General features: G+C 37.5%; 1 protein-coding gene across 1 annotated transcript; it reads left to right on the forward strand.

Annotated features, from left to right (window-relative positions):
• Positions 1–1,086: 1,086 nt before the first annotated feature.
• Positions 1,087–44,643, forward strand: RpL11 (ribosomal protein L11). Its single transcript, XM_090386883.1, has 5 exons — positions 1,087–1,183; positions 26,921–27,052; positions 29,354–29,503; positions 41,815–42,057; positions 44,548–44,643. The coding sequence occupies exons 1-5, from the start codon at positions 1,163–1,165 to the stop codon at positions 44,584–44,586; spliced, it is 585 nt and encodes a 194-aa protein (XP_090243009.1). The 5' UTR covers positions 1,087–1,162; the 3' UTR covers positions 44,587–44,643.
• The last annotated feature ends 27,446 nt before the right edge of the window (positions 44,644–72,089 follow it).

The raw sequence follows: 72,089 nt of genomic DNA on the forward strand, positions 1-72,089 counted from the left end.
CCCATCTGCTCAACCTTTCCAGTTCCTGTTGCAGCAGCATAGTGTCAGTAGTGTCCTTGACAACCCTGCCAACCTTTGTATCGTCTGCAAACTTGGACATTAAGCTTGATATACCATCATTAATATCATTTATAAATACAGAAAACAATAATGGATCCAACACTGAGCCCTGAGGGACTCCACTAATAACATTAGTCCACGATGAGCAGTGTCCATTGATTACCACTCTCTGTCTTCTCCCCCTCAACCACCCCTTTATCCATAGCAGCAATTTGCCTCCAATGTCACACTGCTCCAATTTGTGTAGCAGTCTTCCATGTGCAACAGTATCAAAAGCCTTTCTAAGATCCAAGTATATAATATCAAAGCTATTCCCTGCATCCAGTTCTTTTGTGATTGCATCATAGTATCCAATCAAATTGGTCAGGCAAGACTTCCCCTTAACAAAACCATGCTGTGTCTGAGCTCTAACTGAAGTCTTGTTTGAACCAGCAAATCTATCGCAGAGCATACGCAATTCACAGACGTATTATATACAGCGCAATTTGGCCTAAATTGTGCCTAAAACCCTGCACCAACGCAATTCCCGATTTTCCAAGAGAAAAACGATGCAAGCCTCTCCTGAGACCGACTAGCTACGCCACGTTGTGAAAAAGGCCAATTCAAATTATACACGTCATCGACGGGATTCGACCTCGGGTCTTTTCAACTTTTAGTGTTGCCAATGGCAACACTAAAATACCACTTGACCTGCTTGAAGTGATGGTGCATCAAAGAGTTAGAGGATTGAGACTGCTGGTTCTGTATGATTGCTAAAAAAACACATGGGATGTCGAGTATCTTGCAGGGGGAGGGGAGAAGAATCTGTGGTGTGGGCCCCTGTTTTCTGCTCTTGCATCCCGAAGGTATTGTTCTAAATTTACGTTAGTTGAATATTAGTTAATAAATTTCTTTAAATTACATTAACTAATGCATATGTTAGTTATAAAGTACAGTGAATTAATTTTAATTATCGCAAGGGTTTATCCCTGATCATCGATTTTTTAATGTTCTATTAAAACTGTAGTTTTAATAGCGACCTCTCGTGGAAATTTCTCTCTTCAATATTGTAGTGGCGATCAGGTAGCTTTTGGACTTTCGCTGTTTGTGTACGTCAGTTAAAATGGCAAAGCTGAATACAAAGGTATGTGCTTACGGAAATCTCTCTTCATCCGAAAGTAACTAAGAGGTGTACTTTTAACTTTAATAAATTCAGCATTATATTGAGTTTTGCGACCTTTTAAAATAATTTATTTTGTTTATCAATGTGTGCAACTCTAATACAATACTTATGCATGTTTGGGCACGCAACATACAAAAGTGGAATAACCAATAGTATTGGGTGAATCATCTTAAAAAAAAAAAAAAAGATGAACAAAAAATATATTAATTAACAAGCATGTATTTCATGTGTAATTTTTTCTACCCTGAAGTGCGGTTATGCTAAGGCCTCCGTATTATAGATCATATTTGTAATTCAGATTTCTGACTCCTGTATTAAAGTACAATTGGTAATCGATGGTAGGGAGGAATGCAATAGGTCAATTTAGTTTTGTTTTATTGTCATAAACTTTACAATGCATTGTAAAGTTTACATATTAATAACAATAAAACAACCTGAGGTGTGAAAGGAAAATAAGACATTAACAAAACTTTAGGGAAGTCATTTTTGACTATGCAAAAGCATAACACTGCTGAAATTCTTTAATCTTGTTTCAATAGAATTGATGTTTGGGATTTTATGAAACTTTATCACACTGGTACTATGATTAAAAATAAAAGTATAGTGTGCCAACTTAGGCTTTGAAATCTCACCATTAATTTTCAGAATTTCCAATGAAATGGCTAACAATAGTGATAAATGAATTATTTAAAGTTACTTTTAAGGATATTGATTGAAATTTTTCAAAATAGGTAAATTTTATTTATTCTCACAGTGGACTAAATTATTTTTGAATTGTAAATCTTCTTGAGATTTCTCTTAATGAGCACTTCAGAGACTGTATATTGTACCAAAAAGAATTTTGCTCAACTGAATACTGCTTTGAATCTACGTGATGTGCATTTTTATGCAATTAATTAATCTGGTATTTTTTAGTCGTGGAGAGATGACAGTAATGTAACAAAACAGGTAAGAACCTTATCATACAATTTTTACTTATTGTACCTATAATTGTGCTTAAACAGTTCGTGAATTGTAATTAGGTGGGGGGGGGATCACCTGCTAGATATTCAATCTGCCATTCCTGAAATATTCTACTTCAATTTAATGCAAAAGCTAAACAATTCTGTCATGTACATTTTCATTTCAGAATCATATTCGGTGTAGATGATCCTGTGATTTTTCTGTATTACTGAAATATTGTGAAGTCTGCCATTAATGTGTTAAAGTTCGGTGTGGAGAAAAAGAAATCACTTGACTAATCCATATAGAGATTTGGGAACTACAGCCAGTATTATTGACAGAAATTCTCACATTGAGACTGAAGTGAGCAGTAATCAATCTTTGTCATTCCATTTTTGTCAGGCAAAATGCTTGACAGAAATGGCTATACAGTAATGCTTGTTGGCAGTTATGGATAAGTTGGACAAATCTTTGTATTTTCCCATCAATGTCAAACAAGTGGACCTTCTCATGCCAGCTAAAATATGCAACAGTTTCTGGCCAAAAGATAATTGACTGTAGTCATTCAGATTGTGGGTCTTTGTGACTTCTTCATTTGTTCTCACAACAATTTTGTTCTGAAAGGGTGGAGATTTCCTGATGTTTTGGAGAATCATGAAAAATTAGATGTGCTGGAGGGAAGGGGTCAAAAAATGGGCTCAAGTAATGCTTCCAGCAGTGGCAGATCAGACTGCATATCATCTCAAGGGAGAGGCTGATGAGGGGAAGGGGACACCTAGTAAATGATAACATTCACCCTCCCCTTGCCCATTTTAGACTGATTCTATAACAGATTTTTGCCAGTTGGCATTTGTACCAGGTTTGTTCAACCTTTTAAAACAAATGGGTATGTGTGTTGGAAATATTCAAAAAAATATTATGCACAGTGGATTACACTAATAACATTGGTTTAAGTGATACCTTCTTATTCACTTCATTATAGAGCAATGTGGTGATGCAATCAGAAAGAATAACACCTTATTCTTTCTGATTGCTGATTTCAGTATAACCTGTGGATGCAGCACAAGTATGTCTTCTTGGATTTATATTGTAAGTTTATATGTATAGTAAATGTTATGGTCATATTAAAAAAAAAAAAAAAAATTGTCACTTGCCAGATATTCCATGCTGTAATTTTTTTTTTTTTTTTTTTTATGTGAACCCCAAACACGAGAGGTATTAGAACCTATAGTACTTAGTACTGTGCTTGGGTTGGAGGTTGAGAAGACGAAAGAAGATATTTGTTGACATTGGACTTGAACTTCTGTAGATTGTAATTTTCAGGAAATACGTATGAAGGAAGGTAGTTCCAGAAAACGGCAGTTGAATGAATAAACGAGGAAGATGAAAAGTTGGTACTGTGAGTTTGAAGTTGGACAGTAAATGGATGTTGGCTGGTGGGGGCACGTGTCGGACTATTTTGAAAAAGAGAGCGGGAATTATAGAAGCCAATTCAGAAGAACAGTGCCCATGGAAGTATTTGTAGAAGCATTCGGCAGAAACAGTACTTCTATGAGATAGAGAGTGGAAAGACTGTTAGAGAGGAGTCATTAATTAACCTAACTGCTCTATTCTGAATGGAATCTAGAACCCTGAGAGATGTTTTGGAGGCACAGCCCCAGATGTGGGAGCAATATTCCATGGTAGGGCAGATTTGCGATTTGTACAGAGTGAGCAGCTGTTTGGAAGAAAAGTAACGCCGAGAGCAAAAGAGAAAACCAAGTTTTTTAGATGCAGAGGAGGCAATATTTGTAATGTGCTTGTGACAAGAGAGATTAGAAGTCAGGGTAATCCCCAAAAGAGATATATCATTTTGCCTAGAAATCGGAGTGTCGCCGATTTCTAGGCAAAATGATAAGCATAGGAGCAGAAGAATCCTTTTTGCGAGATATAAGACAAGACTGAGTTTTAGAAAGGGTTGAAATCAACTAAGTTGTCTTTGCCCCACTGGAGAATAACCTGAAGATCGGCATTTAAGGAATTGGTAGCAGATTGTCGAGAAGTTGAAGCTGATTGAGCAGGACAAGGTTTCTCAAAATGGAAAGTGGAATGCAATGTGCTATCATCAGCAAAACTATGGATAGGATTTCCAGTCAATGGATGAAGGTCATTAATATACAAGAGGAAAAGAGTGGGGGAAAGAACTGAACCTTGGGGACACCGGCATTAGTGGAGAAGTTAGAAGACAGAGAGCCATCTACCATCACCCTCAGTGAGCGATCAGAGAGAAAACTGGATAACCAATTACTAAAAACAGTTGGCAAACCATAAGATGGAAGCTTGTTTAGAAGACCTTTATGCCAAAAGCGATCGAAAGCCTTTGAGATGTCAAGAGCAACTGCTTGTGTTTCACCGAACCTTTCCATTGAATTAGTCCATAAATGGGTAACATAAGCTACAATATCACCAGTGGATGGACACTGACAGAATCCATACTGGCGATCGTTGATCAGATGGAAAGTTTCTAGGTAGTTTAAGAGTTGGCGGTTAATTGATTTCTCCATTACTTTAGAAAGAGTAGAAGTAATTGCAGTGGGATGATAATTGGATGGGAGGGATTTGTCACCCTTTTTAGGAACTGGCTGGATATGAGCAAATTTCCAAGCAGAAGGAAAAACACCTTTGGAATAAGAAAGTGAAAAAAGGCGGCAAAGAATAGGAGTAAGTTCAGGAGCACAGGTTTTGAGAACAAGTGGAGAAATACCGTCAGGACCTGGAGCTTTCTTAGCATCAAGATTCATCAAAATCCTTCTGATATCCTTTTGACGGAAGACCACAGGAGGCATTGAATGGTGCGTGTTGGGAATGGTGGGAGGTGTTTTACCAAGATCATTAATACATGAGCTGGAACTAAAATGGGATGCCAGCAGGTCAGCTTTATCCTTGGCTGAAGTGACAACAAAACCATCTGGTTTGGACAGAGGTGGGAGCAGAGATGGGCAAAAGTTGCGGCCAGTAGCTTTGGCAAGAGACCAGAATACTCGGCTACCGTTAGGGCAAGAAGCAAGTTTTCTACTCTTAGCCTGTTCAAACTCTAGTTTGGACTGATTAATAACTGCTTTACAATTGTTGCAAGCTTCGGTGTAGGCAGAAAATGAAAGTGAAGAATTAGAAACAAGGCCAATTACGATATGCAACATTCTTCTCTTGAACAGCCTTAGCACATTTATTGGTAAACCAAGGTTTAGATAAAGGACGAGATTTTAAAGTGGAGTGTGGGATAAAGGATTTCATTCCTGCAAGAATAATTTCACTAACACCATCTGAGCAAACGTTGACATCAGAAGTTTTGAAACAGTAATCCCACCAAGGAAAAGAAGAAAAGAAGTCTTGCAGGTCATCCCATTTTGCATTCTTGTAATGCCAAACAATACAAGGTTGGGAATAGCCATGAGATAAAGGTTCCATTGGAGAAGAGACAATCACCAAGTTGTGATCTGAAGTGCCTAAAGGACCTCTCACTTCGACCGTGTACTTAGAAGGGTTGTTTGTGAGAAAAAGATCAAGCGTATTGATCCGGTATTCTTGTAGGTAAATGAACAATCTGTGCTAGGTCATTAGTAACTGCAAAAGCCTCAGCATCTCGACCTGCTGGGTCGGTGTGACTAGAAAACGGAAGCCAGCTGGAGTTGTGAACATTAAAATCACCAAGGAAAATTAACTCACTGTTAGGAAAGTTGGACTGGAGAAAGTCAAGTTGCAAAGAGAGGAAGTCAAAGAGCTCCAAGTGATTAGTGGAGTTTGGAGAACGGTAGAGACAACAGATGAATTTGACACAATGAGGTAGAGAGATTTTAAGCCAGAGAAGATCAAAGAGAGGAGATTCCAAATTGCCAAGTCTCTGACAGGGAATATCAGAATGGACATATGCACAAGTACCACCTTTGAGGCGAAAGGAATCATACAGCGAATAATTTGGGCATCTGAGATGAGCAGTAGTTGAATCAACCGATAACTGAAATTCTGTCAGAAAAAGTACATGGGGTTTGGCAGACTGCAAGTGGAAATGTATATCGTTGAGATTAGAATTGAGACTACGTATATTTGTGAAATGAATTAGGATGTGCTTGATTTCCTGAAATAATCTACATACTTGAGATTTGATGCAGCAAGCTCAGCAATTCTGTCAATTTTTCAGAGCCCTTCTCACAATCTACAGCAGGGATGGCCAACAAGTCGATCCCGGCTTTATTTTTGGTCGATCAAGACGAATTTTAAATATACAGTCATCCCTCAATTTGCATGGTCAGGTATACCACCAAAATTTTATATTGTGCAGAGGGTTTCGCTACCTGCGCGTTATTATTATTATTTTTTTAACGAAGCTTCAAAAATAGGAATGAAGAGCAGATTTTGAATTTTTTTTTTTTTTTACATGATTGGAGATTTCATTGAAAGAGAAACACATTTCACCATTATAACGTAAAATACCACAGGATTTCAGCTATCAGTATTATTGAAAATGCAATAAGATTGAGTTTACTATGCGTTTATAATTAGATTGCACTAACAGAAAAGTGCAAATTGTTTTTATTGTTTTATGGTCATGACCTCCAGAAATAGCTTTAGAGAAATATCACAAAGGTATTCAAAACTGATTCTTAAGGATATAACCAAACAGAGCAATAAACGGTGGTGCTTTGTCCAGTTATTTTGGAAATAACTTCCTCATTCCGGAATCCTCATCATCAATTATCCTACATTAGCTGTTCAGACAGAATATTTTTCCGGTTTGTGCAACTTAATGTTTTAATTGGCAAGCATTGTTTTTGCTGATTTAATAACTGGACAGTACTTATATGTTAATTTAATACCTTTTGATTTAAAATGAATACTACGAAAAAGAGTAAAACGTATCATTTTCATCAAGAGTGGGAACTAGAATACTTTTTATAATGGTGAAAGAAAAATGTTACTGTTTGATTTGCAATGCTTCCGTGGCGACTCCCAAAAAAGGAAATTTAGAAAGGCACTTCAACACACTCCATGGTAAATACTAATCAGATTTTCTGCCGAATAGTGACATCAGAAAAAATAAATTAGGAGAACTTATATCTAGATTACTTGCGCAACAAAATTGCTTCGTGACACCTAATTTACAATCTAAAGTAACTGTAGCATCGTTTAAAGTGAGTCATCTGGCAAAAAAATGCAAATCATTTTCTGATGGTCAATTCATCAAAGATGCATTTTTAGAAATAACAGATCCTCTTTTTGAAAATTTTAAGAACAAAAATGAAATTAAAAGTACCCTTCAAGATCTGCAATTATCTCGAAATACCGTGATGCGACGCATCGAAAAAATAAGTAAAAATGTGAACAATTGCGTGCTCTTATTGTTAATTGTGTGTCCTTTTCTTTACAACTGGATGATTCTGCAGACTTCAGTGATACATCTCATTTTTGTTATATTTTTCGATGATTCAGCCACTAGAGAAGAACTTCTGGGTATGGTTTCGTTAAAAGAAAGAACTGGAGGTCTTGATATCTTAAACTCATTCAAACATTTTATTGAAAAAATTAAATTAAATTACCACTATTTAAGCTCATATCAGTAACAACAGATGGAGCTAAACCAATAACGGGACATCTTAACGGATTCACCGCATTGTGCCAAAGGGATGATGAATTCCCAGATTTTTTGAGTTACTACTGTATCATCCACCAACAAGTGTTAGCCAGCAAAAGATTAAATACTATATGTTATGGACATTGCTTTTGAAATTGTGAATTCCATCAGAGGACAATCTCTTCAAAGGAGACTTCAAAATGCAACTCGATGAAAAAGAACCAGATCTGATATTACACACAGATGTGGCTGAATAGGAGTAAGTTTCTACAGAGATTTCGAAATTTGCTGAATGAAATTAAAAAATTTGTTGATCAAAGGGGAGATGATTATCAGCAGCTACAAGATATGGAGTGGTTGTGTGATCTGGCTTTTTTGGCAGATTTTACCAGTAAATTAAGTGATCTGAATTTGAAATTACAAGTAAAAAATAAAAATGTGGGTGACATTAGTAATATTTCTGCATATAAATATAAATTTTTGGCAATGTCTAAGGATCTCAAAGGAAAAAAATTCGATCATTTGCAAAAATATCCTGTTTTTGAATTTAATAGTGAGAAATATGTTTCTGAAATTCAGAATGTTGTGGACGATTTTGAAACCAGAGTCAGTGATTTTAAAACAATTGAAGATATTGAAGACAATTCAATATATTTCTTATCCATTTAATGTCGACTTAGATACGAAACAAATTGCGTGAAAAATCTGCAATTTTTCACATGGAGAAAATATTGCTTAAAAATGAAATTATTACATTGCGAAATGATATCTTCCTAAAAGCCAGGTCATCAGAAGAAGACTTTTGGAAATATGTTTGCCAAGAAAAGTACCCAAATGTAAAAAAATGCAGTGAACTTTTAAATGCAGTAGCCTTTTCGTATTTGAAACAAAGACGAAGAATTGCTGTACTCTTACGGACTTGCATACAGAATATTCTTTATGGTCGGACTTATCACAGTATATCCCCGATTTTGAAAGCTTGGCAGATGACATGAAGATACAAACTTCGCATAAATTAAAATTTTAAATACATATGAATTTAAAATAAAAATTCTTAATTGTATTGAATTTTAAAATTTATAAACAACATTTTGACAATACGAAATTTTTAGAAATCTTCAAGTACCGTGTTAATGGACTAGAAAGGAATAGCGAAAGCTTAAAAAGCGGTACTCACCTTGAAATTAATCTGCGATGGTTTACTTAGGAAGCGTGGTTAATGTTTAAGTTGAATTGTTGAATTGAAAATTAAAAGGGAGGGAAGTAGATAAAAGTTGACTGAGTTAAATAGGCGCAAGGAAATAGAAGTGTACACATCCAATCCTTGGTTGTCATCGAAATAAAGAGAAGAAGGAATGATTAAAAACTATGTAAGTGAATCCGATGAAGCCAATAGTCTTTACGAGGACTTTCGTTAGTTAGAGAACGTCTTCAGTTGGCAATGTGTGGGGAGAGAACGCGCGTGATATTTTAAGAATAAAAAATTATACTCTCGTGATGCCTTTTTTGACATGTGGGAACTTTAATCTCGAGAGGTTCCAAATTGGGGAAAGATTGAAGGGGAGTTTAGAATTTAGAATTTTGAGGTTAGAGTGGTGCTTGTACCATTCAATAACTAGGGCTTCATATTGGAGTATTCTGTAACTGGATTTTAGTTTAATGATTGAAATGGCAGAGTCGATGAGCGGGTTGTGGTTGTGAGTCTGGGCATGAGTTGTAAGTTCTGTGACAGATTGGTTGGACATGAGACTATGAAAATGGTAGTATGCACGGGTATTGGATGTTTTTGATGAGCCAAATTTAGTAGTGGTACTTCCGATATAACATGTGTTGCAGTTTGGTTGACAATTGATGAGGTATATAATATTATTAAGGTCGTTTGTAGGATATTTGTATGAGTCTTTATAGGTGCTGAAGAAGGATCCTAATTTGTTGTAGGTGGAAAAAACAAGGGAGATATCAGTGTTGTTAAATAGGCGTCGGAACTGTCCTGCTAGTTCATTGTGGTAAGGGAGGACTATGCGGATGTTTGTTTTATTTTTGTCTTTGGTTGGGGTGTTAGATTTAATTTTATTTTTAGCGTTAAGGATTGTATTTAAAATAAGTTGGTGGGGGTAACCTCTGGATATAAATTTGTCGGTGATATACTGTATTTCATTGTGAAGGTCAGTGGGTAAGGAACTGTACTTTAGTGCATTGTGAATTTGGTTATATAAAACTGCCTTTTTAGTGTTTAGAGGGTGATGAGAAGCAAAATGTAAGTATTTACCGGTGTTTGTATTTTTCCTGAAAATTTTCGTATTTAATTTTGTGCCTGTTATATAGATAGTAAGATTAAGGAAATTAATCTGATTATTTTGTCCAATTTCAAGGGTGAATTTAAGTCTATCGTGTACAGAGTTAAGTTTTATGAAGAGGTTATCAATAATGGATCTGTTGCCTATTACAAGAATGTCGTCGGCATAGCGCATGTATAGTTTTAGTTCAGGGGGAAAGGGGTGTAGAATTTGGCTTTCAATGGCGGCTAGGTAGATTTCAGATAATGGGGCTGAAATCCCTAGTCCCATTGGTAAGCCAAATATTTGTTGAAAGATTTTTTTGTTGAATCTAAAAAATCTTGCTTCTAATAGAAGGGTGGTGAGTTCAAGGATATGGTCTATAGAAAGGGAGGTACGTTTTGTTAAGGTATCGTCTGTTTCTAAGAATTTGCGTAGGGCTTGTAAAGTAAATGGGATATGGACATTCGTGTAAAGAGAAGTAACGTCATAGGAAGCTAGGATGTCTGTATCGGATATTGTGATATTATTAATTTTTTGAAAAGCTTGATTGGTGTTATTGATCTTGAATGTGGAAAATTTAGTAAGGGGGGTTATGATTTTAACCAGGAAGGAGGATAAATTAGCGAAAGCTGAATTGCTGTATGATACAATTGGTCTTAAAGGGTGGTCAGCTTTGTGTAACTTGATAATCCCAAACATGTGGGGGAGGATGTTATTGCGAATTCCAATTTGCTGTAGTGTGGAAAGGTTGATTTCCTTATTTTGCCTGAGTTTCCTGAGAATTATATCGAGTTTATTTTTGAGTCTTGTGATGTTATGGTTATTAACATTTATGTATGTGTTTGGGTCTGCTAAGATGGATTCTAATTTTTCGGTGTAGATGTCTTTATCTATTATAACGATCGTATCACCTTTATCAGCTTTTTGAATAATAACGTTAGAATTTTTACTGAGTTTGTGTAAATCCATAAGCTGTTGTTTTTTTATATTAGAGCAGGAAGAAAGTTTGGTATTAATAATACTATTTGTTTGGTGCATTAGGCGCCATTTATCGGGATGATGTTCGAGTTTGGACTGGAGTTCAACGATGCAGTCTTTTATAGGGTAATGTTGATTTTTGATGGCAAAATTAAAGCCATATTCCAGGCCAGAAAGTTCAGCGGGTGTAAAGGATTTGGAAGAGAGGTTAACAGTGGTGATTTTTGTGGGGGAACGAGTCGTAAGGGAATTCCATTTTTTATTATGTCTTTGTGTTATTTCTTGGTTGGTAGCATTAATACGTATATTGTTTTTGTTGGTGAACTCGATCCAGGCATGAGGGGTCATTTCTTTTTTAAGGTAAAATCTGAGTTGGTGTATACTATTTAAAAGGCTATATTTTTTGTTATATCTCTTCCTGATTTCTTCACGGATGATCATAATAGATGTGCGGTGTATGATATGGGGATATTTTTTGCAATTATTTTTAGGAAAAATGCGGGCAAATTTAGGGATGATATTGTGGTGGAGGCATTTTTGTAAAAAGGCAATGTGTAACTTATTGGAAAAATATTTGATGAGTATACTGGTTAGTTGAGTTTTTTTATGATTATTAGACATGTCTAAAGGCATCAGAGAGAATAAAGAATGTGAAAAAATTAAAATTGGAGGGGCGGTGCAGATAAGGTGTCGGTTATTACCGTTAAAAATATCTTATTAAATTTGACAATACGAAATTTTTAGAAATCTTCAAGTACCGTGTTAATGGACTAGAAAGGAATAGCGAAAGCTTAAAAAGCGGTACTCACCTTGAAATTAATCTGCGATGGTTTACTTAGGAAGCGTGGTTAATGTTTAAGTTGAATTGTTGAATTGAAAATTAAAAGGGAGGGAAGTAGATAAAAGTTGACTGAGTTAAATAGGCGCAAGGAAATAGAAGTGTACACATCCAATCCTTGGTTGTCATCGAAATAAAGAGAAGAAGGAATGATTAAAAACTATGTAAGTGAATCCGATGAAGCCAATAGTCTTTACGAGGACTTTCGTTAGTTAGAGAACGTCTTCAGTTGGCAATGTGTGGGGAGAGAACGCGCGTGATATTTTAAGAATAAAAAATTATACTCTCGTGATGCCTTTTTTGACATGTGGGAACTTTAATCTCGAGAGGTTCCAAATTGGGGAAAGATTGAAGGGGAGTTTAGAATTTAGAATTTTGAGGTTAGAGTGGTGCTTGTACCATTCAATAACTAGGGCTTCATATTGGAGTATTCTGTAACTGGATTTTAGTTTAATGATTGAAATGGCAGAGTCGATGAGCGGGTTGTGGTTGTGAGTCTGGGCATGAGTTGTAAGTTCTGTGACAGATTGGTTGGACATGAGACTATGAAAATGGTAGTATGCACGGGTATTGGATGTTTTTGATGAGCCAAATTTAGTAGTGGTACTTCCGATATAACATGTGTTGCAGTTTGGTTGACAATTGATGAGGTATATAATATTATTAAGGTCGTTTGTAGGATATTTGTATGAGTCTTTATAGGTGCTGAAGAAGGATCCTAATTTGTTGTAGGTGGAAAAAACAAGGGAGATATCAGTGTTGTTAAATAGGCGTCGGAACTGTCCTGCTAGTTCATTGTGGTAAGGGAGGACTATGCGGATGTTTGTTTTATTTTTGTCTTTGGTTGGGGTGTTAGATTTAATTTTATTTTTAGCGTTAAGGATTGTATTTAAAATAAGTTGGTGGGGGTAACCTCTGGATATAAATTTGTCGGTGATATACTGTATTTCATTGTGAAGGTCAGTGGGTAAGGAACTGTACTTTAGTGCATTGTGAATTTGGTTATATAAAACTGCCTTTTTAGTGTTTAGAGGGTGATGAGAAGCAAAATGTAAGTATTTACCGGTGTTTGTATTTTTCCTGAAAATTTTCGTATTTAATTTTGTGCCTGTTATATAGATAGTAAGATTAAGGAAATTAATCTGATTATTTTGTCCAATTTCAAGGGTGAATTTAAGTCTATCGTGTACAGAGTTAAGTTTTATGAAGAGGTTATCAATAATGGATCTGTTGCCTATTACAAGAATGTCGTCGGCATAGCGCATGTATAGTTTTAGTTCAGGGGGAAAGGGGTGTAGAATTTGGCTTTCAATGGCGGCTAGGTAGATTTCAGATAATGGGGCTGAAATCAACTCAACTAACCAGTATACTCATCAAATATTTTTCCAATAAGTTACACATTGCCTTTTTACAAAAATGCCTCCACCACAATATCATCCCTAAATTTGCCCGCATTTTTCCTAAAAATAATTGCAAAAATATCCCCATATCATACACCGCACATCTATTATGATCATCCGTGAAGAAATCAGGAAGAGATATAACAAAAAATATAGCCTTTTAAATAGTATACACCAACTCAGATTTTACCTTAAAAAAGAAATGACCCCTCATGCCTGGATCGAGTTCACCAACAAAAACAATATACGTATTAATGCTACCAACCAAGAAATAACACAAAGACATAATAAAAAATGGAATTCCCTTACGACTCGTTCCCCCACAAAAATCACCACTGTTAACCTCTCTTCCAAATCCTTTACACCCGCTGAACTTTCTGGCCTGGAATATGGCTTTAATTTTGCCATCAAAAATCAACATTACCCTATAAAAGACTGCATCGTTGAACTCCAGTCCAAACTCGAACATCATCCCGATAAATGGCGCCTAATGCACCAAACAAATAGTATTATTAATACCAAACTTTCTTCCTGCTCTAATATAAAAAAACAACAGCTTATGGATTTACACAAACTCAGTAAAAATTCTAACGTTATTATTCAAAAAGCTGATAAAGGTGATACGATCGTTATAATAGATAAAGACATCTACACCGAAAAATTAGAATCCATCTTAGCAGACCCAAACACATACATAAATGTTAATAACCATAACATCACAAGACTCAAAAATAAACTCGATATAATTCTCAGGAAACTCAGGCAAAATAAGGAAATCAACCTTTCCACACTACAGCAAATTGGAATTCGCAATAACATCCTCCCCCACATGTTTGGGATTATCAAGTTACACAAAGCTGACCACCCTTTAAGACCAATTGTATCATACAGCAATTCAGCTTTCGCTAATTTATCCTCCTTCCTGGTTAAAATCATAACCCCCCTTACTAAATTTTCCACATTCAAGATCAATAACACCAATCAAGCTTTTCAAAAAATTAATAATATCACAATATCCGATACAGACATCCTAGCTTCCTATGACGTTACTTCTCTTTACACGAATGTCCATATCCCATTTACTTTACAAGCCCTACGCAAATTCTTAGAAACAGACGATACCTTAACAAAACGTACCTCCCTTTCTATAGACCATATCCTTGAACTCACCACCCTTCTATTAGAAGCAAGATTTTTTAGATTCAACAAAAAAATCTTTCAACAAATATTTGGCTTACCAATGGGACTAGGGATTTCAGCCCCATTATCTGAAATCTACCTAGCCGCCATTGAAAGCCAAATTCTACACCCCTTTCCCCCTGAACTAAAACTATACATGCGCTATGCCGACGACATTCTTGTAATAGGCAACAGATCCATTATTGATAACCTCTTCATAAAACTTAACTCTGTACACGATAGACTTAAATTCACCCTTGAAATTGGACAAAATAATCAGATTAATTTCCTTAATCTTACTATCTATATAACAGGCACAAAATTAAATACGAAAATTTTCAGGAAAAATACAAACACCGGTAAATACTTACATTTTGCTTCTCATCACCCTCTAAACACTAAAAAGGCAGTTTTATATAACCAAATTCACAATGCACTAAAGTACAGTTCCTTACCCACTGACCTTCACAATGAAATACAGTATATCACCGACAAATTTATATCCAGAGGTTACCCCCACCAACTTATTTTAAATACAATCCTTAACGCTAAAAATAAAATTAAATCTAACACCCCAACCAAAGACAAAAATAAAACAAACATCCGCATAGTCCTCCCTTACCACAATGAACTAGCAGGACAGTTCCGACGCCTATTTAACAACACTGATATCTCCCTTGTTTTTTCCACCTACAACAAATTAGGATCCTTCTTCAGCACCTATAAAGACTCATACAAATATCCTACAAACGACCTTAATAATATTATATACCTCATCAATTGTCAACCAAACTGCAACACATGTTATATCGGAAGTACCACTACTAAATTTGGCTCATCAAAAACATCCAATACCCGTGCATACTACCATTTTCATAGTCTCATGTCCAACCAATCTGTCACAGAACTTACAACTCATGCCCAGACTCACAACCACAACCCGCTCATCGACTCTGCCATTTCAATCATTAAACTAAAATCCAGTTACAGAATACTCCAATATGAAGCCCTAGTTATTGAATGGTACAAGCACCACTCTAACCTCAAAATTCTAAATTCTAAACTCCCCTTCAATCTTTCCCCAATTTGGAACCTCTCGAGATTAAAGTTCCCACATGTCAAAAAAAGGCATCACGAGAGTATAATTTTTTATTCTTAAAATATCACGCGCGTTCTCTCCCCACACATTGCCAACTGAAGACGTTCTCTAACTAACGAAAGTCCTCGTAAAGACTATTGGCTTCATCGGATTCACTTACATAGTTTTTAATCATTTCCTTCTTCTCTTTATTTCGATGACAACCAAGGATTGGATGTGTACACTTCTATTTCCTTGCGCCTATTTAACTCAGTCAACTTTTATCTACTTCCCTCCCTTTTAATTTTCAATTCAACAATTCAACTTAAACATTAACCACGCTTCCTAAGTAAACCATCGCAGATTAATTTCAAGGTGAGTACCGCTTTTTAAGCTTTCGCTATTCCTTTCTAGTCCATTAACACGGTACTTGAAGATTTCTAAAAATTTCGTATTGTCAAATTTAATAAGATATTTTTAACGGTAATAACCGACACCTTATCTGCACCGCCCCTCCAATTTTAATTTTTTCACATTCTTTATTCTCTCTGATGCCTTTAGACATGTCTAATAATCATAAAAAAACTCAACTAACCAGTATACTCATCAAATATTTTTCCAATAAGTTACACATTGCCTTTTTACAAAAATGCCTCCACCACAATATCATCCCTAAATTTGCCCGCATTTTTCCTAAAAATAATTGCAAAAAATATCCCCATATCATACACCGCACATCTATTATGATCATCCGTGAAGAAATCAGGAAGAGATATAACAAAAAATATAGCCTTTTAAATAGTATACACCAACTCAGATTTTACCTTAAAAAAGAAATGACCCCTCATGCCTGGATCGAGTTCACCAACAAAAACAATATACGTATTAATGCTACCAACCAAGAAATAACACAAAGACATAATAAAAAATGGAATTCCCTTACGACTCGTTCCCCCACAAAAATCACCACTGTTAACCTCTCTTCCAAATCCTTTACACCCGCTGAACTTTCTGGCCTGGAATATGGCTTTAATTTTGCCATCAAAAATCAACATTACCCTATAAAAGACTGCATCGTTGAACTCCAGTCCAAACTCGAACATCATCCCGATAAATGGCGCCTAATGCACCAAACAAATAGTATTATTAATACCAAACTTTCTTCCTGCTCTAATATAAAAAAACAACAGCTTATGGATTTACACAAACTCAGTAAAAATTCTAACGTTATTATTCAAAAAGCTGATAAAGGTGATACGATCGTTATAATAGATAAAGACATCTACACCGAAAAATTAGAATCCATCTTAGCAGACCCAAACACATACATAAATGTTAATAACCATAACATCACAAGACTCAAAAATAAACTCGATATAATTCTCAGGAAACTCAGGCAAAATAAGGAAATCAACCTTTCCACACTACAGCAAATTGGAATTCGCAATAACATCCTCCCCCACATGTTTGGGATTATCAAGTTACACAAAGCTGACCACCCTTTAAGACCAATTGTATCATACAGCAATTCAGCTTTCGCTAATTTATCCTCCTTCCTGGTTAAAATCATAACCCCCCTTACTAAATTTTCCACATTCAAGATCAATAACACCAATCAAGCTTTTCAAAAAATTAATAATATCACAATATCCGATACAGACATCCTAGCTTCCTATGACGTTACTTCTCTTTACACGAATGTCCATATCCCATTTACTTTACAAGCCCTACGCAAATTCTTAGAAACAGACGATACCTAACAAAACGTACCTCCCTTTCTATAGACCATATCCTTGAACTCACCACCCTTCTATTAGAAGCAAGATTTTTTAGATTCAACAAAAAAATCTTTCAACAAATATTTGGCTTACCAATGGGACTAGGGATTTCAGCCCCATTATCTGAAATCTACCTAGCCGCCATTGAAAGCCAAATTCTACACCCCTTTCCCCCTGAACTAAAACTATACATGCGCTATGCCGACGACATTCTTGTAATAGGCAACAGATCCATTATTGATAACCTCTTCATAAAACTTAACTCTGTACACGATAGACTTAAATTCACCCTTGAAATTGGACAAAATAATCAGATTAATTTCCTTAATCTTACTATCTATATAACAGGCACAAAATTAAATACGAAAATTTTCAGGAAAAATACAAACACCGGTAAATACTTACATTTTGCTTCTCATCACCCTCTAAACACTAAAAAGGCAGTTTTATATAACCAAATTCACAATGCACTAAAGTACAGTTCCTTACCCACTGACCTTCACAATGAAATACAGTATATCACCGACAAATTTATATCCAGAGGTTACCCCCACCAACTTATTTTAAATACAATCCTTAACGCTAAAAATAAAATTAAATCTAACACCCCAACCAAAGACAAAAATAAAACAAACATCCGCATAGTCCTCCCTTACCACAATGAACTAGCAGGACAGTTCCGACGCCTATTTAACAACACTGATATCTCCCTTGTTTTTTCCACCTACAACAAATTAGGATCCTTCTTCAGCACCTATAAAGACCCATACAAATATCCTACAAACGACCTTAATAATATTATATACCTCATCAATTGTCAACCAAACTGCAACACATGTTATATCGGAAGTACCACTACTAAATTTGGCTCATCAAAAACATCCAATACCCGTGCATACTACCATTTTCATAGTCTCATGTCCAACCAATCTGTCACAGAACTTACAACTCATGCCCAGACTCACAACCACAACCCGCTCATCGACTCTGCCATTTCAATCATTAAACTAAAATCCAGTTACAGAATACTCCAATATGAAGCCCTAGTTATTGAATGGTACAAGCACCACTCTAACCTCAAAATTCTAAATTCTAAACTCCCCTTCAATCTTTCCCCAATTTGGAACCTCTCGAGATTAAAGTTCCCACATGTCAAAAAAGGCATCACGAGAGTATAATTTTTTATTCTTAAAATATCACGCGCGTTCTCTCCCCACACATTGCCAACTGAAGACGTTCTCTAACTAACGAAAGTCCTCGTAAAGACTATTGGCTTCATCGGATTCACTTACATAGTTTTTAATCATTCCTTCTTCTCTTTATTTCGATGACAACCAAGGATTGGATGTGTACACTTCTATTTCCTTGCGCCTATTTAACTCAGTCAACTTTTATCTACTTCCCTCCCTTTTAATTTTCAATTCAACAATTCAACTTAAACATTAACCACGCTTCCTAAGTAAACCATCGCAGATTAATTTCAAGGTGAGTACCGCTTTTTAAGCTTTCGCTATTCCTTTCTAAACAACATTTTTCAATGTGTTGATTAACTTTTTTAACCTTGTGCAATGAAATTTTTGAAGTGGTAGATCGTGGCACATTTTGAAGGGTAAAAGTAGATCGCATCACAAATTAAGTTGGCCACCCCTGCTCTACAGTGTATCCCATGATTTTGCCTGATTTCCGAATTATTATGAATTCTGCCATGGTATTTCAGAAATCCAGAAAAATAATTCCAAAAAAGTAGTAATGACAATTCAGCCATTAGGAAACTTATGGTGATTATAATACTAAGAAATAATAGTAATGATAACCTTGCTGGGAGAACGATACTCATTCATGGCATATTCTTATGAAAACAATCAAATACAAAATAAAAGTGCACAAAGTCAGTAAGTTTAAAATTGTTCCCTTCCCCCTCAGTGTGGGCAGTTACGTTATGACGAAACTATTATATAAGATGATCTTAGGAAAATTGGTTGAAGTATGACAGAGATTAAATATTTTTATTTCTAATGTGCATTTTAAAAAATCTTATAACTTAAAAGTAATGCACAAAAATGAAGTTCAAAATTGGCTTTTTTTCGGCAACGATAATGTTCTCTTAAGCATCATGTAATATCTAATCATACCAATCCCTCCACACAAATTCACGGTGCCTCCATAGCCAGGTGGGCAGGAGCAGCAGTGCATAGCACACGCTTCTTGATTAGACCGGGGTTCGAGCCCGTGACCAAATACGGAGAATGCGGAAAGGTCAGGGAATGACCACAGCATATCCCCGCAGCAATATGGCCTTAGTTGCTAATGCTCCTAAAAACCAAATAACAGCAACACAAATTCATTCATTGATATAATTTGGCAGAATGTCCCTGTGTGTTGCTACTCACTTGGTAAGAACCACGACCACTTGCTAGCAGCAATTTTTTTTTTTTTTTTTTTTTTTGTTGATATTAAAGCTTCTGTGATACTTGACTTTAATTAGTTTCTTATATTTGGACAGTGCAGCCAGGTCCTCCTGTCTGAATGGGTTCCTGCAGCAGCAACAACTTTGAAAAGCAGATATCACAGAAATACTGATAATAGTATATCACAATTCCATAGTCCAAACTTATGTGGTATTCATAAGTTGTTACTGATGTTTCAATTGTCCAGTAATATGCAACGTAATGATCAGACATCCTGCTTTTTTCCCCCGTTATTGCACCTCCAAAAATATCACAGTTTCATGCTTTCTTTCCAGAATTTCCTTGAAACTGCTGAAGCAATTTTTTTTTTTTTTTTTTTGCTGTGTTTTACCAGTGTGTACTACATGCAGTACATTAAAATCTCTTGTTAACCTGTTATTCTGAAAATAACAAAACACTTTCTTTTGCCTAATGTATTTCATATGACAACTGTAACAAAAAACAGTTGTACAAGAATGAACTAGGGCCACAGCTTATTTATGAATCAGTGAAGAAATGTTATTACAGTGGGGTCCCAACATCCGATCATAATTTGTTCCGCAAAACCCATTGTGTGTTGAAAATATTGCACATTGAAACCAATAATACATTGATTTCCTGTAATTCATTCTAAACTCTTGGCAGGTGACCCCAACAACACAAAATAGATATTTTTTACATGTTATACTTGATTTTTACATTAAAAATGAGTGTTTTATAAAGATTATTTGGCACCTCCATAGCCAGGTGGGCAGGAGCAGCAATGCGTAGCACGCGCTTCATGATTAGACCGGAGTTCAAGCCTGTGACCACCAAATACAGAGGATGCAGAAAGGTCAGGGAATGACCACCGCATATCCCCGGAGCACTATGGCCTTAGTTGCTAATGCTCCTAAAAAAAAACTAAATAACAAATAAAGATTATTTAATAAATAGTTATAAAACATAAAAATAAAAACCAAACAAATTAGCATTTATATTAGACTTGAAGTGCAGGGCTGATGAAATCAATGGTGATGTTGTGGTGGTGGGATGAGATCAGACGTGTCTTTTCAGCCTTTTGTGTTTTTCTGCTACTGGCAAAGAAACTCTCCAAAGTGGTCTGTTTTTTACAACTTTTTTGTAGTCTCCTGAAGTAAGAAATGACTTCGTCTTCCAATTTGCACATCACGAGTTCAGTGTTTTAATGTTGGGGTGTTTTTTTTTTTTTAACCACTTCTCTTAAATGCTCCTAACAAGAAATGACAGTCTTCAGCTGACACTTTTTGGATGACCTCTTCCTCTCTGTCTCTCCAGAGTCACTCTTTATAATTTTCTCCAACTCTTGTAGCTCCTCTGTTATTAGCTCACACCCATGAGTTGAGTGTCAGTAACATTCTCCACATCCACTTTGTCAACCTCCAGACCCATTGATTTACCAAGGGTGACAATATATTTGTCAAAGCAACATCATTTCAAATCATATTTATGGATGATTAAAGGCCAGATGTTTTTCTAGGCTGAATTTAAGCATCTGGTGGCAGCATCATTCCAAGAACTTATGATTAGTGTCACGCAGTCCAGGATGCTGAACTTCGACACTCCAAAAATCTTTGAGTGCGACAGCATTTTCGATAGAGGTTACTGCAAAGCAACTTGGAAACAATTTTTGGTGTAGATTTTCTTGAAGTTTGCAATCACTTTCTGGTCCATTGGTTGAAGAAGAGGTGTTGGGTGGCAAAAATTTGACTTGAATAAAGTCAAATTGTGCCTCAGGGGATTGAACAAGGTCAGGATCATGGCCTGACACATTAGCCAGCAGGAGCAGTGCCTTCACAGGAAACTTATTTTTCTCAAGATAACTCTTCACTGAAGGACAGAAAACTTCAAGCATCTATTCATTGAAGACATTTTGTAACCCAGGCCTTATTGTTGCGCCAAAACACTCTCTGCATGCTTTTGTTGACGTTTTGTTGTTTAAATACTCTGGGGCTGTTAGTGATACACCAGTAAAGACTTCAACTTAATCTCCAGAGGCATTGGCACCCAACAGGAGAGTGGGCCTGTCTTCCATAATCTTATGTCCAGGTAAACTAGCCTTATCCTTAGTGAGGTGCGTTCTCCTGGGCGTTCTCTTCCAGAAGAGGCCAGTTTCATATAATTAACAAAAATACACTCTGCTTACACACTGGACAAGCACATCAAACAGAAGATAAGGAAACTGTTCGAAGTACTGTAACACGCAGGAGTGTTGTGCTGAACAATAACAAAGGTGCTAATTGGGTGAGAATGATGTTCCACGTGCCACACATCTGAAAATTTCCACCAGTGCATCATTCCAGCTATATTGGAAACCTGTTGGTTCCTGCAAATATCAGTCCTTAAAATTAAACATTTACACACATGGGGCTAAAAGTTGGGTTTTTTGCACAAATATACATTTTACACATTTATTTCAAGATGGTGATATTGTCAAGAAAATGAAATGACAAACATTAAAATATTTCGTCACTTTATTTTATATCAAGTTTCAAAATCCTATGCAATATCGAGGGTTTGGTGTCAAACAACAATAACTACAAAATTGCTTTTTTTTTTTTAATTTAACTTGTTTTACTTTCTACAAATAATAATGCATATCCTCTAGTACTTTACAAGGTAGCTTGGGCTGTAAGTACATTTCCAGTAAACCAAGAAAATGTCAAATGACTTTTTTCCCAGTTAATTACAAAATGATTTTTAGTTAACATTGTTTGACACTAAACCCTCGATATTCGATATGTAACACATGAATTTTATCAGCTAGCCCGGGGATAAGCCAAATTCACTTTGTATATGCCATGAACAAAAATAAATTTTGTCTGAGAGGCAGGAAGTAGGAATTTTTCAACAGGTACTATAAGCCATAAGTTTAGCTGCCACAACTTTTCAATTGAATGTCTGTTCTCTGTTGAATCGATCTGGCTTGACATATCACAACAGTAATCATGTAGCAGTTCTCAGAACAGAAGCTTTGCTCAATTCATTAGTCATAGGCAGTTATCCTGAAAATAATTTGATATGAATGCCACCAAACATTCTGTTCTGTGCAAGTTAAATCTTTTTTCCACAGTTAAATAATTTTCTCGCAAGCATTGCTGCCTTCATAATTATGACATTCTCACTAGTGCAGGAGAAAGTTAAGCATCTTTTGTCTACTGAACCTGAAGTGCTGGTCATGCTTGCTCCAGTCTTAGTGATAAATCAAATGTTACAAAAATCTTCTTTTTTTGTAACATTTGCTTTATCATTTAACATGCTTTAACGTTTGATCAACGTTTTTTACCTGATATAATTTGGTCCCAAAATAAATATAGATTATTTTCTAAATCTGAGTCAATATGACATAGTGTGCAGATCCTATCATATATGTGTCACACTGTGGCCATAAATGTTGTACCACGGAAATTCTAAAACAGTTGCGACTAAATGCAGTGGGCTCCAAGCTTTAACCGAGTATTTGTCTATAACTGCTGTCCTTCTATAGGTGCCAAAGGAATTTAATTTTTTTTTCTTTCCATGCAGCAAAACAGATACCAGCCTTAGAATATATGCCATTTACAAGACAATATACCGGTACCTTGTGGCTTGAATTGTTAGTTATGCTAAATAACCTGGAAAATGCATGATTTTATGAGACTGTGTAGCTTAATTTAAAGCCAGAGTGGACTTCAACATATCTAGGACATTAGATATCAAAACTACATCTAGTGCATCCTTGGCTTAGGAAGTATTTAACATTTGCTCAACATAAAATTCAATGATGACATCAGCATTCTTTAGAATGAAATGGGATTTTTTGGTGTATAACAATAGTTATAAAAGAACCTTTTAAGAAAATTTTGTAAATATATAATGTTTTAAAAAATAGGTCTGGGTTATGTGTGAGCTTATGATTTTTTTTTATTATTATTTATTTTTTTTTTTAAGTTACTGGCATATTTCATCAAGTCATCTATTCCTTTATTTGCTATTTCAGTATTGCACTTACACAATAAACTGTGTATAGGCCTGACGTAGCCCAGTGGTCAGGAGTGAGAGTGCATAGCACGCATTCCTTGAGTGGACTGGGGTTCAAGCCTGTGACTACTAAATACGATAAATATTTGTATTGGCGATTTATTTTATTTATTTTTATAATGTTGACCCTTGCTACTCTTTTTCATGCAAGGGTTTTCTTTTTCCTTCCATTCTGATTCACTGCTAATTATTTCAGCATTTTTAAGATGGGCATGCAGTAAATAAACACTTAACTAATCTGTACTATAAAGCATACTAACTGTCGATATACTTTACACATAATAGTGCATGCCATTGCTGCACTTCACAGAAAGAAGCCTACATTTTGTGTCCAAGCTTCAATTAATAGTGGCAAATGATGCAAGAAAGCAAACTTATACAGCATCAGCCAAAAAAAAAAAAAAAAACAATTAAAAACCATTTCACCTATCCACCCCTCCAATAATTTGTGTAGAATTCCTTGAATTTGGTATAAAAACTCTGAAATAAATTGTATTAGGATGTGCTTTGGAATAAACACTCAAAATGAGCCTAACTTAGAGGAATTTGATTCAATTGTCATAAACACTTGTTCATTTGAATGTTTAGTTTATGTTAACTTTAAAAGCTGGCTATGTGGCATTCCTAACCATGATGCTTAGGTTTAATATGTTGAGAGTCCGTGCTCCTGTTGTCATGTCATCTTGGGTTATCTGATTTGAGATCCAAACAAATTCATTTGTTTGGGTCTCTGATTAGATACAAACAAATCCATATGGGGATATTGACTGGTAGACCAGTGAAAAATGCCATTATCCATGTAGGTAAGCATTCTGCCAAAGATGCACACACATTATGATATGTGTAAATGCATATGTTCACAGGCCACTTGTGTGTTTTGTGAAGGAGAAACCTAGAATAACTTGGGAGGAGACCCGTGGCTCCACCTGAGATTGGCTAATTACAGCCCAAGTGAAAGGGGGCTTGAACTTGCTAGTTTTAGCATGAAAGCCATTATGCAAGTGTAGGTTAAAATGTAGGTGATTTTCAATATTTTTGAATGAGTATTTTTATTCTCCTCTCTTCTCTTAATCATTACTGTTATGACCACTTTAAAAATAAATTTACTCTTCCAGCATTAGTCAGTTTTTTTAGGAAAAACCGTGCTTTTTTGGTAACTAGTGTTTCTTTCCTGCTCTCCTAGTCAGTTTCTTGTATTAAAATGAATAGCATGCACATATACAGCCTTCTAGCACATCAAAAGGCAAATTAAATTTTGCTAGTTACAAAATTTATATTTTTTATATTTTTAGTTTTATATTTTTTCACTCCTGCAAGCAGCTTCCATCGTCATTGAAGGATGAACAGCCAAACCTGTTCCCAAAAAATTCCATGGGTGTTAGTGGTGGGAGATATCTGTTTGGGGCAGGGGGGGAATGACTGGCTATATCCATCATTGTTGAACATAGGCTTACTGACCTGTCCTCTAGAATTTCATTGATCAGTATGTAAGAGTTTTATTTCCATTCTGATGATGACAGAATAAGAAATCTGATTCCATTAGTATTTGCCAAATGATACAGGGAAGCTTTAGGTTTTTTCTGCACTGGCAAAATAAAATTAATAATAATAATAAACTCTTCATACATATTCCATTCATCGTGTACTTCTGATCCAGCTAACTTCAGTTAGCATTAGTAGAGGCATATGATGCAAGAAAGCAAGCTTATGCAGCATCAGCCAGAAAAAAATAAAAACTCTCATTTCACCCCTCCGTTCTTTCAAAATACCTGTCCAGCTGATCCTTAAATTTATTTAGGCTATCAACTTCCACAACAAGGGATGGAAGTCTGTTCCACCAACCAACTACCCGCTGGCTAAAGGCAAATTTCTGCACATCTATCCTATATCTGTCTTTCCTCAATTTGAATTTATGTCCTCTCAGGCATTTATTCTGAGCAAGAGGAAGAATCCCATTGGCATTGAGCATACTCAAACCATTCAAGGCTTTATACACCTCTATCAGATCACCTCGCCGGTGCCTAGTCTCTAGACACTAATTTGCAAAACTCGAGCCTTTCTTCGTAAGAGCAACCCTTTGTTCCATTCACTAATCTTGTTGCCCTTCTCTGTACTCGTTCCAGCAGCTCTACATCCTTCTTGAAATGAGCCCTCCAGACCTGTATACAGTACTATAGGTGTGGCCTGACCATTGCCCTATACAAGGGAATAATCACCTCCTTATCCCTGCTAGAAAAATTCCTGTATATCATTGACAAGACACCATGAGCTACCCTTGCAGACCATCTACACTGCTCAGAAACTTCAAATCTGCCTGCGCAATTACCCCCAGGTCCTTTTCATTCTCTACCACTGTCAGTGTAGTACCACAGAGTTGATACGTTGCTCTGGGGTTACTGTTTCCCATATGTAGTACTTTACATTTGTCAATGTTAAACTTCATTTGCCACCTCTCAGCCCATCTGCTCAACCTTTCCAGATCCTGTTGCAGCAACATAGCATCAGTAGTGTCCTTAACAACCCTGCCAACCTTTGTATCGTCTGCAAACTTGGACATTAAGCTATATATACCATCATCAATATCATTTATAAATACAGAAAACAACAATGGACCCAACACTGAACCCTGAGGGACTCCGCTAATATCATTAGTCCACGATGAGCAGTGTCCATTGATTACCACTCTCTGTCTTCTCCCACTCAACCATCCCTTTATCCATAGTAGCAATTTGCCTCCAATGCCACACTGGAACTACACACAGAGGTAACTTATTCCAGTGATTTACAACTCAGCTAAAAGAAACTCCTACAATCCAGTCTAAATCTCTTCCTCCTCCATTTAAATTTGTCCCCTAGTTTTGGCATAATTTATAACTGAAAATTTCACCTTGATTCATTTCACTACTTCCTTCATAGCCTTTAGTCAGATCCCTTCAGCTTTGCCTCAAGTGTGGGCCCCTTTTGCCAATTTCATCGTGTCACCTGTCTGTGGACCCTTTCAAGAAACTGCATCTTTCTTTAGTACAGTTATTCTAGAAAATATACTAATTTCATAATTTAGCCTAATACATTTTGTGTGAAAATTTGCCTTATATATCTTTTTTTTTTTTTTTTCTATTTCAAATTTTTTTAGAAAGTGGAGAAAAAGCTGCCAGTGTCTAAGAAAGACAAAGATAAGAATCCTATGAGAGAGGTGCGTATTAGGAAACTGTGCCTTAACATCTGTGTTGGAGAATCGGGTGACAGGCTGACAAGAGCTGCAAAGGTAATTCAACACAAATGTGTTAAAATCATTTGAACAGGTTTCTGTTTTCCCAGGTAATATCCAGTTTTCCAAAAAAATTAAGGATTAAAGCTATTCAGCCCGTGTTGACATTTATAAAAAGTTTGGGACTTCCTCATTCTTTTTAATGTTTTATCAGCTTGTAGAGTTTAAACACCAGGGTCTTATATCACACAGCAGAACAAACTTGCCTTTTTTAAAAAAGTTATCTTAGTATTGAATTACTTTCAAAACATGGCATTTGCCAAGAGCCTTCTGTGTTTTTTACAAACATCATCTAGGCCAAATAGTTTTAGCTATTTTATAAATTTTGAAGTATCCCTTCATACACTGCATGGCAACTGACATCAGAATTTTTTTCCTATTTCTGGAAACTGTCTCCTGAGTGACCATTAAGTTCTTAAACAGCCCTTGGAAGTGTTTCATCTTTTAAGCAGAATCTGTGATTATTTGAAAGTAGTGCAATACCAAGGCAAAAAGGCAACTTGGTACATTAAAACCTAACCTTATTAATTCTAACTGATATTTTGAAATTGGAAGCTCTAATTCAGAATGATTTTTAGCTGTATGCCCAAACATGTTTGCTCATACTGAGAAATTCTTAAACTATCAAAGCACAAGTTGGCAGGTGGTGGGGGGGGAGACTATTCGTGAAAGTGATAAAATTTTTTGTAAAGAAGAGAAACAGATGTTTGAAACTGCTGGATTAATCAGATATACTCGCACTGGGCGTAATCTTTGCTTTACATGTTTGTTGAGGGCGCCTCCGTGGGCAGGAGCAGTAGTGCGTAGCACATGCTTCTTGATTAGACCGGGGTTGGAGCCCGTGAGCCACCAAATGCGGAGGATGCGGAAAGGTCAGGGAATGACCGCCGCATATCCCCGGAGCAATATGGCTTTAGTTGCTAATGCTCCTAAAAACCAAATAACAACACGTTTGTTGCAAACATTAGCATATTTGTCTCAGGTGACTACTTTGGGATTTAGTTTTACTTGGTTTAGTTGTCTTGCATGTCAACATGCATCAGTCAATATTACTGAACAATAAATAAATGAGGTGTGGCAGAAGCAAAATTTTGTAATGAAGAACAGGAAGGCTTTCATATGAAAATTGCAACAACAATACAACAATCTCTTCCAGATAATCGAGCATAAGGTAAGGTTAAATAAATTTAATCTTACCTCACGATTAAATTAAATAATTAAGATTAATTTTTAAAAAATTATAAACCAATCTTGGAAAACAAACATCCATCCAGGCTTTTATATGATTTTTATACAGGGAAATTAGAAAGATTTTTAAATACTTTTGGTTTTTTCAACTTATAGATAACAAACATGGACAATCTGTGCGTTCCAGTAGCATTTGTGTGCATAGCAATTGTAACTCGCTCTTTTCTCATCTTAAAACCTGGTGCAGGCATTTCTCTATTTAGTGGCTAGGATTTTTCTTGGTAATGATTTCCGTAACAAGCCCATGTCATCAACATTATAAACATTTCATTCTCTTAATTTGCTATAACTAAAGCAAACTTACTTTTAAAGGACACCACTGCTGATTCATCTGCAGAAAGTTTCTCACTTTGAATGTCTAGTTCATGTATACTGTCTCAGTTTAAAGTTTTTCAGCCAACCTGTGCTTGCTTAAAAGCTTCATTACCTCTTAATATTCGATTAAAATCCAATGCTTTTTCACACAACATTGAGCCAGACACTGATTCACCTATTCGCTTCTGAAGAAACCACAAATAAAGTGCACTCTCTAAAGTGACAGTCTTTTTCCTGCTAGATCCTCTATCACTATCCATAATCGACACGAATTCTGTTATAGCAGTGGAATTTTTCTTGATGTCGTAAATTGTTGAAGTCCCCACATTAAACAGAAATTTTGCAGTCAGGGGCTTGACTGCTCGGCTATGGAGGCCTTAAAAAAAAAGTAATAATAAAAAAAATAAGCAGCCATATATCTAATAAAATGCTGACGGTTTGTATCAGGCATAGTTTGAATAATGGTAGCTATTTGGCTCACAACCAGTGAGCCAAATCATAGTATTTCTTGGGTTCATTTTTACTTAAAAAGTTTTCCAAACTAAGCAGTTATTCTGTAATTTCCATTGAAATATTGTTTAATCTCTCTACAGTAGTTGGTCTGTATAGTGTAGTACCACAACAGCTGGATTTATGAGATTTTCGTGTATTTTCACTATTAAATAGAGCAAGATTTTATAAGTTTTAAATGTAAGTTGTTGTGTAGTTTGAAAATTTATATTCATTCTATTTTAGGTATTAGAACAACTGACTGGGCAGCAGCCAGTTTTTTCAAAAGCACGGTATACAGTGCGATCTTTTGGAATTCGTAGGAATGAAAAAATTGCAGTTCACTGTACTGTTAGAGGGCCCAAAGCTGAAGAAATTCTAGAAAAAGGACTAAAGGTAATGTAGTGTTATGCTTTTAATAAGATAGGAAGCTGTAATGTTTAAATGCCATTTCTGCATATCTCTTTCACCCTTCATTCTTCAAAATTATTTTCATCCTTCAAAAGTTTATGAATTCGGTTTATACTCTGGTATAACCGTACAGGCCAGAAGAGTTTTTAAACTGATCGTGTGGATCCAAACCATGGTCAACCCACTTCTGATTTGCCTGTATGATATTCAGCTACCTCCTAAGTTGAGAATTCAACCAATGCAATCAAATTGTGGGTTGGTAAAATTGTAAGGATCACTTGTTGTAAAATAAAAAGAAGTCACAGTCATAGCTGGAGTTTAGGGGTCATGGCTGGTTTCATAGATGAGGGGAGCTGTTAGCAGAGAATTCGAGATACAGATAGTACTAGGTGTGTTACTTTTAGAAATTCTTCTAACTTGAGAATTTGACCATTGCAACCAAGCACGTTGATAACTGGAACTATTTGTGGAATAAATTGCTTCGGAGACAAAACATAGATTGTTATATTATATCAAATTAAAATGGTTTCTATGTAAATGTGGTACTGTATTTTGGTCGAATTCCCAACAACATGATGTTGGCATCACTTCTTGCGGTGTTGTTACAACCTCTTCCTTCTGTTGTGTGAACTCTACTTCCGCCCATAGAATAGTCGATCGTGGGAGAAATTGAATAACTCCTGAAAATACTACTCGAGCCATATCACTGTAGCACATCAATACGGTGGAGATTGTTTGTTGGTTTAATTTTATTTCTGGCCAGGCGCTTTCTTTGCTGTCCTGTGTATGCACCGTTATGTACTTTTGATTCTAATTTTGGACGTTTTAGTGTATGGACTCTGTAGTGATAGAATTAGGACATTGCATGCAAGTAGATCAAATAAGACTCGGTTATGAACCATATTTAGAATTTTTAAAGCTTGTTGATAAAGTTGAAGGCCATGTTGAAATTATGTGATAATTGCAGATGCCTTGTTTGACTATTAGTACTCAATGTAAAACAAGGAGAAAATTCTAGAGCATTATGAAAAATGCAGTAATTTTACAAAAACCATTTCGATAAGTGTGATATGCCGTGCTAGGCACATCATGTTTGTTGAAGTGGAAAGGTTTAAAGCTTTGGATAGATCTGTGTCAGAAACACATATCTCTTAATGAGACCATAATTACAAATGCCAAATTTGTGTGTGATTTGAATGAAAGAATAGCCAAAAGTTCTAGTGTGAGTATCCACTTGATGAAAATCATGGCTACTTTCACAGATTTAAAAAAAGGATGGCCGTTTGCATAAACTTGAATCAATTGGTAAGGCTACAGGTAAAAACACTGCAAATTCAAGGTATACTTATGAACTGATTGAAGATGGTAGCAATTGACTGTCATATTTTTTTAATGTGGATGAAATTGATTTTTCTTATCCGGAATTTAAACTGTCGAAGCACAGACTGGCCCTTTTGTTTGATGATAGGCAGCAAGTGATTTGAAGCTTAAGGCTCTGTTATCGTACCACTCTGAAAGTCCCAGAACTTTTAAAGAAAAGATATTAGCACATCTAGTACTAACCAGGTGTGCTAATTTTTTTTTATGTGGAACAGTTTGGGTTTCAAATATGTCCTGACCAGTTTTACTATGGTGTTTAAAAATTTTTAATATGCATTGTTTAATTTTTAAAAGTTAATTACTGGAATTCAGTAATTAAATATTGAAATTATTAGTAATCATTATTTGAATAATGAATTTTAGATTAATACATCAGGAATACAAGAGAAAATATATAATTGCCCAAATGAATTAGCAAATACATGTCTACTAACTTGAATGTGGTATAAGCAGAAGTCATTTTTATCAATACTATTTGCTATGTTATGGCAAATTATGGGCAGGGTGTCGTGTAATATTTTCATCCTGTTTTTAATATTTATGCCTATATTTAACTTGTCATTGCAACCCATACCTACAGATAGTACTAGGTGTGTTACTTTTTATGAGGAACGGTTTTGGTTTCAAAAGTTAACAATTAATTGGCTGAAATGCAGTAAGAAACAATTAGCAATTATCCATGTTAGGAATAGAATAGAATATCCAGGAATAGAACACAAATATATTAGCTTATGTTAGGAAGATAATAGATAAACATATGAGTAAAGAAGCAAGATACTATTTCAACAATGATGTTGAAATAGTTTGAAAAATGCTATTTTGCTTTATAATTTTCTGTCTTTACTGCTTGGGGATTATTGTCCCTCCTGTGACTGACAAGTTTGTGCTTATGCTGTCTGGAAATTACTACAATTTATTTATGAGTTGACCTAAAGTTACTAATGTAGTGTTCAGTCGAATAACTTCTCAGAAGGTGGCTTCTAGATTCCATTCAGAAGAAGGCAGTTAGGTTAATTAATGACTCATCTCTAACAGTCTCTCCACTCTGTCTCATGGACGTACTGTTTCTGCTGCATGCCTTTTCTACAGATACTCTCATGGGCACTGTTCTTCTGAATTGACTTCTATAGTTCCTGCTCTCTCTTTCAAAACAGTCCGAACATGTACCGCCAACATCCATTTACTGTCCAACTTCAAACTCACAGAACCAACTTTTCACCTTCTTTGTTTATTCATTCAACTGGCATTTTCTGGATCAACCTTCCTTCATGCATATTTCCTGGTAATTAGAATCTACAGAAGTTTGTCTAATGTCAACAAATATCTTCTTTTGTCTTATCAACCTCCAACCCGTGCACAGTAATAAGTGCTATAGGTTCTAATACCTCTTGTTTGGGGTTTTCATAAAAAAAAAAAAAAAAAAAAAAAGGTACTAGACATTACTTTTATGAGAAAAACATTTTTGGTTTCAAATATGACTAAAAAAATAATTTATTACTAGAATGCAGTAATTAAATAATTTATGATCACCCAAGTTAGATTAACTCTTTCGGTTGCATTTGCTCTGTGTGGGTTGGACCCTTCCCCCATGCTGAATTTTCACAGCTGTGGAGTGAAACATTGAATTATCAATTTGTTCTTAATCCAACACTAAAGGAAATTGTCAAATCAAAGAAGAATTTTAAAAAATTGTACATAAACTTGGTTGTTACTTTGTTCGTGCAGTAATATCCTCTACATACATTTGTTTGTCTTTCTTGATTCACTTTTATCAAGTTGTGGATTAGAATTCCACAGAAATTCTTCCATTTTGGTTTTTGTAAACACAAATCGAACAACTGACATTATTAAGTGTAATCTACGATTTTCATGATGCCATCTGTAGACAGATATATTAGCTTAATTTGGTTGATGAAGTCAGTTATTATCATAAATACTTGCTGTCTAACCATGTGTCTTGTGGCATATTATGGGCAGGGTGTCATGTAATATTTTCATCCTGTTTTTGATATTTATGCCTATAATAACTTCTCACTGCAACCCATGCCTACAGATAATACTAGGTGTGTTACTTTTTATGAGAAACATTTTTGGTTTCAAATATGATTTGCCTAGTATGTAGATTTGGCCCATGCTGAATTTTCAACAGCTGTAAAATGAAATTTTGAAATATCAATTTGTTGTTAATTTAACTCTATTGTCTAATACAAGAGAAATTGTCAAATCAAATCAGATTTTTTTTATTTTAAAAAATTCTATATAAAATCCATTGTTATTTTGGTCATGCAGTAATATCCTCTACATATATTTATCTATTTCTTGATTCAGTTTTATCAAATTGTGGATTTAGAAGTCCACAGGAATTCTCCCATTTTGGCTGGTGCCTCCGTAGCCAGGTGGGCAGGAGCAGCACTGCGTACCACACGCTTCTTGATCAGACCGGGGTTCGAGCCCGTGACCACCAAATACGGAGGATGTGGAAAGGTCAGGGAATGACCACCGCATATCCCCAGAGCAATATGGCCTTAGTTGCTAATGCTCCTAAAAACCAAATAACAAACAAACAAACAAACCATTTTAGCTTTTGTAAACACAAATCGGACAACTGAAGTTATTAAGTGTGATTTACGATTTTCAGTTATTATCATCAATGCTTGCTGCTGCTGCCTAACCATGTGTTTGTCTTATGGCATATTATGGGCAGGATGTCATGTAATAATTTCATCCTGTTTTTGATATTTATGCCTATAATAACTTCTCGGTGCAACCCATACCTACAGATAGTACTAGGTGTGTTACTTTTTATTAGAAACATTTTTGGTTTCAAATATTATTTGCCTAGTATGTAGATTTGGTCCGTGCTGAATTTTCAGCAGCTGTGGAATGAAATTTTGAAATATCAATTTGTTCTTAAATTAAGTCTATTGTGTAACACAAGAGAAATTGTCAAATCAAATCAGATTTAAAAAAATAAAAAAAATTGTACATAAAATCCATTGTTACTTTGTTCATTCGATAATATCCTCTACATATATTTATCTATTTCTTGATTCAGTTTTATTAAATTGTGGATTAGAAGTCCACAGAAATTCTTCCGTTTTGGCTTTTGTAAACACAAACCAGACAACTAAAGTTAAGTGTTATTTAGGATTTTCAGTTATTATCATGAATGCCATCTGTAGACAAACATATTAGCTTAACTTGGTTGATGAAGTCAGTTATTATCATCAGTGCTTGCTGCTGCCTAACCTTTTTTTTTTTTTCTTATGGCATATTATGGGCAGGATGTCATGTAATAATTTCATCCTGTTTTTGATATTTATGCCTATAATAAATTCTCAGTGCAACCCATACCTGCAGATAGTACTAGGTGTGTTACTTTTTATGAGAAACATTTTTGGTTTCATTTATGATTTGGCCCATGCTGAATTTTCAACAGCTGTGGAATGGAATTTTGAAATATCAATTTGTTCTTAATTTAACTCTATTGGCTAACATGAGAGCAATTGTCAAATCAAATCATTTTTTTAAAAAAATTCTATGTAAAATCCATCGTTGCTTTGTTCATGCAGTAATATCCTCAACATATATATATATACAGTAAACCCCCGCTATTCGCGTATTCGCGATCGCCGATTTAATATAAAATGAAACCTGAAAAAAATGTGAATTTTAAAACGCCGTGAATATTTTCCGTCATAAAAAAACATGGGCATGGCTAAAATTATCTTTCCCGGTCAAAACAACGCCCAGTGGGTGGGGGGAGAGGGGTGAAAAAATCGCGAGCGTGGATGTTTCTCGCTAATCCTTGTTCAATATGTGTTATGCGTTTGTCATGGAAGGTTTCGTCGTTTACTTTTAATTTATATGTTTATAAATTGAATAAATTTATCAATTTATAAATTGATATGCTTACAAAAATGATAAATCTACCGTTTTGCAGTGTAAAACAGACTTTTTCGAGTGTGTTAACGGAAGAAAGTGACTTTATTGTGGACAAGTTCTTTCTAACCCCTACAAAAATATGGCTACGAATAAAAAGAGAAATGTGAAAATATCAAAGAAGGTGATGACATTAGCGAATAAAATTGAGTTATTAGACAATTTCTAATGGTGAAAGCGTCTCCTCAGTGGTAAAACATTATAAAATCAATGAGTTAACGGTACGATCAATCAAGAAATCGGAAGAAAAAATCCGCCGTAGTGTCCGTGAAAACGCGCTAATTGCTTCAAAAATTTGCTCTGTAACTCGTGATGTTAAATTAGAAAAAATGGAAAAGGCTTTAAATCTGTGGATAGAAGACCGAACTCAAAATAAAATTCCATTAAGTTCACTCATCATTCGCGAAAAGGCAAAACTCCTTTATCAACACTTTAGCGAAACTGGTGATAGCACTGGCGGGATGTTTTTTTTTTTTTGCTAGCAAGCAAAGGCGCTGGTTTGAAAGATTTGTTTGAAATTTGTTTGAAATTTAATATTAAATTGTTTCTTATTTTCATTTCGATGCCATATGCTTGCATTTCACTATGTACTGTCTATGTACATAGTCATATTATGAAGGTACATATAATACATACATAGACAAAATTTTAGACTAGTTTTTCTTATATATTTCATACTTTGGAACGGAACCCCTTTATTACTATGGGAGCCATAACTCAGTATTCGCGTTTTCGGTATTCGCGACATTTCTCAGGAACGTAACCCCCGCGAATAGCGGGGGTTTACTGTATATATATATATATATATATATATATATATATATATATCTATTTCTTGATTCAATTTTATCAAATTGTTGTTTAGAAGTCCACAGGAATTCTTCCATTTTAGCTTTTGTAAACACAAATCGAACAACTGAAGTTAAATGTGATTTACAATTTTCAGTTATTATCATGATGCCATCTGTAGACAAATATGTTATCTTAACTTGGTTTATGAAGTCAGTTATTATCATCAATGCTTGCTGCTGCTGCCTCACCATTTGTTTGTCTTATGGCATATTATGGGCAGGATGTCATGTAATATTTTCATCCTGTTTTTGATATTTATGCCTATAATAACCTCTCAGTGCAACCCATACCTGCAGATCGTACTAGGTGTGTTACTTTTTATGAGAAACATTTTTAGTTTCAAATATGGTTTGCCCCGTGCTGAATTTTCAACAGCTGTGGATGGAATTTTGAAATATCAATTTGTTCTTAATTTAACTCTGTTGTCTAACACGAGAGAAATTGTCAAATCAAATCAGATTTTTTTTTAAAAATTCTATGTAAAATCCATTGTTACTTTGTTCGTGCAGTAATAACCTCTACATATATTTATCTATTTCTTGGTTCAGTTTTATCAAATTGTGAATTAGAAGTCCACGTAAATACTTCCATTTTGGCTTTTGTAAACGCAAATTGGACAACTGAGGTTAGTAAGTTGATCTACGAATTTCAATTATTTTCATGATGTCATCTGTAAACAGATGACATCATTACCCCAGAGTGTTCCATGTGTGTTCGATGGGATTTAGATCAGCGGAACAGGCAGGCTAATCCATACAGGCAATGTCCTCACTTTCCAAAAACATATCAACAGCTGCAGTGCAATGGGGTGTGGCTTTGTCATCCATAAACATGAACTCAGGACCAGTGGCACCTTGGAACAGATGCACTTGGGGAAGGATTACCTCAGTACAGTAGCTTGCACTGGTTACAGTACCGCCTTCCAGTATCTGGAGTTGTGTACGTCCATCCAAGATAATACCTCCACAGACAAGAACACCTCAACCACCATATTGATCCCTTTCGGTGATGTTTGCAGGGTGATACCATGTGCCAACCTCTCGCCAGGTTAGCTGACGTCTACAATTGCTGCTAAGTCTGAATCTCTCATCCGTAAAGAGTACCTTACGCCGCTATCCAGTCCTTGTGTTCAATGCACCACTGTAAACGGTGTCTCCGATGAGCAGGTGTTAACGGGCCACAGCGTACTGGCCATCTGGCAAACAGTCCACCTTTGTGGAGTCACCTGGCCACTGTAAACAGCGATATCCTGCATCCTGTGCAGCTGGGTTGCAATGGATTCTGGTGTCAATCCCTCTTGGCCTGTAGGGGTATATAGCGGTCATCATTAGGCGTTGTTTTTCGTGGACGACCACCACTAGTCCTTAGAGCGGCTGTACCTGTCATTCTGAAGGCTGACCACACACGCGAGACGATGTATGGGCAGTACCCAACTCGGCAGCCTCGAGCTTCCCAATTATTCGACCCCAGGTAAAGTCATCCAGACGTTGTATACTGGCCATTTCGCTGTCTGTAGCACTGTATGAAACCAATCGAATGTCTGTAACAAACGTGCTCACCATTCAGTAATTTGCACATAACTGCTGCTTTTATCTGTTTGTGTGAGCCCTCTCATCACGATTCAAATTTTTGCATGTGTGCGAGCTTTCTACTGAATGGCCACTGTTGTGCAAATTACCACAGACTGTTTCGTTTCATTTTGTGGTTGTAACCTTTAGAAATATTGTTGGTCCTTAAGTTTTGCACACCAATGTAGTTATAATGTACTAAGAAGCAGGCAGTAATAGATATTGAATTTTCATTGCATCGGCAAAGACATTATTATTGAACAAATTAATGAGATTATTAAAAATAAGAATATTGCTATCCCAGCAGCATTAAATACTCATGAACATCAAGCCCTTTCCTCCCTCAGAAAACAATTCAAAAATTGTGATACACATTCTGATAAATATAACACTATTTTTTGTGGATAAAGAAATTTACTTCACTACACTGACAGTGGTAGAGAATGAAAGGGACCTGGGGGTGGTTGTGCAGGCAAATATGAAGTTCTCTGAGCAGTGCAGACGGGCTGCAAGAGTAGCTCATGGTGTATTGTCAATGATATATAGGAATTTTTCTAGCAGGGATAAGGAGGTGATTGTTCCCTTGTATAAGGCAATGGTCAGGCCACACCTAGAGTACTGCATACAGGTCTGGAGGCCTCATTTCAAGAAGGATGTAGAGCTGCTGGAACGAGTACAGAGAAGGGCAACAAGATTAGTGAATGGAACAAAGGGGTGCTCTTATGAAGAAAGGCTTAAGTTTTGCAAATTACAGTGTCTGGAGACTAGGAACCAGCGAGGTGATCTGATAGGTGTATAAAGCCTTGAATGGTTTGAGCATGCTCAATGCTGATGGGATTCTTCCTCTCGCTCAGAATAATCACCTGAGAGGGCATAAATTCAAATTGAGGAAAGACAGATGTAGGATAGACGTGCAGAAATTTGCCTTTAGCCAGCGGGTGGTTGGTTGGTGGAACAGACTTCCATCCCTTGTCGTGGAAGTTGATAGCCTAAATAAGTTTAAGGCTCGGCTGGACAGATATTTTGAACGAACAGAGGGATGAAGTGGTTTTTTTTTTTTTTTTTGGCTGATGCTGCATAAGCTTGCTTTCTTGCATCAGATGCCTCTACTAATGCTAATGCTAAACTCCTATACCTCTGTCACCACCGATTGCATAACCATGGTCCTTCTTAAGGAAATTAAAAGCTGAGACATGTATATCCCAACAGTATTGGGACAGGTAAAACTACATAAAGGATAGCCATTCGGTAAGACTAATCATTTCTTACAGAAACGTTGTGCTTTCTTCATTAGCTTCTCATTTACAGAATTATAACACCACATTGTGACAGCCACTTTTGCCATAAAGAATGCAATGTTTATATAATTATTAAAAATAGGAGTCTTGTAATAAATGATAAGATTATTTTCATTAAATCATACTTCATTGTATAGTACACTGAAAGAATAGGATTCATGGGATACCTGATTCCTGGACAATGCAATGCAATGCTGTCGCCCCTCTTGCTAGTGGATGAACCCACTGCTTGTCAGGTATTTCCATCAAAGAGTGCATGAAGATAAGAGCAGGTCTACAATTCTTGCTTAAGATTTTATAGTTGTGCCCTCCAGTGACTAATCAGTTAGTAATTACTCATTAGCAAGAATATTTTTACCCCATTTATTTTACTAACCTCACGGGGTCTTATATCACCTCTAGGTCTCTGAAAGCTGTCTTTTAAGCTGTTCCTCATAGGGACAGTGTTTAGTGCTCTTCACCAAAAATGGGATGATAGTTGTTAGATTGTTATATAATGTTAGCTGTCATCTCTTTGCTCATAAAAAGTAAGTTCTATTTAACCAGTTTCTGAATGCAAGCAAATCCTGTACAACCTAGGCTATTTTAGATAATAAAATCCAGATTCTAATAAAGGGATTGGTTAAAGCTTCACTTGGCAGATATTACAAACTAGCTAAATTCACTTCAGTCAAAATGTTTCATCTGTATCCCTTATATCGAACAGTGGTATAAAGTGGTCATCCTGTTATTTAAAAGTACTGAATATTGCAAAACTTGTTTCTTTATATCAAGGTGCATTTTAGATTAGTGGCTTCAATGACAAGTAAATTCTGTGTCTACTGATTGCCTTACTAATTTTGAAAATGATACAAATGAGATTACATTTACAATTCCGCAAATGTGAGGTGGCCATGCTTAATTTCTGATTATTGTATGTTTGAGCATGTGCATAGAATGCTTCCAACCACTATTTAATAAATCGGTCAACTACTGAGTGCCAGGCACTCAGGATGAAGTCAGGACTTAAGTCATGAATGGTCATTAGTGTAGTATCTCAAATAGAGAGCTTTATGGTGACTGAAAAAAAATTTTCTAGGCCCCGGCTTGGCCTGAAACTGAGGAAGTAATGAAAAGTTGTCTATTTGAGTCTTTTCAGTTGTTGTGAATGACAATAGTGGAAGAAGCAACTCTGACTTCTTCCTGGAGAAGTAATTAAAGTCTTGGGGGAGAAGAGACTGGCAGGTGAGGGCTGTGCAAGACTCCGCACAGGTGCCTCCCCACCACCGCCACCTCAGCACTGGCTCTCTAAATACCTCCTTGTCGGGGCAACTCCAGCTTTGAAAATTGCTAAAAAATACTTTTTAATTTTAACCCAAAAAGTAAATGATAGATTTCAATCGGAATAGTTTTCCTTTGATAAGCATCGAATAACACGTAGCTAATGTGATTTTTAAATTTTTAGCTCCATTATCGGTGTAAATCAAGGGGAGACACAAATTACTCTCATTTTCCTGTCTGGTGCTGGCATTTTTAATTTAAAAAATATTTTAAAATTATATTTTAAACCTATTGAGCTCTTTCCAATGGTGTATAATAAGCTATAGTTGTTGACAATGTTTTTTGTCTCCCCCCCCCCTCCATTTCTCAAACAAATTTTTGTCAACAATGATCATTGTGGCATTATGTTGGCCCACATGATGTATACAAACCCATACAAAATTTCAAGTCAATAGGTTGAGTGGTTCCAGAGATACAATGCTGTGACAGACAGACAACTGAGTGGCATAAGGGTCCTTCGTTGGACTGCGGGCTCTAAAAATGAGTTGAGACAGTCCTTGATAATGACCTCAGCTGAAGTTTGTGTCCAGCTTAAAGCTAGGCATTGGTTTTTATTTCATGATATTTGTCTTCACAGCCCAATAAATAAGTTCTAGTACTGCATTTAGAGAGAAAATGTTCCCGATCTTTTTTTGAATGGAAAGGGAGGGCATGTTTTGTAGTATTTGATATAAGAGACAAAATTCGTGATTTTGTAAGTTTTTTAAAGTGTTTAGTTTTGGAATATAGTAGTGCTTTGATATAAACAAGAAGATAAGACTTTCAAGTATCTTTAAAGTAAATGCGAGTATACCCTGATTTCTCTTGATATAATTTATGAATATAAATCTTGGATGTAAGTATCACTACTCAAAACAGAACCTTTGATCTTTTTTCATGCTATAAGAGTTCATCATTGACATGGATTCATTTACTGGTTGTCAAGTTTAGGTATTACAGTCACTCAACTGAGCCCATTTGCTGGTTTTAAGAATAATTGAAACACTACTTTTTGCCTTTGCCTGCTGTTGGGCCTTGAGCAGATGGGATGTCAGTGGTTGAATCTTCCCACATTATTCCTTCCAAAGTATGTCCATTCTGCTTATATGCAGTGCATAACCTCTGCTATCATTTCTATTAAACAGACTATATTTCCATTTTTCTTAACTTAGCAATGTAGCTTGTGATAAATTATGAGGTTTTGCAATCCTGCAATTTCTTAATTCAACCTTCATTATATCATTATTTCAGTGAATTGATGGGCAGACTATTTTTACTTTTTCAGATCTATTGTTGCTGCTCTGGCTAGCAATAAGACTCGGTAGGCAGTGTTTCATAATTTTTCTGAATACTGGGGCAACTTGGAATATGCGTAATTTTACTATATCATATAAATATGACATTATGATTATAACATTAACATTTCCTTTGAGTTTCAACTTATCCCATTAAGTGACTATGCAGTTATCTGTATTTATTTTGAAATGTCTAAAAGGGCTTGAGAATTTCATGTAAGGATAATAATAATGCTAAAGTAAGCTGTTTCTGCTGTTGTACATGTACACTAATTGCACAACTACACATGTATGTTTGGGTGTGGTACTTCCATAGCTTTTCTGTGACTGCCGTAAGGAAGGGTAAAATTGAAATCCAGTTATTAGCGGATCCTGATGGAATCAGTAACCAGAAAGAAAGCAAATTCAATGTATGGTTCTGTATCTCTACACATTTTAAGACAAAAAAAGTTAAAGTGAAAATAAAGTTAAGTGTTTCATTTTAGTTGTATAGTCGTCTTGCTCCCCCCCCCTTGATTACTGAAGTATGTATTTGTAAACTGAGGACTTGCACTTACTTTTCCTGTATACCTTTATTAACTGCACAGATTTTTGGGAATGTAAACTTAATTGGTTTAGTTTCATACAGGTTTATTTAATCAGTTTTTATTTTATTTTTTCAGGTGCGGGAATATGAATTGAAAAAAGACAACTTTTCAGATACAGGAAACTTTGGGTTTGGTATTCAGGAACATATAGATTTGGGTATTAAGTATGACCCAACTATTGGTATCTATGGTCTTGACTTTTACGTAGTCCTTGGGAGACCAGGATTTAATGTTGCATACAGGAGGCGAAGGAAAGGTGTTATTGGAGCAAACCACAGATTATCCAAGGAAGAAGCCATTAAATGGTTCCAGCAAAAGGTGTTTTTCTTTCTCTTTTCTTAAATTTTTTTTTCTAGGTTTAAATTGTTTCTAGAACCTTATTATCCTTTTAATTCATACAATTTACTAGCTGAGTTTTCATTTGATATTAAAATTCTGTTACAATTTAAATGGAAGGGTATTAATAATGGCTTATGCTGTGCCAGCCAATAAAATAAAATAAAAAACAATGATTTAAAAAAAAAATGAATAAAAGAAACGGAAATTAAACCTATCATCCTATGCGTTTCCCTCACCCAAAGGTACTATCCAGATGACCTTTGAATTTCCCCAAACTGTCAGCCTCTGCCACCCATGTAGGCAACTTATTCCAGTAATTTATAACTCGCTGGCTAAAATAAAACCCTGCAGTCCAATCTAAACATTCCCCCCCCCCCATAACTTGAATTTATGTTCCCTAATTCTAGCATCATTTATAATCTTGAAAATTTCATCCTCGTTCATTTTACTGATGCCTCTCAGAGCCTTAAACACCTCAATCAAATCTCCTCTAAGGTGTCTAGTTTCCAAACTCTGCAACCCACATATTCGAAGTCTTTCTTCTTAAGGACACCCTATTACTGAAGCCTTACCTACCGTTGTTTGGTAGGTAAGGCTTCATAGAGCTTTTATCTTGCCATTTATAAAAATAATCAGCAGCAACTTTCATACATTTTTATTTGACCATATGCCACTTAAAGGAAAATTAAGTACTCCTGGAGAATTGACATTTAAAATGTGTATACATTGGTCATACAGTACGGGGGAAATTGAAAATTTTCTAGCCTCTCGTAAAGGAATGCTGGAGACTTGGAAATATATTTCAACATAGTTCCCCCCCCCCTCCTCTCCTTCCTTAAGTCAACACAGTCAGAAGATTTTGACTCAGACCAGTTGTTGGCTGCATCCATCATAGCATTGTCGCTGTCAGATTTCTGTCCATTCAAGTCCTTTTTGAGATCTGGAAATAAAAAAGTCTGATAGAACCAAATCTGATGAGTAGAGTGGATGCAGTGACGGCTTGAACCCACATTTAGTGTTGCCTAGGTTGTACGGGGGAAACACTGGACTGGTGCATTGTCGTGATGCACAATTACTCCTTTGGCCAATTTCCCATGCGTCTCAAGTTTCAATTCCTTACAAAAATGTCTCAGTAGTTCAGGATGATACTCGGCATTGATAACAGGATCTCGTTCCCGGAAATCAATGACGATCACTCCTGCATTCCAGAAGACAGATGCCTTGGCTTTCCCAGTCAACTTCTGCACTCAAAACATTTTAGGCAGGAGAGAAGAGGGATGCTTCCACTGTTTTGGGTGTTCTTTTGTTTCTGGGTTGAAATGGTACACCTGTGTACCATTTGAAGCTTTAAAATGCTGCACAATCTCATGACATATCACACTCTTTCCCACATCTGATCTGCATTCAGTGTTTTATGCACCAGCCTTGAAGAAACCTTTCCAAAAACATTCTCCACATTATCATGAGTTTGCTTGTGGAAAACGTAAGTGTTGTCTCTGTGCTTCATTGTTATTCTGTGGTCATGAATGCCATCCACATTTGCTGGGTGCTTTTAATGTTTGCTGCATGTCTTCATGATCTTTTAGCAGCATTCTTTTAAATAAAGATATTCGGTGACTGCACAGTGCTTGATTCTCTCAACAGTCACTGTCTTTATTCACCTTCTATGTTTTAACACTGTCTGTAAAAGAGAACAATATAATTACAAACTGAAATTTTCTGTAACCACACAAGAGTCACAGCACAGGTTGGCAGTATTGTCTTTCACAAAAACCTTTGTTAAAAAGATTTTTGTGAAATAACATTAGGCTAGAACCTTTTCAACCCACCTTATATTATGAAGGAAAGGTTATTGACAGATGCTTGACAATAGATATTTGAAATGATCGTGTGAACTGTTTGCGTTATTTTATTTTCATGATTTAAAAACATGGTTAGGCAGGTTCAAAATGTATCTGTAATCCTAGTGATGTGGCTATCAAGGTAATGCGTAGTTTAAGCCAATAGGATCAGTTCTTGAATTTAGTGATGCTGAGAGGTATACAACACTACTCTTATGCCTTTAGATATCTTGTAAAAATATTTTTAAAAAAAGCAAAATAAATAATTTTATCCAAACAAATGGCAAGAAATTTAAATCATAATATTTAAATTTATTGTAGAAATTAATATGTAGAAACAAGATCGATAAAATTCGTAACAGAATTACAATTTATATATAACAACACATTTTAGGGGAAATTAAAGTGATTAAATTTGGATCTACTAATGTTTTACCTCCATGTAGTTGAACTTAATGAAAATAAAATTTCCTTCCTCGATTTTTTGCAATACCTAAATTAATTATAAGTTATAAATATAAGACAGGAATTTTCCCATACTTTTGAAAGTTATGTATTGATTTTATTTGTAGCTTTTCCTTTTTGTTATTCTCTAGTTTCTTACTAATACACCTTATTTTCTTTACAGTATGATGGTATCATTTTGCCAAGTAAAAGTGGAAAATAAGCTGTAGCCATTCATATGGTCAATTTGTACAACAAAAATAAACCCATCTGATCATGACTTTTTGTGTCTATATTGTTACTATTAGTACTTTTTTTTTTTTTAACCTTTCCCTTTCCAGAAAAGCTATTATATCCAAAAGCAGTTCAGGCCCGGTATGATTATATTGTATTGCACTTAACTCGGTACTGAGACTGCCTAAATGCTGCTCTAGAACAGGAATGCTCCGAAACTGTATGGATCCTCTGAATTACGCTGTGGAGAATTTTTGTGAATTACATACCCCAGAACTTTGTTCTTCTTTGCAAAACAAACTAACAATAGAGTAATGGAATATGTAATTTATGGACACTGCACTGTCATATGATAGCCATAGTTCATTTTCAGTATTAATATGGTGGTTTAATATCTTAAATGTATTAGACTAACCAGGGGACTTTAAATTTACGGGAAGAATCTGTATGTGTTATAACGATATACTTTCCTGTGGCGTACTTGGAAGGTTGATTGGGAGGGGCGTTTTTTTTTTTTTTTTTTTTTTTGTGTCAAAAAACATTCAGTGACTATTTTACAATGAATTTCTTTTTAACTGGAATAATCTGGCATTTATTCTTATAACAATATTAAAATATAATCTCTTTTTACATTTTGTAATCTAATTACTAAGCTGGTCACTCATGATTTTCACATATTGCTCTTTAGAAACTGCTGTTACTTGTGTCTGAAAGAAGAAAAAAATATGTATATACACACACACACATATAATATTGATAAAAATAATACTAGGATATAATCACATTACTGAACGCTAAGCAAACAAGAAAATTTGCTCATATCCAGCCAGTTCCTAAAAAAGGGTGACAAATCCCTCCCATCCAATTATCGTCCCATTGCAATTACTTCTACTCTTTCTAAAGTAATGGAGAAATCAATTAACTGCCAACTCTTAAACTACCTAGAAACCTTGCATCTGATCAACATCACCAGTATGGATTGTGTCGGTGTTGATCCACTGGTGATACCCACATAAATGGGTAGCATAAGCCAGATAGCTTATGTTACCCATTTATGGACAAGTGCCAACTGTTTTTTGTAATTGGTTATCAAGTTTTGTCTCTAATCACTCGCAGAGAGTGATGGTAGATGGTTCTGTCTTCTAACTTCTCCACTAATGCTGGTGTGTCCCCCAAGGTTCATTTCTTTCCCCCACTCTTTTCGTCTTGATTATTAATGACCTTCCATTGGCTGGAAATCCTGTCCGTAGTTTTGCTGATGATAGCACATTGCATTCCACTTTCCAGTTTGGGAAACCTTGCCCTGCTCAATCAGCTTCAACTTCTCGAATATCCACTGCCAATTCCTTAAATGCCAAACTCGAGGTGAGGTAATTCTCCAGTGGGGCAAAGACAACTTAATTGATTTCAATCCTTCTAAAACTCAGTCCTGTCTTATATCTCACAAAAAGGATTCTTCTGCTCCTATGCTTATCTTTAGTGACACTCCGATTTCTAGGCAAGATGATATATCTCTTGGGGATTACCCTGACTGCTAATCTCTCTTGACACAAGCACATTACAAATATTGCTTCCTCTGCATCTAAAAACTTGGTGTTACTTTGCTTCCAAACTGCTGTTCACTGTACAAATTGCAAATCCACCCTATCATGGAATATTGTTCCCACATCTGGTGTGGTGCCCCCAAAACCTCTCTCAGGCTTCTAGATTCCATTCAGAAGAGGGCAGTTAGGTTAATCAATGACTCATCTCTAACAGAGTGTCCACTTGCTGTCTCATAGATGTACTGTTTCTGCTGCATGCCTTTTCTACAGATACTTCCATGGGCACTTCTTCTGAATTGGCTTCTATAAAAGTCTGAACATGTGCCGCCAACATCCATTTACTGTCCAACTTCAAACTGACAGAACCAACTTTTCGTATTCCTCATTTATTCATTCAACTGCTGTTTTCTAGAACGACCTTCGTGCTTATTTCCTGAAAATTAGTCTACAGAAGTTTGTCTAATGTCAACAAATATCTTCTTTCGCCTCCTCAACCTTCAACCCAAGCATGGTACTAAGTACTATAGGTTCTAATACCTCATGTTTGGGGTTTTCATAAAAAAGTATTAAATTATAATTATTAAACTTGAGTTTTAGATCCAAGGCACTACTAGTTATAGTAGAGATACCTGGCATTCTTAATTTTTTCCATGGTAATTACAGGTGCCTCCATAGCCAGGTGGGCAGGAACAGCAGTGCGTAGCACACGCTTCTTGATTAGACAGGTGTTCAAGCCTGTGACCACCAAATACGGAGGATGCGGGAAGGTCAGGGAATGACCACTGCATTATCCCCTGAACAATATGGCCTTTGTTGCTAATGCTCCTAAAAACCAACAACAACCATTGTCCTAAAAGCAACAATGCAGTTTAATAAAGATGAAAAGGATTTAAATTTATTATCTTGATAGTTGCAAAGTACACTGAGTGGACAGAAATTACGGGGTACCTACCTAGTAACAGGTAGGCCCACCTTTTCCCTGGATAAGGGAAGTCAAACGCTGAGGCATTGAGTCCACTAGTTCACGAAACTGCACGGATATATCCATCTATGCTTGCTGAACCGCTGTCCATAATTTCGTCACATTCCTGGGTGGAGGATCTGAAACGCACCTTTTCATGGCATCCCAAAGATGGTCCACAGGGTTCATGTCTGGTGAACGGAGAGGCCATGTCATGGTAAAATCTGCAGAATGCTCTATGTTCTAGTCACGACGGCTCTGGTGGTGGGTGCGCTGTCCTGCTGGAGAGCCTATTGCCCTGTGGGTGCACGATGACCATGAAGGGATGCAGGTGGTCTACACGTAACCTGAACCATTCAGAGATCCGTCTAGATGTACTAGAAGTCCCATCGTGTGCCAGTTGAACACCCCCTAGACCATTACTGACCATCCACCTGCCTGAACAGTTCCTTGTTGACATGACAGGTGCATAGCTTTGTATGGTTTCCACCAGATACGCACCCTCCCGTCTGCTGAAAACGACTCATCGAACCAGGGGACCTGTCTCCGATCATCCAAGGTTAGTGCTGGTGTTCTTTCAACCAGTTGAGGCATAGGCTTGTCGTGGTGTTAGCAATGGGACTGGTTGGTCGGCAGCTTCCATAACCTATTGCAACTAATGATCGCCTAGTGCTTGTCTTGGTGGAGACCCTTGACGTCAGCAGTGATTTGTGCCACTTTCGCTGTCCGTGATGAGATGTTATTCTCGAAATGGCGTATTTCCTTATACTGTCAAAACGTGCAACAGATAGTGCAATTTCTGTACCACCACAGTAGTGACCCATGTGTTGTTCATCTTCCCTGTTTCAATGTCGGTTAACTCATGACGTTTATTCATACTGACATTGAATTACCATCTATATGAATGCAGTGACGCATACTACCTATATACCTGCGTGTGTTCATCCACTGGCAAGAGGGGTGACATCGTTGCCCCTCTCGCTAGTGTTTTTTTTAGCTGAACCTGTTAAAAAGTTACATGGGTGAAATGAACCAAAGGCTTTTGACCATGGTTCTGTTCGCGTTTATTGAACTTGCGTGTTGTGTGTGTGGTTTTTTTTTTTTTTTTTTTTTTAACGCTGTTAACCAATACAGTAGTGTCAAAAATCCGAACGAGCCAGCATTTATTTCCTATGTTCATGCCACAAAATAATTACAGCAAGTGCCAGTTATTGTGATCACATTTGCAAATTGAATTTTGACTCTATTAAACGGCAATTCTAATAAGCAAAATTTGGAGGAATATTATCCAGAAGCTATAAAAATGAAGATAAAGCACAATCTTAGACTTTTGTTACCTTACCAATTAACAAAAATGAAACATGAAAATCGACAAACAATGCTGTCCAACTCAACTTGCTGATAAGAGATCTGGCAACAAAGAAACAGTTTGAAAATGGTGCACCACAAAATTAGTAATTTTATTTTTTATTTTTTTGTTACTTATGAATAAAAATACATAAGTACAACTTAGTGATTTTATTTTTATTTTAGTCTGAACCGTATTTTTGAAAAGTTCGAAAATCAAATTTGAAGTCTGGGTCAGTTTGAATTATCTGAACCTTCAAACAAAGTACAAACTGATTCTTGATCTCTTTTTTAGCATAGCTTAGCTTGGGGTGAAAGGGTAATTATCACTGCCATAGTTTTCTTGAAAGCTGCCAAAGAAGTATTGAAAATATTTTTTTGTATATGTATGGAGTGTACTACCTTTCAATAAGAGAAAGTGAGGAAATGGTTAATTATAGAGACCACATGACAAGTATGTGGCAGTTAAAAGTAGAATATAAAATGTGTGCATGCTCAGTGACAATAGAAAGAAAGGGATGAGAAAAGGACCTAGATCCCTTCACAAGAGGTACAATAGTAGCCATCATGGTCAATTCCATTCACCAGAGTAGAAAGAATTGTACACCCAGAGTGAAACTATTTTTATTGTGGGTAGCAACTTAATTATAATTAGCGTATTCATAGTCGATTATATGTAAATCAATTGATTATGAAATTGACAATAGTGGAACCTGAATGGAAAGTGGTAAGAACTGCACTTTATCTTTACACCATTACTGGCCACTACACTGGATTAGAAGGGACAACAGATAAGTATGGAATCAACAGCCAAGGAAAAAACAGAATGGGGGACAATGGTTATGTAGCTGCTTATGAGCTTGAAGCTGTCTTGCAGCAGTGCACATCACTGTCATAAAGAGAATGGAAATGTTAGACGTTGCAACAGTGGTAAGTAGAATATGTAATGAATCATGTTACAGGCCAAGTATCTGATGGATGTTTGACAGATTACCCTACAAAGAACTCTGCTTGAAAGCCTTTAATAGTTAAAGATGGATGAAACAATCAGTATATGTTGAACCCCAGAAGTTAATTATGAGAGCATCGTTGTATCTAGGGGAGATTCCTTTGGATCGGAGAAGTGCCAATACATAAAAGCGGTTCTAGGAGTGAAGTTGGTAACTGTAGACCAGTTCGTCTAGGTTAGACCAGGTAGGAAAAATTTGGATAGGCAGTGCTTAAGAGCACAATCTAGGGACATTTGGATAGATAAGGCATTCTGAAGAATACACAGCATGGCTTGTTAAAGATAAATCATGCTAAGTAACTTAGTCTATTTTGACACAGTTACTTAATAGCTGTATTTAGAGAATAATTTCGATATAGTACATTTCAATTTTAGCAAAATATTTCACTTTGTCCCTCATGAGGTTGCTGTATAAGCTTGAACACTGAGTTACTGGCAAAGTTCTAAGATGGATTGCTGGGTGGCGCAGTGCACAAGGCAGATGGTTGTGTTAATTCTTCAGGTTGGTGGATATGAGGCATGATGTCAAAGTTTGCTGATGATGTAAAGATTGGCAGAGTTGTTAACGATCAGTGTCCCTTCAGGGTGACTTGAACAGGCTTCAGATGCAAGGATTTACACATGGGGAACAGCAACCCACAAATAAATTATACACTTGGTGGGGTTGAATTAAAAACAGTGGAGGAGGAATGGGATGTGGTTGTTACAATATAGGTTCACTGATGAACATGGAATGTGAAGTTTTCTGAACAGTGTAAACAATCAGCCAAGAAAGCCCATGGTATCTTATCGATGGTGTGATCGGCAGAAGGACAACTGTATGAGGAAAGACTGATTATGTGGGCTACAGAGCTTGGAACTAGGCACCGCAGAGGTGACCTGATTGAAGGTTATAAGGCTCTGAAAGGGGATGGAATGAATGAATGTGGAATTCTCACTGTTTGAAAGGATGGGGAGTTCGCCTGTGGACGCGGTAACGAGCAGACGTGTGAAGAGACGCGCCACTTGATCGGTATATGGAGAACGCCGCCCGATCGCGACTTATGAATTTTTCAGCATTACAATTATGGTTTTGCATTTTCAAAGTGGGTACAGATGATGGTAGGAATTATTAACCAGGTGAGAATGTTTTTCTTTATAGTTTACATTTATTTTTAGATCTCTGAACGTGTTTGGCAGCACGATCGCTACAGCGATAGCGGTAACGATCTTACTGCACCACCTTCCGATTTTTCAACCGTTCGAGGGTACAGAAATTTTAAGAATTTTACAATTAAAAATAGCTCTAAATTCATAAATTTACACGGGGAATCTAAATATGGCTTTAAATTAGAGTTATTTCTAGTTTTTAGGCCAGTTTCCTTTGTTACTGACTTTAAAACTGTCAGAAATCTCGTTTTTTCCCGCCCAAACGAAAAACTCAATAAACTTGGATTTAAATAGGCTTACTGGAACAAAAAATTTATCAGTTTTTCCTGAGCTGGTTATCATCATTCTTGTTTATCGGTGATTCCCTTCTACTTCTTTCTTTATCACACAGGGTAACTCAGAAAATTTTTTTGGCTGGTGCAGAAAAAGCCTCTGGCTTCCTTGCACCGTATGGCTAATAATAAGTTTCAGGAAAAGAATATATCACTGAAATGGCAAACAAAGATCAAAATATAAAATAAAGGGGCCAGTAACATGATAATACCAATCGCGAGTTGGACATGGACGACGACCCCCTGAGGCTGAGAGTTGCCACGTTCTCAAGGAGCGATCGCCGAACGAGGAGGGCGTAGAAGATTTAGAAAGTTGTTCCCCAGAAACTCTTTAGTATTAAGAAGGAATGGGAAAAATTTAACAGATAAAGACAATAAAGAAAAGGAAAACATTGAATTAGACCAACAAAAAAAAAACAGATGAAGAAAGGAAATTAGATGTATTAAATGAAATAGAGAACTCTAAAGCAAGTGAAAGAGGTCAAGCTGTACCTAAAGGAATGTATGCATAAACAAACCAACAGGACCACGGCTGCCATAAGACTGCAGATTTTGTGAACTTTAGGTCTATTCTGGAGCAGAAGTTGATTGAACTAAGTACTGAGAATAAGGTCTTAAAGACAAAAATAGACAGTCACAGAGGAGAAAGACAACTACAAGAGCATGAACACCCTCAGCTATGCCCAGGTACCAAGGGCCACCAAAAAGGCCATCTTAAAGGCCAAGACAGACTCCACTCTATAGTAGTGAGGCTATCAAGAAAACAGTAGTGAACAAGCTTAAACCTCACCTAAAGGATATTATGATAAACAACTTAAGGAAGATCGGAAATAATGGTGTTTTACTTGAGGTTGCTGTCAAAGAAGACATGCAAAAGGTCGAAAATCCTGAAGCAATTAAACTAGGGCTGAAACCAGGAAAGTCAAAAGAAGAAGACCAAATATACTGATCTTTGATATAACAGAGTCAACACCTGAACGGGAGCTGATGGCTGACTTTTATTATAAAAATTTTATAGACACCCTAACAATTGATGAGTTTGCAAATAAATTTATTCTGAAGAGAGGTACCAAGACGAGGAAGAATGGCCAGCTGAAGTCTCACCTAGAATAGGGCAGCAATGAGAAGTACAACAAAGAATCTATGCTGGCTGGACCAGTATAGATTCTTTGTTGTCCTTCAGCCATAGATTAATTTCTTCTTTTTTTTTTTTTTTTTCATTTATCGAGTAAAGCGGCCCTTAGCCAAAACAAATCTGGCAATCTGCCATACATGTAGACATGATATAGTACAGTATACAATTATTAACAATATTCTTATATACATGAGACATTGTATATCATCAATCAATTCAATTATCACATTACAAATCAACTATACTGTACAATGGTCATCCCCTCAGCTACATTCATTCATTTTACCCCAGGGGCTCACATCTGGTGAGTATGGGCTTGGCACACCCAGGGTCCTGAGCTGGATATCATCATTCTTGTCTTTCATGGTGATTCCCTTCTACTTTTGACTCTCTCTCTCTCTCTCTCTCTCTCAGGGTAACTAGGGAAGTTTTTTTTGGATGGTGCAATATAAGCCTCAGGCTTCCTTGCACCATATAGCTAATAATAATAATAATTCCATTTATTAATTACACACAATATACAGTCTCAAGATTATGTACATCGAAGTATATACATGATTTATATACAAGATATATTTACATATAATTATATGCTCTGTACATATCATTAAACACTCAGGTATGCGTGTATGTCCTTTAATCAGGGTAGCTCCCAGGCATAAGCTTAACTCTACCTTGAGAACTTGAAAAGTATGTTGAATTACCTGGGTCTGATTTTACTGTAGCGCAATTCGCGCATGAAATCCCTTATTTCGAACATAAATAAGCATCACATCCTAGAGACTGGTCATCGCCGGTAATCTCCAAAAGATAAACAGTTCAACGAACAGCCTTCTACCAGAAGTCACTCATATTAACCAGCAAAACCAAGCTGGAAGAAGGTGTTATTGCAGGATCAAATCCAAGAAAAACAACAATTAAGGCTTCTTGACAACTGCATTGGCAGCCATGGATTCAGGGAACACTTCCCTGTACAGAAATGTTAAATTGTCACAAATCTGGACACACTTCAGGGAATGCAATCAGAAAACTCCTGTCTGGAGCCATGACTTCAAAAATTGTAAAAAAATTGGATTTGGCAGCCAGAGCGTGCTACCTGTAAGGCCACACAGCTAACTGATCATTTCCACAGCATTCGGGATGTGAAATGCCCCTGCTATCCATAATGAGAATATAAATATGACTAGGGCTCTAACTTCTTCCAATTGAATGCTCAAAGAACACATGCAGTTATTGATCAGATCAAACTCAAAATAGAGGAAAATGATATAAATATCTTGGTACTCCAAGTATACACACATATACACCGATAAGCCAAAATATTATGATCAACGAGTCGTTATGCAAATCGAAGCAACTGCAGGTGAACTACGGCGTGTGCACGGGTCGGGACACGGTATAAAAAACACCTGATACTGAGCTCCGTTAATTAGTGTTACTCTTGTTCTTCAGATGGAAGAGGCAGTGGACTTAAGCGAGTTTCACAAAGGCCAAATTGTAATGGCCAGGTGACTGGGTCAGAGCATATCCGAAACGGCACGGCTGGTGGGATGCTCACGGTTATACGTGGTTAGTACCTACCGAAAGTGGTCAAAGGAGGGAAAACCCACGAACCGCCGGCGAGGTGTTGGACGACCACGGCTCATCGATGCTCGAGGTGAGCGAAGGCTCTCCGGATGGTACGTGGCAACAGAAGGGTGACTGTGGCGCAACTCGCCGGTAATTGAAATGCTGGTGATGGAGTAATGTGTCACAACACACAGTACATAGAACCCTGCTGAAAATAGGACTGCTTAGCTGCAGGCTGCTCCGAGTGCTCGTGCTAACCGGTGACAGCGCCTACAATGGGCACGCGAGCATCGAAACTGGACCTTGAGTGGTTGGAAGAAGGTCGTCTGGTGCGAAGAATCACGTTTCCTGTTGCACCATGTGGACGACCAGGTACGTTTGCGTCGTTTACCTGGGGAAGTGATAGCACGTGGATGCACTGTGGGACGAAAACAAGCCGGTGGCGACAGTATCATGCTGTGGGCGATGCTCTGCTGGGATACCGTGGGTCCAGTCATCCATGTGCTAGGTACTCTGATATCTACCACCTATGGGGGAAACCCCTGGTGCCGTTTTACCCATACACACGCATGTAAAAATCAGAAAAAAAAGGACTATGGACTTGTAGCGCGTATCGTTTTTCTGCTCTTAACAGCCACAATCTTACTGAAAATTGCATACACCCGATAAACCCTGTTTATCCGAAATCCAAAGAGAATGGAGAATACAAAAAGTCGACTGCTACAAAAATAGAGCGGCAAACACGTTCCCAAACTGAAGCAAGGGAACAATCAGAGAGTATCCCATCTACAAAGGACACCCGAGAAGAGAAGCCACCAGGGGTTCCTCTGGATCCTACCTTGGCTGAAGGCACAGTGTATGAAAAATCTCTAGCTTTGTAGACGGCATTAGAGAATATTTTCAAAGAACCATCAAACAAAATTAAACAGGGTATTAGATCGCAGATTGCAAACATTTTCAGTAAGATGGAAGCCATTCTGATAGAGACCTTCCTAGAAAATGAAAAGGCAAACGTTAAGATACAACTCTATAAACAATGTGGGGCACATCAAATGCAACAGCGTGCCCCTAAATTTTCCCTGGCACTGAGTAATGGCTCAAATCAGTTACAACCAAACCAAGAAGGGCAACAAGAAAAAAAGCCACCACTCTTGAAAACACCAAACTTGGTGGTACTCAGACCGACAGGCCCGGAAAACACTGAAAATGTCCAAACCAACAAAGAACTAAAGGCTAAATTTATGAAAGAGATGAAAGATGATTTCAAGACTACCAGAATTAAAGCAATAAGAAAAAACAAGAAGCACATGACTAATAATAGAAACAGAAAATAAGGAAGATATACAGACAATAATGAAAAATCCAAAACTTGCCAAGTTACGACTAACAGCGGAGCCACCAAAAAAGGGTGGGCCTGCAATTATAATATTTGATGTAGACAAAGATGTAACCCCTCAACAACTAGCAGCTGAAATTGTCACCAGAAATCTAACGAACTTAGCCCAGGACGCACAAGAAAAATGCACGGTAACACCAAGGTATTCAACCGGTACCAGATCGGGAACCAATAGGAACTGGGTAGTTGAATTAGCCCCACCTGCATGACAACAGCTGATAAACTCCGACAGAATATATATACAATGGGAATCCCACCGATTCGAGGAACATGCAGCAGTGCCGAAATTCTTCCGGTGCTGTAAGTTCGGACACACAACCCACGCCTGTACTTAGACAACGCCTACCAGCGGCCACTGCTCTGGAAAGGGCTATGAGTACAAAACTTGCCCCAACAGGGAACAGAACCCAACCTGTGCCAATTGTAAAGCAGCCAAAATGGAATACACACATTCGATCAGAGATCCAAACTACCCAGTCTATATCAAAGCAATACCAAATTGCTTTAATATAGACTAATTCCAAATGAGAACCGACTATGGAGACAAACAATAAGAAATATAACACATCCAAAACAGAGATCATCCAACAAAACGCACAAAGAGCCAGAGAAGTGGCAGAACAACTAAGAATAAAAGCTGACGAAATCAATGCAGACATTCTCATACTCCAGGAGCCGTACACCCACACTAAACGGGTGTGCGGATACCCAACCACATATAAGATAGTACACGAAGAGGAAGATACCCCTTGGGCGGTGGTAGTGGTGCGCAACCCAGACTACACAGTCACGAAAGTTAAACAACTGTGCTCATCATGGGCGGCATGTGCCCATGTATTGACGCCATAGACCAGTTCTACATAGTAGCACTGTCCTGTAGACCGGGGTAGGACATTATCCCAGCTACACGATACCTTCAACCCTTAGTGGACATGCTCCAGGACGAGGAAATAATCATAGGGGGATGTCAATTGCCGATCCCCCACCTGGCACAGCCTAACCCCTGACAGAAGCGGAACTCGGAACGGGCAAATACTAGACGAATACCTTTCCAACTCCCCGATCATTGTGCTAAATAGGCCACACCAACTGCCCACGTTCTGTAACACACTGTGGAAGGCCACGATCGATGTTGCGCTGTCCACCAGGAACCTCGCGGGCTATATAAAGGACTGGCTTGTTCGGGATTCGTGGACAACGTCCGACCACAGAATGGCCGGACGTTGTCCTATCAGATAGCAAGGTCACTTGACAGAACCCCAATATGCCATTCGCAAAGCAAATTGGGAATGTTTCGAGGGAATCCTAGTACCAGCATTGACCCAATACCTAACTGAGACAAATCAGATGGAGGAACTCAAGAAAACCAAAAGTAACTAGCATAATAACAGAAGCCAGCTATGCCGCAATAAAAAATGAAACCCGATCCCGCGGCTGTCCCCTGGCGGATCTTGGAAATTCAACAGCGCAGGGGAGTGATATACAAGATAGTCACGAATAAACTTCCCAGGAGGGAAGTCATCTCAACCACCCAGACACCACAAGGTGATTACACCACCACGTGGAAACAATCTATAAGCCAAAAGATTGAGGAAGAAAACTATGATATACTTCTCATTCAAGAGTCAAAATCTCATTCAAAATACACTTATGCAGGGTTATCCCCTAACCTATAAAATAGTTCAAAGAGCTGGAGAAATCCCCTGGGCCTCAGTAGTCGTGCATAACCTCCACCTCACAGTGAAAAAATTACCCATCTCTGGGCGGCCTGCGCCCACATAGGCTCTTTCAGTGAGTTCTATGTGGTCTCTTTGTATTGTCGCACAGGAGAGGATATCATCCCTGCCATTCAGTACCTGCACAATCTCAGCATGGTGCTCTGTGGAGCAAAGATTTTGATAGGATCTGACGTAAACTGTCGCTCCTCCATCTGGCACAGTGAAACACCCGAACGTAGAGTAGCCCGAAATGAACACAGACTCGAGGAATTCCTGACCAATAGCAACCTCAAAGTCCTTAATAGACCTAATAATCTTCCCAACTTTTCCAGTACGCTCTAGGAGGCGACGATAGACGTTACCCAGTTTGTGATGTATCCCACCTTCGTGGGAGAACATTACATCGAACAACCTCTTCCAGGCAGATACTTCACCGTTACTCAGTGCAAAAGGCTGATTGGCCACTGTTCAAGGACACACTACGCGATTATGCCAGAGCCCTCCAAACTGTCACTCTGATGAATTCTGACTTGGACTCCCAGCAGCATAAAATTACTGATACTATAGTTAATGCAGCCGATGTCGCCATTAAGCGGAAAAATCCCGTATTGGGTGCTGTGCCATGGTGATCCCGGGAATTGCAGACCCTTTGAAAAGAGGCCAATCAAAAGAAGCAGGCCAGGAGGTCCTGGCCTGAAGTAGAATACCTCAGGAACCAATACATGGAGGCAAGGAATTCCTATATGGCAATGATCAGACAGAGGTAAAAACTGTTCTGGGAACACCTTGTCTCCACTGTGGGCAACATCTGATCCATGGGGGACTGTTTATAGGATAACAACTAGAAAACTTCCTAGGGGAGAGGTCATTCCCTCCACGAAGACATCTGAAGGACAACGACGTGGCAGTACTCCATCAATAATATCTTGGATGTCATCTTTAAGCAACTATACCCGGATCGCACCACAGAACAACTTCAACTGGAGAGCGAAAATGCCCAGTATCACACCACAGTGGTAGAACCATCCTTCACTATACAGGAGCTCACTGCTGCAGCCTACAAAATCAGGAATACGAAATCTCCCGGAAAAGACCTAATTGAGCCAGAAATTGCCAAAAAATTCATTGAGTATCAAGCTGATCTCATGCGAAACCTCTATAACCACTGCTTGAAACATAGGGCATTCCCAACAGATTGGAAAGCTGCATTAGTCTGCCTAATACTCAATAATCCGTCCAAACCACCAGAACGGCCAGAATCTTATAGGCCTATTGCTCTGTTGTCCGTCCTGATCAAAGTGTTTGAGCAGCTCCTTCGCCAGAGATTAGAAACCCACTACGAAACCGCAGGGTTGGCTGCTCCAAACCAAAAGCCAGGAAAATCAACTGTTGATGCATTAGGAAATATTATAGCCACAGCCACAAACTACAACAATAAATAATTCTTGGCAATATCCGTGGACTTCACCGGGGCATTCGACGCCTTATGGTAGCCGAGTGTACTGGGTCGACTCAGACGAGCCAACATCCCAGAGAACCTATATAACTGCATCAGTAGCTATCTTGCAGATAGAAACATCATGGTGAAGACCCCCTACAGTCACGTTTCAAGAAATATATACCGAGGCTGCCCACAGGGTTCCGTTCCAGGGCCCCACCTCTGGAACTATGTCCTGGATGACTTCTTGAACATCGACCTTGGAGAAGTCCAACCACAAGCGTACGTGGATGACCTGATCTTGAAGCTGGGGGCAGACCCCAGGGCTCTCTTAGAGACCTATGCAAATCTTGCGCTGACAGTGCTACCAGAATGGGATACTCATAACCAACTAAACATCTCATCTGCTAAGACCTGCTCTGTCTTACTGAGGGGCACGCTTGCACCAACCAGACCACCGCAGATAAAGATCCATGAAACCATAAAACCATAAAACTGCAAGCCCAAAGGAAATACCTTGGAGTAGTCATCGACAAAAATCTATCTTTCCTACCGCATCTTGTCAACCTACGTAAGAAGATCACAAAGTACAGTGTCCTAGTGGCCAGGATAACCCGGCGGGGCTGGGGCCTGAAAAAGCGCACCCTGGCGCTTTTCTATAAGGCAGTTTTCATCTCTGCCATCATTTACACCTCAGAGGTGTGGTTCGCAAAGACGCAGACCGTCGTCAATCGCCGAAAGCTAGAAACCATCCCGCGCTCTATCCTCCTAACACGAGCTTGTCACACAGTCTGAACCCATGCCCTGCAAGTCCTAGCAGGTATACTACCTTTAGACCTAGAAATTTTCCGCACAGGTCTACTCTATCAACTCTCCAAAGGGAAATCAGACACAATATTAGACTTCACCTCTTATCCACTCAATAACAGGACTGCAGAAGAAAAGAGATTTATCAGCCATTTAACACAGCTCTGGCAGACTAGGTGGATGGAGTCTACATAGAGGGCCATAACCCGAAAATTTCTTCCATAAGTCCAAACAGTTTATCCCAAATTCCTGACATGGTTCTCCCCTGGCCTACAAACCACTTTCCTTCTCACAGGGCACGGTTCCATTCGCGCAAAACTAACTTCCTTCCATATAACAGACAACCCTCTGTGCAACTGTGGATCCCAGGAAACCTGGGACCACCTTATGTAACACTGCCCGCTTTACGCCACAGCAACTCTGCTGCAGCACGTCGCCTGGCGTTCTGAACTGGGCACCTTTTCCCAGTTCACTTTTAAAACCCTATCCCTGGGCAGGGAAGGGGAAGAGATGGGCCTCTGTCTCATCCCCTCCCCTGCCCCCCTTTTCTCCCTGGTGGGGCTTGCTCCACTGAAACTCCTGGGATCGCCTTCTCTTTCGTTCCCATACTTCTACCTGTTCCCCCAATCTTCAGTCTACCCCCACTCTACCTTTACCGACCGTGAATGTCCCACTGCAAGCTGCTAAACTTCAATGTGGAAAATTAAACCTAACCTTCATTTAAAACATATCTCGGCCTTATCTAAACCTCTAGTGTCACCCTTTTTTTTTTTTTTTTTTTTTTACATAGGCCCTAGCCACTGAAATCTCAGGAAATTAGGTGGCAGGGCCTGCCAGAGTAAATAATGTAATACTGGTGTTCCTGGTCTGCCACCACAGGGCCAAGTGTGGGCAACGTTGGGCCTCAGTAGGGGTCCAGCGGCTAAATGACCAGTTCACATGACAATGTATACTACGCGGAGATGGGGGAAAACCCCTGGTGCCGTTTGACACGAATACACTTTACACTTGCCCGCTTTACGAAGATCTCCGATGCATTCTCATTACACAGATTCATTACCTTCCGCAGGATCAAGAAAACCATCTTCTTGAACACAAGCAACACTACCGTGCCTTTTCCAAGTTTGCCTAAGACCTTTTTGCCAACCAACGAACTTTACCTCAACCGTAAACCTACGCGGGAATAGTGCCATACAACTCCTTCCTTGATTCGTCCCAGGAGTGACACAACCACCAGCACAACTCAGATGCTGCCATTAGGCCTTCCTAGCCACGCTCCCTTGCATGGTCCTTTTCCTCCACTCCCTGGACGGGAGGGGAAGATGACTCCCCCCTCACCGCCCCTCTTTTCCTTCTGGTGGGGCATGGGCCTGATCCATTGATTTGGTGATAATCTTCTCTATGGACCCCTTATCTCTGTCTCTTTCCCCTTAACTTTCAGTCTCCCCACCCCTCTCTCTAACTTACAACTACTAGTGTCCGAATCGTCTCTAAATTGCTTGAGCCCTATACCCAAAAACTTAATATCAAATTGCATAACCAGTACTCCTTTTGGCTGACCCGTACCTATAGCGGTTTTTTTTTTTTTTTTTTTTTTTAGGTCCTAGATACTGAAATCTCAGGAACTTAGGTGGCAGGACCTGCCAGAGTTCATCTGGTCATTTAGCCGCTGGGTCCCATAAACTAATAATAATAATAACAATTATTATTATTAGTTTATTTATCTAACACACCTGTACAGACATTATCTAGGAGGGTGGCTAATACAGATATCCTACAACAAATTATACTACTAATTTGTCTCACTGGTAACACCCAGATAGCCTCCACGTGGCAGGGTGTGGACAACGTCGGGTTCCATTAGGGGCCTGGCGGCCAATAAGCCGGATAAACAATGGGCACAACATATAACACTACACATGACACACACACTTCTAAATCTCTGGCTATGTCAGGGTACTGTCACCGATACATTTGCGGAGATGGGAGAAATCCCAGGAGTCGTTAAATTCTCAACATACCTCATACCTAAACATCATTGCTGACCAGGTACACCCTTTCATGGCAACGGCCTTCCCCTCTCGCGGTGCCGTCTTTCAGCAGGATAATGCACCATGCCACACCGCCCAGATTGTTCGAGACTAGTTCGCGGAACATGAGGAAGACTTCTAGGTATTGCCCTGGCCTTCACATTCCCAGACATCAATCCCATCGAGCATCTGTGGTTTGTGTTGGAACAGCAACTCCGATTTGCGGCGTCTCAACCACGCACCTTACAGGAGTTAAAGGATCTGCTGGTTACATGTGAGTACCAGATACCACAAGACACATTTGGAAATCTTGTAGCGTCCATGCCTCGCCGGGTACGAGCTGTTTTGGCTGCACGTGGAGGACCAACATCATATTAGGTAGGTGGTCATAATGTTTTGGCTCATCGGTGTATATAGGTAGAGTTCACACATATGGCTAGAGTTCAAAGGGTACCTAAGAGGCTATAACGAGGGTTTAGTGTCAAACAACGTTAACTACAAAATCATTTTGTAGTGAACGTTTGTCAAAATAACCAAGAAAAAGTCATTTGACATTTTCTTAGTTTATGCTCCCAGTGGCAGCGTGTGCACATATCACCAGTGCTGTAGGGAAATAACTTTTAAATTAAACAAGAAACTACAAACAGCTCAACAGCCCCTGTTGGATGTTAAATGATATAACTTAAAGAAAGCAAACTGGAACGTCTTCGCTGAACTAGTAACAGCTGAGCTGCAGAAACAAAAAAATTAGTGGTATCGATCAAACAACAATTATAGCCTGGACGACCATACACTGATTACGACTGACATCATTATTAAAACATCAAACCTGTCCATCCAAAGGAAAAATCCTAGTCAGTTCAGGCCACAAAATGAGGTTGATGCACTGAAAGATTCCTATAGAACTCTCAGGAACCAATACTCAGCCCTCATTAGAAAAAAGAATCCTGGCGGCACTTGGTGGGGACATCTGGAAACTCCGACCCTTGGAGAGTCGTGTACAGAATTGTCACCAACAAGCTGCTAAGAGATGTTATAGAAACAACAGTTAAACCAGACAGAACCCGAACCCTGTGTTGGGCAGAATCTGTTAACAACATATTAGACACTATTATGCAGACTGAGGCTTAGGATTATTCCCCTACTCAGAATGACATCATTAAAGAACACTCAAACTATTAAAATGCCAACGAAGAGCCTCTATTTACAATAGAAGAATTCCAGGTGGCCTTGACAAAAACTAAATATAATAAATGCCCTGGATTTGACTTTCCATCTTTCTTCTCTTTTTTTTTTTTTTTTTTTTTTCTTCCTCATGTAATAACTAGACTCCCAATGGATGGGTTTTCATGAAATTTTATATTTGGGCCTTTCAGATAGATTTGTACAGCCATCCCAAGTTTTAAACAGGAGCAATGGTAATCCGATAATTATTTTTTTGTCCGTCCGTCCGTCCGTTCGCATGTAATAACTCGACTCTCAGTTGAATGGCCTTTCACGAAATTTTATATTTCGCTGTTTAGAACGATTTGTCGATCATTCCCAAATTTAATTAATAGCTGACCAGTAGAAATCGGGCAATTATTATTTATTATTTTTCACACATATCACATAGGCTATCCATATACCGTATATTGTAGCTGAAGTACTAGATATTATGTTTGTTGCCATGCACTTTTCTCCAATGAGCAGCTGAGTGCTATTGTATCAACTAGTATTTGACACTGAAAAATTGAACAAAACACTTAAACAAAGTTAAAGCTTCAATATCATAAAATAGCTAATGTTATTTAGCCTTTTTGATGTTATATGAAGTCGGGAAAACTGTGTTGCCCTTACATTTGCTTTTTCGGCTTGCAGGACTTAAACTGCAATAGTTTTATAGCTCAATCAAATCAAATCCCGGATTGACACTGGACAACCAACTAAAACTAAGTTCATGGGCAACAGCAGGGCGTTCATTTTCTTCTTTTTTGGAGAGATCTGGGTTCGAATTCCATTATGGACTAGAACGATTTTTAAAGCTTTAACGAGTTTCTTGTTATTCTACTACTTTTAATCTACCATTTATTTAAAAGATGGACTTTCTGGTTCCTCAATAGGCAGTAGGTGGTCTCTTTGAAATAAATGAATTATGCTTACAAGAGACAGTAAGCAAAACGAGGACTCCATAAAGGGACCTTTTTCGTTTCAAATCTAAGCAGGGGTTTTCTGCGATTTAACTGACCACCTATATTGGTCTTTAATGTTTTTTATTTGTACAAGCGTAACCCTTTAGCCAAAACTACATGGCAGTTAAGCACAGAATCAGGATGTAGGCCATTGCCGACCACATCGATGTTTCATGATATTAATGACCTGATTAAGTCCTTTCGATGTTTATTTAAATTTTACCTTTACAATTTCCTTTAACATATTCAGGAAACACCATCAGTCAGTTTAATATAGTCGGTGAGTCAGTGCTTATTGTTTCACTGAATAATAAGGGCCTCTAACCCATCATGCACTAATACCTAAAAATGTCCAAGAACCGTAGCATTTTCCATCATAATTCTTGTCCTTCCATTTTTCAACACCTTCCCTCTCGGCATTAAATTATGTTATGCAAAAATTAGCAACCTTGACTTTGACCGAACAGGTCAGTCCTTTTTGTAGCAATAAAAAGAAAACAGGTCATCACTGCATTAACGAAGACTGATTGAGGATGTCACAGATGGTTAATGCCGGGTTTGTAATAAATGTGGAAGGTGAACGTGAAAAACAATGTCACGATGTAGCAAATCGGAAGCTCTTTATTTGCCCCACCCATTTTGACTCTGAGATCCCTTTTTAATTCTCCCACCCAAAATGCAACCTCATTTCTTCGCCATATAAAAAAAGGACAGTGCTGAGAGAACTCATTAGCAAGTTTGTCGCAGCACACAAAGGATCCTTTAGAATTCCATCAGGTAAGATTCAAGCGTATGTTTTATTATGTTCTTATTTCGCTTATTACACTTTTTAAATATTTAAAGATTAAAACAAACTAATAAAACAAGTATTAATGTTAACAATAAATTAAATATTAGGATATATTTTTTAAAATTCATAAAAACTTGTTCAGTGGATGTTTTCATCTTTATTTTCTCTTTCTTTCAGAACTTATTGAATCAAACATGTACAAGAAACTCATCTGTCTGGCTTTAGTTTCGTTGCTAATTGGAGAACAGTTTCAGGAAGTTGTAGGAGGTGGAGGCAAAGGACTGGAGCCATTGCTAGTAGCAGGCTTGATTTCTCAACTAATGAAACACAAGAGTCACAAAAGCCAACCTGTCTTTGTTCCTATCCCTATGCCAGTCCAGCATCATGGTGGAGGTGGTGGAGGAGAGTTTATGGGTGGCTTCGAGCACATGGGTGGTTGGTAAATATTACACAAATAATTGTATAATTCACAAATATCCTACGTGCTAAGGAAGCAAAGTCAGAGGAAGAGTTACAATTCATATTTCTCCACGTGCTTGCAATGTCTTGGGAAGGAGTCCCTGTTTTATTTATGTATTGCTACATTATTTTCATTTTGTAGAAATTCATTCTCATAAATAAAAGCTGAAAACTACAGATTTTTTTTCTATTTTTTCTCCATTCACTTGTAGAATCCTGTGTGCCGCCCCTGAAGCCTACAGAATTATAAAGAACTTGTTGGGATTTATATTAAATAATAAAAAAACTGTTTTATTCGTTGATACGATTTATATTGTAATAAAAACATTATATTGCAAAATATGGTTAATTTATTTAATTCCTAAACAATATATTTGATTCTATCCTTCAGGGACTCTCGTTCGTTGTTTCTTTTTTAAAATAAAAAAGTATTTTTCAGTTAATAGTAAAAATATAATGCATAAAGTTAATAGGAAAGTTGGAGAGGACGCACCAAAAATTCTCGCACAGGGCGCTGATAGACCTGGTGCCGGTTCTGCTTTTTCAGAGGGACAAAAAGGTCCCTTTGAAAGGAAGAGTTGTTTTGAGCAACAGAACATAAATTCAATGATTGATTCGATAGAGACTTACACAAGGAGAAAGTCATCAGCAATTTTATTTTGTTATTTGACATTAAAAGCTTATAAAAAATCAAATCAGATAAGACTTCTGACATTATAATTTTATTTGGCTTTCTAATCAGCCATGATCATTTTAATCTTCTGTTAAATTTAAATAACCATGAAGGATCTTCGGTAGAGGGAGCTTCTGGATGCCATCAGGAAGTTTCCAGTTGTCATTAAGCGATCTTCGAATCGTGCATCGACAAAGATGTTTCAATTCAGACGGATCAAAATAGCGCTGACTGAATGAAGGAATCCATCCAGTTTCGCTGAGCAATCTGATAAAAGCGTGGGTGTTTGTTCTAAGCAGAGAGTTATTCTGCGACGTCAGGAAGAAACCCAACGTTCCGAGCTTGATTTGTTCGACTACCCTAAGAAGCAGTTTAATACAAACGATAGTTAAACTCTTCAAGTATTCCAGCCCCTTGATTCCTTGATCCATGTTGCCGCCCCTATCTACCACGTTTTTCATATCGCATTTGAAATCCAACCACACTAATCGCAACATTTTTCGAAGAAGTCCAGAAGAGTCTGGTCCAGGACTTTTCGGACGCACATGCGATTCTCTGGACCGGTCCACTTTTGCTCCATGGCGAAGTAGCAGTAACAGGGCCATTGGCTTACGATAAAGGGCTGCTAACACTATTGGAGGAGCTTGATGCGGGGATCCTAGGTGCATATCAATAACCCTGGCCCCTTCAAACAGCAGTCGGCTTCTGCAGACATGGCGGAGGAAGTACGTCATGGACTCACTTTCATTCAAGACGACGCACGGAAAGAAGAGAACCGCTAAGTGACCTTTGCACTCGTAAATGCGCCTAATGAGCTGACTCACTAGGCTGCTGTTTTCTACTTCTGCGACGCAACAGATGGTCAGAATAAAACTGAAGATGGAATTCTCAATAATGTCCTCATCCACAGGATATAGTCTTCTCTCCAGGACATTACCTTCTCGCCAATTTTCGTAGAATTTCATCATCTCCCGTACAGCTGTTTCTCCATCCGTTGACTGCAATCTCTTGAGTAGTTCGTCTTTCTCAAGGTAGTATTTATTCCAATTCCCAAGTTGGAAGTTCGTTAGAAAATAACGGATATATCCATACTCATCCATGTTCTTTTCCAAAGCCTTCTTATTATTGTATTTTTCCATATTGAAATTTGAGCACTCCGTTGTTATCTCATTGTGGATTTTACCAAACTCGTGTGAGTGCTTAATAAACACCTCACACTTCAAAACCTTCTCTTAAGTGCACATTTACACTTACCTTGATCACTGCTGGATCTCTACCATGACGATGTTGGAATTATTGTCAAGCCATTCAAACTATTATTGAATCTTAACAATATTTGGATCTTCATATAATCGTCACAACAGTATGTTCAACAATTGTTGACTCAAACAGCAACATTTATCATTTATACAATTCTTCAGCTAGTTAAATGCTTGTTATTTAAGTCTTATAAATTGTTTTTTATCGTTTCAACAAGAATTCTTCTATTTGCAATCCAGTGAATCCACCATTCATATGCTCAAGACGCTACCACATGTTTCATTTTCAGTGACAAATAAATATTTGGAGTCTATGGTTAAGAAATTAGTGTAGGCTCATCTGACTGTTTTCTTTCTGTTTGCTGTTAACTAGAAGTTAACAGCAAACAGAAAATCGACCACAGAACACTCGCAATTTACAGACAGTATATACAGAGCAATATGGCCCTACTTGCTGATGCTCCTAAACCCTATAAGAACAACAACAACAACAACAACGTAGCTGTTCTGGAGGTTGCTGTTGTTGGGCACTGTTATGTCGATCAGGTAGATAGGTAACATTTTCCCGGAATAACTTACGAAAGAAACCTTACTCCCTCCGCCCGAGATCGACTAACTACAGCCTTAACTGAAGGATATCTTTAGCAATTTCTCCAGGCCGTGATGGACTCGAACACAGACTGCTCAAAAAGATGCCAGACTGAGTTATATCGCTTCGACTAAGGTCAATAAGAAGAATCTCACATTTCAATTCTACAGGATATTCGTTGCCACCACAGCTCTATGAATCCTGGTACTCCTTAGCCACCATCGTGGTAGCACAGTTGGTAGAATCACCGTCCTCCCCACACCAGGTGGAAAAAAACTGATTTCGAATTCCGTCAATGACGCAAGAAATTTTTATGGGTCTTTTTCAAAATGTCGCTGAGTTAGTCGGTCTCAGGCGAAGATAGCATGGTTTTTTCTCCCGGAAACAAAGATTTTTCGTCCAACAAGCAGCTTTTGGCCACAGAACACACTCAATTTACAGACATTGTATACAGTGCAATATGGTCTAGGTTGCCGATGCCCCTAAAACCCCATACTAACCAATCAACCGAAAGGGCCAAAACAGATGACCGCTTGTTTTGTTTGTTTTTGACTAATCGTTTTTAAGTCAACAGTACAGAGATGTTTGGGGTATTGCTGTATCTTATTTGGACCTTATTTAGCAATAACTATTTAATATTTTTATTTTTGAAATAAATTCCTTGTCCATATTCCAAAAGACGCTTGGCGCACCTTGGATATTTCAAACAAAGAAGAAACACACATCGTTCGACTATCTTAGGTCTTTCTTTATCGACAGACAATTACACTTATTTTTTATTATTTGTTATCATGCAGACAGATGATTCAGGAAGTATGAAACTCTCCAAATATCTGATTGAGACGTTAATGTCAGCAAAAAATAAAAAAGTCTATAAACAGAACTGACCAAGAAAACCCACAAGTTAAAAGGTTACCTCCTTTGTCAAGTAACTTCGACCGTGTGACTTCTACCATATCTTTGTCGAGTCACTTCCACCTCCCAAAACGGAGATCGATCCATCAATAGCGGAAATGCAAAGGATTAAAAAGAATAGCCCTTTTGAGCTACCAGACATTCCTAACTTCACCTCACTGGCCACATAAGAAGAAGACCCACGTTTCTCTGTTCTTCAAGTAAGTTTAATTTTGCAGTTGCATGCTAATAACTTCCATCTTTTATCGAAAATAATTGCGTATAACTTAGGATACTTTTCCGAAATACTATGGTTTTAAAAAGATTGAAATCAGGTGCTTTTTATAAGAAGAAACTTTCTAATATTATTTTAGCTTCGTCCTTGTTTGTACTTTGCGAGGGACCTCACGTTTCTCAAACTTAAAAAACTTGAAATACCCTCCATAAAACTAAAGAAGCAGTTTCCAGGATAATTTCTGGGTCCTCTCTCTCTCCAAATTCAAGCCAACAGACATTCCAAATAGGTTCATTTGCACCGCAAAACTTGGCAAAACTTCCAAAAGCCTCACTTTTGGAAAGCTTGCTTCTGAAGGATTCCCAAAGCTCCCTGAACTCCAATTGGCATACATAAATGCAAAATTCCCATTACAGGAGGGTCCCTCGTAAGCTGCCCCCAAGTATCCACAATGGTTGACCGAATCCCCAAAGGGAATCCGGTTCGAAATTGTCGACAACACGAGTTGGATGCCAATGTTGAAACAGTTTCAGAAAATCATATAATGAATAAAGTTTTCACATGATAAAAGAAGTATAATTTTTTTTTTTTTTCTATTAAATAAAGTCATACTCTTGCCTTTTCTTTTCTTTTCAGAAAGTGGCATATTTTGAGAAGTTAAAAAAATGGATTCTGTTTTAAACCCGGGAGGAAAGCACTTTTTGAGGGCTTGCGCAGTTCCGGTAAGTTAAAAGTAACAGTCCTTGGTATGTTGATGATGTTAATCTAGATCTGTTAAAAATATCTCCCTCACATTTCTGGTTCAATTTCTAGTAATTAAGACATTCAAATTTCATTTGAATGTCTTCATTAGTCTGCACATACTGAAACCGTTGCTGTAAGTCAGATAATCATTGATTTTAATGATTAAAATCAATGGTTAATATAATCGAATGCCATCATGTCGCCTCTTAAAGGATTATTATTAAAAGTAATTGTAATATTTTATTAATTTCTTAAACCATCACGCTATTTTTACTCGTTTCTTAACTTATTGTATGGTGCATTTCCTATTTTTCCCCCCTATCAGATACTGCAATGGTTCATGGGTGACGTTGACTCTAATAATACTGTCACAAATATCGGTGGGATGATGGGCAATGTAATGATCTTTATGGCCGACGCTTTAGACCTCAGGTAAGTTTCCAACAGTTTATAAAATCGCATTTTTGGACAAACCTTGAACTGAGTTCAGCCTTACCATCTTAATAACGGAAGAAGCAGTAAAGAAAACAATTATGGTGATTTTTCTTTCTATTACAGATACACCGTCACGGTTCCAGCAGACCACGAGTGGGGTGCGAAAAGAAACAACGGATGGACGGGCATGATTCGTATGATAATTGAAAATGTAAGTCCTCTCTAAAACGTGTTCTGAGTATGTAAGTCTACATAAAGAGGTGAGCGTAGTTAACTACAGTTTTCAGGGATGAAAACTGGAATAGAAGGATTCCTGGTGATGAAATATTATTTCATATAACAATTCACAAAAATGTAACCTTTTTTTTGTTGTTGTTCCCAATAGGATTTCTTAATAACTTAAACAGAAAAATAAAATAATATTTTCACATTTATATAATGCAGAAGAATTGAAAAAAATATATAAAAAAAGAAACAGTGGACATTCTATACGTTTCACGATAAGTTGACACCAGCAGTGGACATTCCGTTACTGTTCTTGGGTTTTAGGAGCAGTAGCGACTAAGGCCATATTGCTCTGTATATACTGTCTGTAAATTGCGTGTGATCTATGGTCGATTTTCTGGTTGCTGGACGAAAAACCCGAGTTTCCGGGAGAAAAAACCTTGCAACCCTCGCCTGATTAATTCGGCCACGTTGTGAAAAAAGGTCCATAAAAATTCCTCTCGTCATCGAGGTGATTCGAACCCAGGCCTTTTCCACCTGGTGCAGGAAGGATAGCGATTTTACCAACTGTGCTACCCACGAGGGATGGACGTTCTGGTTGTTCATCTTTTTTAAGTAGGTACAAATGTGTAAAGTGAGTGTGTCCGATACGTATCCTTGCTGGAGTGACTTCTTAATGCCGATTCATTCGAAATTTTGATTTCTATCGCTTGAGATCCTGTTTTATTTGTTGCACCCAATTGATCTGAGTGATGTTTGATGACAAATTTTTAGTAGTATATGCAATTTGACAGGATAGAAGATGTGAACTGGTCTGAAGTTTTGCTGCCCGATCAGCACTATCATTTTGTGCGAAGCCCGGGGATCCAGAAGAATTTAATTTCTCTTTTGTCTTTCTGTGTCTTTAGCTGAGCTTGAATTTTACACAGAATCGGATATAATATCGGTGTAAATACACCATAGTTAACTCATATATTTGAGCTACGATTGTAGCGTAGAAGGCATCATTTTAATTGTGGTTGCCTTCACAACAAGATAGCTACTATTGAATTACTTCAAATAAATAACGCTTCTCTAGTAGAGAAGACTACTGTTATTTATTTTCAGCGTACCACCACCCAGACGATCGTTTGTGAATTTAATGTGAAAAAAAAACCCATTGGACCAGATCTATTAAACCAAACAAATGAATTATAAAATTCAAATCTAAATCATAAAAAATCTAAATTTAGACGATCGTTTCAAAGCTATTGTGAATTAAATGGGAAAAAACCCATTGGACCAGATCTATTTAACCACACAAATTTTGAGTTATAAAATTCAAACCTATATCATGGAACTGTTTTGATGAGAACCTAAGACATCTAGATTTTTTATCAAGAAAACTGAATTTTATAATGAACGAAAAAAAACCCAGGTGCTGCTTTTTTTTTTTCTCAAATAACTAAAACCAGTACTTTAGATGAACCTCATCTCCAACCAAACTGCACAGAAGAGGTGGCTCTCCCCACCTTTTCAGAAACTTATCAGACCCTAAACGCCATTTTTCCAACTGTAAAAACCTTTGCATGGAAGCAGACTGTTTCAAGTCTAGGAAGAATTACGGTTCTAACAATAATGTATTTGTTCTCAAAAGAAAATTGTCCCACTTCCCACTCTTTTAAACTTTCCCTTATTTTAGTGGTGAGCCCTCCTACAGGTAGCATGGGACTCTCTCTAAACGGAACTCCCAATATTTGAATCGATTTATTCGACTCCACTTCTCGTTGTGGTAAAGGGCGATGTACCCATTCCCTAACAATTTTATCCTAGTTTTATCTTCGTTTATGTTTAACCCCGACTTTTTACCAAAAGAAGTAACGAGTGACATAAATTCTTCCACCGCATAACTCGTAGTGCGAGTGGCCCTGAATGGCTTCAGTTCTGTCTATTCTTCCCAGTAGTGGTTCCAGTGCTAACGTAAATAACAAAGGACTAAGCGAAAGAGACATAAAGAAAAGGTAGTCGTGGTCGATTCTATCGAAAGCCTTTTCTAGGTCGATTGCCACTAACGCTAAATTGTAACTCTTTCGTTTCCGATATTCTAATATATCTTTTAATAGCCAAAGGTTATATTCTATCCGCCTCCCCAGTATACCGTAGCACTGTGTGCTTCTAACTACCTGGGTTACGTCGCGTTTTAACTTAGTTATCAAAATCTTTGCAAATATTTTATAGTCACAATTAGCCAACGTTATAGGTCGCCAGTTAGCAATTTTCATTAAATCCCGTCCATGCTTCGGAATGAAAGTAGTATAGGCATTTAAAAAGTCTTCAGGTACAACCCCTTCCTGAAAAAATTTGTTAAAGACGGCCAGAAGAATAGGCGCTAACAAGTTCCAAAATTTCTTATAAAATTCAACCCCCAAACCATCCGGTCCCGGCACGCGTCGTAATTTACATGATTTTAGAGCCACGGTTAGATCCCCCATAATTATTTCCCTGTCCTGTAATGCTTTTTGCTCGGGTGTGAATTGTCCAATCGTCCAAATGGAGTTGTCTCTCTCTTTTTTTTGCAAAGCAAGCTCTTTTTCATAGTAATTT

The sequence above is a fragment of the Mastigoproctus giganteus genome, chromosome 12 (assembly GCF_048544385.1).
Source record: "Mastigoproctus giganteus isolate SK-2022 chromosome 12, ASM4854438v1, whole genome shotgun sequence".
Lineage (NCBI taxonomy): Eukaryota > Metazoa > Arthropoda > Arachnida > Uropygi > Thelyphonidae > Mastigoproctus > Mastigoproctus giganteus.

Excerpts from the sequence above, each read along its gene's own strand:
- RpL11 (XM_090386883.1), top strand. The coding sequence starts at position 1,163 with ATGGCAAAGCTGAATACAAAG. Across the intron at positions 1,184-26,920 it reads TGGCAAAGCTGAATACAAAG|AAAGTGGAGAAAAAGCTGCC; the intron begins GTATGTGCTTAC and ends AAATTTTTTTAG. Across the intron at positions 27,053-29,353 it reads GGCTGACAAGAGCTGCAAAG|GTATTAGAACAACTGACTGG; the intron begins GTAATTCAACAC and ends ATTCTATTTTAG.